The sequence below is a fragment of the Aulonocara stuartgranti genome (assembly GCF_965226115.1).
Source record: "Aulonocara stuartgranti genome assembly, chromosome: 2".
Classification (NCBI taxonomy): domain Eukaryota; kingdom Metazoa; phylum Chordata; class Actinopteri; order Cichliformes; family Cichlidae; genus Aulonocara; species Aulonocara stuartgranti.
This window is the reverse complement of record NC_138940.1, coordinates 16273867-16345955: the sequence shown is the minus strand read 5'-3', so window position 1 is coordinate 16345955 and position 72089 is coordinate 16273867. Positions and strand designations below refer to the sequence as shown.

The following is a 72089-nucleotide window of genomic DNA, read 5'->3' as shown; positions in this document are numbered from 1 at the left end:
GTCATTCACCCATTCACACACACTGGCGATGGCAAGCTACATTGTAGCCACAGCTGCCCTGGGGCGCACTGACAGAGGCGAGGCTGCCGGACACAGGCGCCACCGGGCCCTCTGACCACCACCAGTAGGCAAACACGGGGTTAGTATCTTGCCCAAGGATATTTGGCATGCAGCCAGGATGCAGCCTGGGATCGAACCACCAACCTTCTGATTAGTGGCTGACCTGCTCTGCCACCTGAGCTACAGCCACCCCGTGCCAGCCATTCTGGCTACCGAGGGAATTTACAGCAGTGATTATTACGGCTGTTTACATTCCCCCACAAGCCGACACTGACCGAGCACTCAGGGAACTGTACAGCGCGATCAGCAGCGAGGAAACCGCACACCCAGAGGCAGCGTTTATCACAGCCGGAGACTTTAATAAGGGAAACCTGAAGAAAGTCTCACCCAAACTCCACCAACACATCCATTTTAACACTCGTGGAGATCGGCTACTCGACCACTGCTACACCTCTTTCCGGGATGCGTACAAAGCCCTCCCCCGCGCCCCATTCGGCCAATCAGATCACCGCTCCATCCTGCTCCTGCCCGCCTACAGGCAGAAGCTGAAACAGGAAGCTCCAACCCGGAGGGCGGTGCACTGTTGGACGGACCAATCGGAGTCTGCGCTGCGGGACTGTTTTGATCACGCGGACTGGGAAATGTTTCACGTGGCTGCTAGGGACATTGATGAATACACAGACTCAGTCTGCGGATTTATCAGGAAATGCGTGGAAGATGTCGTCCCATCCAGAACAGTTAAATCCTTCCCAAATCAAAAACCCTGGATTAACGGAGATGTTCACGCGGCACTGGCGGCATGGAGCACCGCCTTTGCCTCCGCGAACACATTGGACTACAAACACACACATTACCAACTCCGGAAGACTATCAAAGCAGCCAAACGTGAGTACAGGGACAGGGTGGAGCAACAGTTTGACAACCCTCGGAGTATGTGGCAGGGACTAAACACGATCACAGACTTTAGAGGGAAAACCAGCACACCGCAGACCACGGCCTCTCTGTGTGAGGATCTAAACGTATTCTACGCTAGATTCGACACAGCGAACACCATGAGACCGGACAGTGTGCGCACCGCAGATGACGTCAGTGCGCACACTGTGTCTGAGGAGGATGTGCGGAGGTGCTTCAGGAAGGTGAACGCACGCAAAGCTACTGGTCCGGACGGGATTCCCGGCCGCGTCCTCAAGTCATGCGCGGCTCAGCTGGCTGGAGTGTTCACACACACACATCTTCAACCTTTCCCTCTCTCTGTCTGTAGTCCCAGCCTGCTTCAAAATGGCCACCATCGTCCCTGTACCCAAATCCTCCACCATCTCCTCATTGAACGACTGGCGACCTGTAGCCCTGACCCCCATCGTAAGCAAATGCTTCGAGAAGCTGGTCAGGGACTTCATCTGCTCTGCACTACCCGACTCACTGGACCCTCTACAGTTCGCATACCGCCACAACAGGTCCACTGATGATGCCATAGCCCTGACACTACACACTGCCCTGTCACACCTGGAGAAGAGAGACACGTATGTGAGAATGCTGTTTGTAGATTACAGCTCAGCATTCAATACCATCGTTCCCTCGAAGCTGGACAGGAAACTGCAGGATCTAGGACTGAGCAGCTCCCTCTGCAGCTGGATCCTTAGCTTCCTGTCTGACAGACGCTAAGTGGTCAGACTGGGCAGCATCACCTCATCCCCCGTCACACTGAACACTGGTGCTCCACAGGGGTGTGTACTGAGCCCTCTCCTGTACTCACTCTACACCTACGACTGCACGGCCACTAACAACTCCAACATCATTGTGAAGTTTGCGGACGACACTACAGTGGTGGGTCTTATCACCAACGGTGATGAGACGGCTTACAGGGAGGAGGTCAGCGCCCTGACCCACTGGTGTCAAGACAACCATCTCACCCTCAACGTCGCAAAGACAAAGGAGTTGATAGTGGACTTCCGGAGGTGCAGAGAAGTACACACCCCCATCACCATCAACGGCGCTGCTGTGGAGAGAGTGAGCAGCTTCCGGTTCCTTGGTGTACATCTGGCTGAGGATCTTACGTGGTCAGTACACACAAACAAAACAGTGAAGAAGGCGCAGCAGCGCCTCTTCTTTCTCAGGAGACTGAAAAGATTCGGCATGAGCCCCCGCATCCTTAGGACCTTCTATCACCGTGCCATTGAGAGCATCCTCACTGGATGCATCACCACCTGGTATGGCAACAGCACCGCCTACAACTGCAAAGCTCTCCAGCGAGTAGTGCGGTGCTCTGAACGGATAATTGGAGGTGAGCTTCCCTCCCTCCAAGACATCTACAGGAAGCGGTGCCTGAGGAAAGCGGGGAGGATCATCAAGGACTCCAGTCACCCCAGCCATAAACTGTTCAGACTACTTCCATCAGGAAGGAGGTTCTGCAGCATCCGGTCCCGTACCAGCAGACTGAGAGACAGCTTTTTCCATCAGGCCATCAGACTGCTGAACACTTCATAGACACCTCAGCTTCACTACTAGAACTTTAACATTATGCACTCCATACTGTACAGTAACGCCACTGTTTTGCACGTCTCACTCTGTATATTTTATTTATATATTTTATTTATTGTTTACTCTATTTAATTTGTAAAATATGTGTACACACACACACACACACGTAGAAAAATATTTAGTATACACATCCAGAAATGCATATACTATTATATATTGTACATATATTTATTAGTTTCAGATGTAGCCATTCTTGTATTTTGCTTGTTTACATTATTGTATTTTGCACAACTCTGTTGCTTGTGAAGCTCGCACACAAGAATTTATGTGACAATAAAAGTGATTTGATTTGATTTGATATTTGTTACATTATTTGCTCATTACTTTGTAAAAAGACTTGAAACTGTCTCACAATCACCATTTAAGAACATAAACCTGAGGATACAGTCGCCCTTGTCAAAGAGGACACACACCATCTTTGTTTTAATTTTTAACCTATGAGCATAAAGCAAAAGTGAAAGCGGTCGTCACGATGATTCTACTGTAGAAAGTAGAAACAGAGGCTGAAGCCTGACTGCTCAGCTCTGCCTCCGTTACCTGCTGAAGCTCAGGCTCTGGTGTCTGGGCCGGGGTCTGCATACACCCACCTTCAGTCTGGGTTCTTGGCTAGCTTAACATTAGCATGCTGTCTGTGAACATGCAGCGTTAGCTCAAAAATGCAGAAGTTTCTTTCCTGTATGCTGTTAGCACTTCACCATGATGCTCTTGTTCTTTTGTGCAAAATAAAAGTAATGACATTCACGCCCACTTTGCGTGGCCATTGGGAGTTTTTTACCAATACCTGCTTCAGTTCACTGAATGTCATTGGTCTGTCGCCATGTCCCTGCGATTCACTTCCTGTGTGTGGAAGCAGCTTTAGATGAATGGAGATGAGAGCAGCGAAAGTTCACACAGATCTTTAGTATTGAAGTTTCAAAGTGTTCGCAGCATCAAAACCAGAAAAACCTCTGTGATGTTCTGGGAGCACATCTTACTGTTTCATAAATGTCCTTGGAGATGAGTTCCCACTTGGAGCAGCACTAAGAGTCCTTTTCAGAAACTGTGTAGTGAAATTATAGTTGACGTAAGCTATCACAGTAGTAGGCAGAAGCTTCCAGCTTTCAGTAGGGATAACCTCTCTAACTCTGCTTTGTGTTGTGTAGAAGAAAGAAACGAGCACGAGCTCGGTGGAAGCAGAGCACTTCCATTGTGGCTGCTGTCAGTGTCTGCTTACAACAAATTCGCACAGATTTTCAGGAAAATTAAAGTTTAGATCAAAGAGAGCATAAACACATTAAAATGATCAAATGCAGCAGTCGAGACCAAGGCCACATTTCCCACTACAAATTCACATCTGCACTGCAGCCTAGGTTACACACATTCATGCTCACTTTTATTTAATTTGTAAAATATGTGTATACACACACACACACACACACGTAGAAAAACATTTAGTATACACATCCAGAAAAATTTTTTTTTTTGCATATACTATTATATATTGTACATATATTTATTAGTTTCAGATGTAGCCATTCGTATATTTTGCCTGTTTATATTATTGTATTTTGCACAACTCTGTTGCTTGTGAAGCTCGCACACAAGAATTTCACTCGCATGTGCTGTACCAATGTACCTGCACATGTGATGTGACAATAAAAGTGATTTGATTTGATTTGATTTACATAAGCCAACAGTACTTAATATTTTTCTATATTGTGGTAATTTATCACCATCTGCTTTAGAACCAAAAGCAGCTAACAGCCTAAATTGACAGCAGAAGTACAGCAACAAGAAAAATGCAAGCTGTGCTGTCCTCACCCTGAGTTTTCACCAGGGAGCTAACGATGCTCCAATAACCAGATTTATTTTCCTTTTTTTTTTGCTGGTTTATCAAAAAGCTTCAATATGATCAACCTATCTCTGATAATTGGCTATATACCGCAGGCCTTCAAGCTGGCACCAGTTAAACCGTTACTTAAAAAGCCATCTCTAGACCCAGTGGTCTTAGCTAATTATAGGCCAATCTCTAACCTTCCTTTCATGTAAAAAATATTTTTGAATAGTAGTTGTCAAACAACTAACAGATCATCTGCAGAGGAATGGCTTATTTGAAGAGTTTCAGTCAGGTTTCAGAGCTCAGCACAGCACAGAAACAGCTTTAGTGAAGGTTACAAATGATCTTCTTATTGCCTCTGACAGTGGACTCATCTCTGTGCTTGTCCTGCTAGACCTCAGTGCAGCATTCGATACTGTCGACCATAATATTCTATTAGCGTGATTAGAGCATGCTGTAGGTATTACAGGCACTGCAGCTTTATACTAAATTCCGATCAAACTGAGGTTATTGTACTCAGCCCAGGAAACCTTAGAAATATGGTATCTAACTAGATTCTTACATTGGCTTCCAGTACTGTGAGGAACCTTGGAGTCATTTTTGACCAGGATATGTCCTTCAACGCACATATTTAACAAATATGTAGGACTGCGTTCTTTCATTGGTGCAATATCTCAAAAAATTCAGCATCAGAGTTACGCTGAAAAACTAGTTAATGCATTTATTACTTCTAGGCTGGACTACTGTAATTCATTATTATCAGTATGTCCTAAAAACTCCCTGAAAAGACTTCAGTTAATCCAAAAGATCTAAAAGATTAGGCTTCAAACTTCCCTTTTTGATAAAGCATATAGTTAGGGCTGGATCAGGTGACCCTGAATCCTCCCTGCTGCAATAGGTGTAGGCTGCTGGGGAATTCCCATGATTCATTCAGTGTTTCTCCTTCAGTCACCTTTCTCACTCATTATTTATTTATTCTTACATAAGTATACCTCTCTGCACTTAAACCTTAGTTATTATTAATCTCTGGCACAGCGTGTCTTTGTCCTTCCCACTGTCACCAAAGCCTGATTGTTGGAATTTTAACCTGTGTTCCTCTCTGTTATTGTATAGTCGTTACCTTTACAATATAACGTGTGTGTGACTGTTATTGTGATTTGGGGCTATATAAATAAAATTGAATTGAACTGTGTGCTAGGCTTTACCAGAGATAGATTAACAGCATTATCTGACCAATAATTTGGCTGCATTGATCCGCATTGAGCACAAACAGAAGAAGAGCTCTGAGCTTCAGCTTTGATCGGATGTTTCTGATTAGCAGATATCTGAGTCTGTGAATGCAGACACTCTTGTCCAAATATGGTCCCTTCTGGCTCCCAAACTGAGCTAAGATAAAATGTTACATCCATCTGTCGTATACAGTTTATGTTCCAGCTATACATAATGTGGTGTAGCAGCATGCCACGACTTTCTGGATAATGAGATGTTGCTGAAATGGGCAGCCTCAGAGGAAGATGGAAATGGATGGAGTGTAAATGTTGTTCTGTAGATTCCATTAGCATCTATATTTGCATTAAGGCTGACCCACTAAAACACACAGGCTACGTTTGAATGCATTAGGAAACCTCCGTAACTAAAAGCATTTTCTCCTGGAAATGAAAGCGAGGACTCGCTAAAGAACAGAGAGGAGACGATTTCTTTGTGTTGCTGCAACATGGGGGCTGAACCTTTCTGGGGAGTCTTTCTCATTAAACAGTCATTTGTGTGTAATGTTTGTGAGCAGACCAAGGTCAGAGATGATAGAGTACACCTCAGAGGGAGCCAGGCACTGACAGAGGATGGAAGGAACCGAGGATAAAAGGCACTTACTTTCCAAACTGACCATATATTTTACCTTTTTCATAAGAGCATGGTGAGGTTGGACTTGGCAGTGATTTAACAAGCTAACGCAGCGACCACAGGCAAGCTGGCCCACAGGCCCAGCTCGTGTTATTCAGCTGACTTGTGGTCAGAGCCTCTGCTGCTGGACCCAGAGCCTCATTCACAGTCAGCTGATAAAGCGGCGTTGTGTAGCTTGGAGGGACCTTCATGTGTCCATGTGTTGCTGTCATCTGCTTAGCACCAGAGAGTGTCCCCTCCGGCCCAATGGAGGCCGCTTCAGCGGCTGCAGTCATGGCTCATTAATCCTGCGTGGATTAGACACTTCTTGGCTTCCTGTTAATTGCTCAGAGATCATCTTCACTCACGATGACTCAGCATAAGAAGTGACCACTTTATGTTTGTTCATGAAGAGAGCAGAGAGCCAGAGTGTCATGGTCCGGGTGAGTGCTGGGTTTTCCTGCGTGTCAGTAAATCCATCACTGGGCAGAGTCACCACACCCCTCGTTTGTGGCACCTGTGTGTAATTTGCTGGGAGGCTCTTAAGACCAGCGTTCTCAAACATTCCTTGCCAGAACGTCAGCTAACACACGTTAGTGAGCGTCATCGCTCGGTAAATCCCTGTTTGCTGTTTTGTCACGCCAACCCTGCCTACTTGCCTCTGCAGCGTCACAGTGGATTGGATCTTGCTGTCAATAACCACTCTACTTCCCATCGCTGGTCTGTTTTCTATTCTCGGCATTATTCACCTGCCTGCCTCCCTGCCCAACACCTCACAGTGAGTGTACACGAACTGGTTTAGCCTCACTTGGACCTTTAATCCTCTCCAAGCCTCGCCTTCAACCCAGACAAGTAAGACTATGTATTTTGTTGCCACCATTTCTTTGACTGCTGCGTGGGGCTCGTATTGACTCTACACATCTTTCATTACAATAATTCAGAGAGAGAAACCCTGTGACCCTGTACCTTGTGTGCCTGCTCCGGAAAATACCAAATAACGCACCCAGCCAGATAAAGAGACTATTTCCTTTGGACTTTGCTGCTGCACATGCAGTGTGACCCTTGTTTACTTGTGGAGATAGGCCTAGCCAAGTCTTGTTTACTTTCACAGCATCCCTAGTCACAGTTTTGTCTACTAGCTCTTGCCAATCACAGTGTTTGTAGCTACAGATTCTTAGTACAGTAATCTGAAACTTCACGTTAGTAGGTAACTAATATTCAGAGGTCTGTTTTCCCTCTCGCCCTTAGTTCATGTATAGCATTTTTGTTTCATTTACCTCTTTCATGGTGTGCCATTTTTGAGTGCTAAATTGTTTGTTTGCACTACACCTCCGAGCCTCCGTGTGGTGTCTGCATTTGAGTCCACTTATCTGTGTCTTGCCGCCCGGTCGTGACAGTACGTTCCGGCCATCGACATGGATTCAGCAGACCCCCCTCGGATCGCTATCGCCAAGCAAGGAGCCATTTTAGGAGCCCATGAGCAATCCTTACAGGCGCAATGGCCCAGGTTCAATCACTCACTGATCAACAGACTAGGTTACAGGCGACTATTCTGTTTCTCAGGTCTGGACTGGTGATGCACAGTGACGGCTTGAACCCTGCTCAAGTTTTTATACCAAATGTAAACTGGAAGATAACCGTCATTTTGAACTGGATTTTACAGCTTTGAGTGTTAGAGTTAAAGCACATCATTGCATAGCAGTGCTGTGGCTCAAAGAAAAGGTCAGTTTTTCAGTAATAATTTTCACCCTGCTCCTTTTTTTTCCCCCCTCATTCTGCTATTGTGTGGAAAAATCATTTATGCTTTCTGAAGGAAACCAGTATGTGCTGAAATTCTGTTCCTCTGTTAAAAAGCACTCTGCTCAGGCTTTTCCCTTCTTACTTGTACAGGTAAATGTTCCTCCTCGCAGTGCTTTTCAAAGGTTTGCCCTCGCTGTGCATTTTTTCCCTGAATGACCTACAGATGGTGCTCAGGTGGTCAGAGGGCATCGCTGTCACAGAGTCAGTTGATTTTAAAGACTGTTGAAGCTGCTGCTGTGGCACTTTTGCTGTTTGTGTTCACACTCGTGCTAAGCGTCAGTTGTCTTTGTTTCTTCATGACTGTTAGGCTCTGTCCTCCTAAAAATCACATTCCTACTGGATGAATAAAAACTTTGGACCTGTGACTGCAGTAGTTTGGACAGCTCAGTCAGGCTAGTAGGGTGAAGTGTTTTATATGACACAAACTGGCTGCATCGATCGGTTAGTGAGACATTCAGGATGTGTTGATCTGATGCTATAACCAGCCAGTTCACTGTGACTCATGTTTGTCAGAGTTTCTAAAAGTCACTGTTGTGTGCAGCTCTGTGACTGACGGTGTTTCTTATTCTGTCTGTTGTCACAGGAATTGTGCTGATGCCACCAAACCCACCCATCTGCTGCTGTGCCAGACAGACAGTCTGTCTGTTTGTTCTATAAAGGATTTAGCTGGGAACATTACTTATGACACAAAAACATCTTTTAAACACTTTTGCGAAGCTTTATACTAATCACAGATTAATCCCTTCAACCACCTGATAGTAACCCATCGTTATATCTACATCCATTCGTAATACATTCCAGCGAAACTGGTTTTATTGAGGGTAGACACTCAGCAAATAATACTAAATATAATAGATACTGCTCTAACAAATTAGAAAGCACAGTTATCTCCTTAGATTCAGAGAAAGCATTTGACTGGGCAAAGATTTCCAGGTTTTTATTAGCAGTTCTACATAAATTTGGATTTGGTTCATTCTTCATAGACTGGATTAAACACTGTACAGCTCTCCAAATGTTTGTGTTAGGACAAATGATCTTACTTCACAGAGCTTCAGCCTACAAAGGGGCACCGAACGGCACCACTCCTCCACTACAGTCAGGTAACATTAAATATCCAGGTATAAATTGTTCAGCCAAGTTCTCAGACCTGGTATGGTTGAATCCTTTTTAAAAAGGGTAGAGGATGATCTTACACCAGTGGTCCCCAACCTTTTTTGCACCACGGACCAGTTTAATGTCAGACAATTTTTAACGGACTGGCCTTTAAAGTGTTGCAGATAATTACAACAAAATAAAATGATAAAACCCAAAAATGTGGTATTTTTAAAATATAATAATAAATGCGAATTCACTGTGTAATTGTGTAACTTTATTAGCCGTGTCCTCCTGAAATGCGGCAACAACATTGAGAGTAACATCCCCCTCTCCGCCCTTTAATGCTTTCTTTCAAAATAAGACGCACAACTACAACAAAGGAAAAGACCCAGGGAAACCAAGTCCACGATAAAAAAAAAACAACAAAAACCTAAATTTCACACCTGAATAGAATAGCCTTTATTGTCATTGTACAGAGTACAACGAAATTGGAGTGCCACTCCCTTGGTGCAAGTTTCAATAATAAATATAAATGTAAAATATAAAAAGTACAAAAAAACAATCGTAAGTACTCAAACAATAGTATGTACAATATATACAGGATAGCAGCATAATATAATGACAGTGACAGTATGGAATAGGTTCAATTGTTTTTGTGCTTATTTACTACGGTGATAGCTCTGGGAAAGAAGCTATCCCTGAATCTGTTTGTCCTGGTTTTATGTGACCTGTACCGTCGGCCTGACGGTAATAGTTCAAACAGTTGGTTGCTGGGGTGAGAGTAGTCCTTGATGATATTGCCAGCTCTGCTGAGGTACCGAGAGTTTGCAGTGACCTCCAGGCTGGGCAGAGAGCAGCCAGTGATCTTCTGGGCTGTGTTGATGACCCTCTGCAGTACTTTCCTGTCCGCAGCTGAGCACCCTGCATACCATGTTGTTATGCCGTACGTTAGGATGCTCTCTATGGTGGCTCTGTAAAATGTCACCAGCAGCCTCTCCTCCAGGTTGTACCTCCTGAGCACTCTCAGAAAGTGGAGACACTGCTGGGCCTTTTTAACCACCGCCGTAGTATTTGCAGTCCAGGAGAGGTCATCAGAGATCTGCACGCCCAGAAACCTCATGGAGTGTACCCTCTCCACACAGTTCCCGTGAATGTAAAGTGGGGCCGGGTCTGCTCTGCCCTTCCTGAAGTCCAAGATAAGTTCTTTAGTTTTCGTGGTGTTCAGTTGGAGGTTAACTGAACACCAGTCAGTCTGTTGACCTCATCTCTGTAGTCCGACTCATCCCCCCTTGAGATGAGTCCAACCACTGTGGTGTCATCCGTGAACTTTATGATGGTGTTTGAGAGATGGGTAGGGGAGCAGTCGGATGTGTAGAGCGTAAACAGGAGGGGACTCAAAACACATCCTTGTGGAGACCCGGTGCTGAGTGTGATGGTGCTGGACCGGTGGGGGCCGAGTCTGACAGACTGTGGTCTATTTGTCAGGAAGTCCTTGATCCAGAGGCAGATGGGGTGGAGAGTCCCAGGTGAGACAGTTTCTGGACCAGGATCTCCTGGATGATATGATTGAATGCTGAGCTGAAGTCCAGAAAGAGCATTCTCACATAGCTTCCTCGGTGCTCCAGGTGACTCAGCGCAGTGTGGAGCGCTATGGTGATAGTGTCCTCGGTGGAACGATTTGTCCTGTAGGCAAATTGGTGGGGGTCCAGAGTGGGAGGCAGACCGGCCCTGATGTGCTGACAGACCAGTCTCTCAAAGCACTTCATCACTACAGGCGTAAGTGCAACAGGCCTGTAGTCATTTGGGCTGGCCACAGCTGTCTTCTTGGGGATGATGGTGGAGGTTTTGAGGCAGGGCGGGACGGTGTTTGATGACAAGGAAAGGTTGAAGATTTTAGTGAAGACTCCGGTCAGTTCGTCAGCACATGCTCTGAGAACCTTTCCATGTATTCCATCAGGATCTGCCGCCTTCCTGGGATTCACTGACCTTAGAACACACCTCACTTGATGCTCCCTGAGTGTTAGTGTGCCAGTGCTGGGGGCGGGTGGAAGTGGTGTGGCAGCTGGGGGCCTAGTCGTCTCAAAGCGGGCGAAGAAACGGTTTAGATCCTCAGCCAGCGAGGCATCAGTCCTAGATGTTGCCTGCATTGCTTCTGTAGTTGGTAATGTGATTGATCCTCTGCCACATTTTTCTGGGGTCGTTGTCAGCAAAGTGATCTTCAATCCTCCTCCTATAGGCAGCCTTAGCTTTCCTGATGCCTCTACTCAGGTTTACCCTGGCCGCCCTATACGCAGCCCTGTCCCCTGACTTGAAGGCAGTGTTGCGGCTTTTTAGGAGGGATTGCACTTCGCTATTCATCCAGGGTTTTTGATTTGGAAACACCCTGACCCTTTTGTTGATGGTGACATTGTCAACACAGTTCCTGATGTACGAGAGTACAGTGTCCGTGTACTCCTGGAGGTTGTGGCTGGAGAATAAATCCCATACAGTTGTTGAGAAGCAGTCCTGCAGTTGAGAAAGGGCTCCTTCAGGCCAGGTTTTTATTGTCTTTGTCTGGGGCTTTGTTTTTCTCAGCAGGGGGGTGTAGGTGGGGGTGAGGGACATGCAGAGGTGGTCAGATCCAGCCAGGTGGGGGAGGGGTGTCGCTCTGAAAGCATGCCTGATGTTTGAATAGACATGGTCCAAAGTGTGTTCTTCTCTCGTAGCAAAGTCCACAAACTGGACAAATTTAGGAAGCACAGTCTTTAGGCACGCTTTGTTAAAGTCGCCGGCGACAATAAAAACCCCATCAGGGTGGGCAAGCTGTTGTTTGTTTATGGTGTTGAGCAAGAGGCTGAGAGCCGTGCTAATGTTAGCATCCGGCGGTATATAGACGGCTATCACAATAACTACTGTAAACTCCCTCGGGATGTAAAAAGGTCTGCACGAGACTACCAGAACCTCCAAATCAGGAGAACAGTGTGTGTGAATGATCCTGCTGTTACAACACCACTTGTTATGCACATAAACACATAGCCCCCCTCCTCTGCTTTTACCTGAGTTGCTGTTTCTGTCATGCCAGTGTAGCGTGCGGCCTGCTAACTCGACTGCAGCGTCGGGAATCAGCGGGTGAAGCCACGTCTCCGTAATAAGAATAATGCTGCAGTTACGTGCAAAGCTTGTGTTGGCTATCTGTAGCTCCAATTCGTCTTGTTTGTGGGTGATGGCTCTGGCGTTCGATAGGAAAAGGCTCGGAAGTGCTGGCCGGTGTGGATGTTTGCGTAGCCTAGCCTGTAGCCTCAACTCTCGCGGCCCAGTACTCACGGCCTGGCATGGGGGTTGGGGACCGCAGTCTTATATGATAGAGAACTTTACCTATATATCACTCATGGGAAGAGTTATCACCATTAAAAGGATGACTTCCAAAAATAAACTATTCACTGATAAACCCTCTCTAATTGGTTTAGATCACTAGACTCCAACATTTCAAAATTTCTACCAGGGGTCTGCAACCCTAGGCACGCATGCCACAGTTGGCACGCGAAGGGTTAACTGATGGCACGACCATAGCTGGACTTGCCATCGGGCATACTGGGCATTTACTCGGTGGCCCAGTGACTCTTTTTTTTTTTTTTTTTTTTCTTATTTTTAACAGTATAACCAATGAAAGGTGGTGGATTGGCCAGATGCTGGTCGGTGTGTAAAAATAACTCAGTTGTTTGGTGGTGGCTATGGCGGTGCTGCCTCAGATTCAGTAAAATTAGCAAGTGGTGGAGGCCAGCAGGTGGATAAGAGAAAGGGGAGGCCGGAGCAGAGCCCCGAGGCAGCCGCCGGTCTGAGTGTCAGGTGAACTGAACTTCAGGTAAGAAGTTGTGACCTGCAGTCTATCTGGGTCAGATATAAACCAAGTTTAGGTGGAGTTTATTTTCGTTGTGCTGACTTTTTACAGTCAGTTACAATAACTCGTACTGCGTGCTAGCTAGCATGACAGAGTTTCTATACAGCTGGGTGGGTGCTTTGATGTTACTGATGTTGAACTTTAATTCATAAGGCTAGTTAGTAGAGTTGCCAACCGTCCCGTAAAAAGACGGAATCGTCCCGTATTCAGAGAAAATATTACGCGTTTCGTATTGAGGTGAAAAGGGACAGTTTGTCCCGTACTTCAGCTAGAATGGAAAAAGACACAAAGCTGGAGTTATTCTGTCGCTACGCTGCACAGCTGCCTCTTCTTCTCTCATTCTCTCCCCCTCCCTCTCCGGTTTCTTCTTCAATCATGAAACTGATCAATGATCAGTTGATCAGCTTTTCTCTCTTGTTTGTTTATCACCCACTTTGCGCCAGAAAGAGGAAACCAGCCGATGTTGCGCTAAACAACAGCAGCACATTTAAACTTGATCAGCTGTTGTTAGAATTTATTTAATATTACTTTCTACTATCAGCTGATGTTTGCTGGAGCCACAGCTGTAAAAGCTGCTGGTCATGATAGCGGTTTGTATATCTGGTGAGAGGGAAACATGAAGATGAAACCAGGAGCTGTCCTTACTGAATCATCAGAGCTGAACAGGTGATGGAGAAACAAGTTTACCTTTTAGGTGACATGAATGAGTTGAAGGGAAGTTATGAACTGTTTCTGAGAGACAAATAAAACCAGGATCCTTTTTTACGTAGCTGACAGCTGGTAACTGTGCAGGGGCCGGTCTAGCAAAGATTTGCCAGGGGGCCAGGTAGGGCATTAACAGGGAAAGGGGGGCACAAAGAAATACTTTCTTATTCTCAATTAAAAAGATCTTTCTTTTATTAAATAATTATCTGAATCTTACAACCAAAGTTTTTTTATGTAACGTAAAATGTATAGAAATCATACATATAACATCGAAGCACTGTGCGTGTTCATGGAGCTTGCATTTTCACCTGCTGGACATCACTACCTGACAAGTTTAACTGTCTCCAGAACATTGCAGAGGCCTTGTTGACAGTATTTGGCTCTACATATCTGTGTGAGCAGATTTTCTCTCACATGAGTGTCCTCAGGCAGCCGTCTGAATGCTGGACACCCGGAGAGCTGTGTCTCTGAGTGGGAGACCAGAGATCAGAGTGTATTAACAAACATACCATATTGGCCCAGTTTATTTTTCTTATCATTGTTGTGAGGACACCATGAATAGCATTTGCATTTTCTGTTGTACAGTCCATTTGCTGTTATGGAGTTCTTGTTATGGATAAAAAGTGTCTTTTTTTTTTTTTTTTTCAAAATGGCTGATAACTATTCACTGATAGCTGCCAACATCTGCGAACAAATATAATTCTGTAAAGTGGTTCTATATAGTGTGTAACCGTTAATATAGAGCGTTATTAAATTTATTGCTAATGCAATCATATGGCACACTGATTTCTGAGGAAATTTTAAATGGCACTCCTCATTAGAAAGGTTACCGACCCCTGGTCTAAACTCTACAAAAACCAAAACACAATGGTGATCTACAACTGCCAAATGTTTATCACTGCTTCTTATCCAATACATTACTATATGTTTCAAAATGGATTAAACCAAGCTTATTAGACAGCCTGTGGTTAGACCTAGAACAAGCATTCTATGGAAAAGTAAAAATCTCTAATCTGCCTTTCATCAGCTCCACTATAACTGCTTTAAAAGTCTTAGCATAAAAACCTCTGACAGCCTGGTGGGAATTTAAAAAATAAAAAAAATAAAAAATCTTCACTTATCGCATGTAAGCTAACACCCATTTGGAAGACTCCAGATATTTATCAGAAAAAAAAATCTAGAACATGTTATAAAAGATGGAAAGTTTATTTCATTTGAAGAACTTGTATGAAAATATCAGCAACTGAAATCCATCATACAGGAAAAAATCAATTTCAGTTAACAGAATCTAGAAACTTACATTTTGTTAGAGCAATATCAAATTTAAATATAGTTGCATCCATTCAAACTAACAGGGGGATTTGATCACATTAACATGTCCATTTGTTGTCATATACACTAAGCCTTTTTATACCTAATATAACTTATTCTTATTTTTTCTGGCTGCTTCACACATGAGAAAAAAATGTTTTTCCATGCATAAACTTTCCATTTCATAAAAATACAGCAACACTTGTGTCGTTGCCTCTCGTACATAGTATTTACATGTTTTCAATTCTAAAAAAGTAAAAAGAATTTGCTGTTGTCATGTGAGGATACTGAAAGGTTTGAGTTTCCACAGGTGAAGCATGGAAAAGCTGGAAAAGTCAAGTAAGTTGTGGTTTCCTGGAAACAGACAAATCTGTCAGCTGACAAAAGAATTAAATGAGAGGAAGACAGTAAGTGTCGCTAATGCGTGAATGTGGTAATAAAACAATCTGACAGCAAACATAAAACGCCTGCTTGCTTCCTCATCAAACCTCAGTGAAATATAGCAGCGCTGGGATCTGCCCCATCCTTGTCTGAGCTCACAAACAAACTCATGCAGCAAACAGCAGCACATCCATACAGATTGCTCTGCTGGCCAAAGGTCTCTGTTTACTATTCATAAATAACATACATTTACTAGATATGTGTGAATATGATCCTCTCCTTGAATCGCTACCTTATCGTGGTGGAGGGGTTTGTGTGTCACAGGGATCCCAGGGGCTATGTTGTCTGGGGGCTTTTGCCCCCTGGTAGGGTCTCCCATGGCAAATTGGCCCTGGGTGAGGGACCAGACAAAGAGCGATTCATAAGACCCTTATGAAAAGGACACCGAGGGAACAGTTTACCCTGCCCGGGATAGGGTTACCGGGGCCCCGCCCTGGAGCCAGGCCCGGGGAGGGTGCCCGAGGGCGAGCGTCTGGTGGCCGGGCCTTAGTCCATGGGGCCCGGCCGGGCACAGCCCGAAGAGGAGACATGGGCCCATCCTCCCGCAGGCCCACCACCCGCAGGAGGCGCCATAGGGGTCGGGTGCATTGTGTGCTGGGTGGCGGCCAGGAGCGGAGGCCCTGGCGGACTGACCCCCGGCTGCCAAGACTGGCAATAGGGACATGGAATGTCACCTCTCTGGTGGGGAAGGAGCCTGAGTTAGTGCGTGAGGTTGAGAGGTACCGGCTAGATATAGTCGGGCTCACCTCTACACATGGCTTGGGCTCTGGAACCAGTCTCCTGGAGAGGGGCTGGACTCTGTCTCAGTCTGGAGTTGCCCCTGGTGAGAGGCGGCGGGCTGGGGTGGGTATCCTAATAGCCCCTGGTGTTGATGAGGTCTGCCCCTAGTTCCTGAAGGCTCTGGACGTTGTAGGGCTGTCCTGGTTGACACGCCTCTGCAATGTTGCGTGGAGATCAGGGGCAGTACCTGTGGACTGGCAGACCGGGGTGGTGGTCCCCATCTTTAAGAAGGGGGACCGGAGGGTGTGTTCCAACTACAGGGGGATCACACTCCTCAGCCTCCCTGGGAAAGTCTATGCCAGGGTGCTGGAAAGGAGAGTTCGTCCGTTAGTCGAACCTCTGATACAGGAGGAACAATGCGGTTTTCGTCCTGGTCGCGGAACACTGGACCAGCTCTTTATCCTCTCCAGGATACTTGAGGGTGCATGGGAGTTTGCCCAACCAGTCTACATGTGTTTTGTGGACTTGGAGAAGGCATTCGACCGTGTCCCTCGGGGTGTCCTGTGGGAGGTGTTGTGGGAATATGGGGTGTCTGGCCCATTGCTACGGGCCATTCGATCCCTATACAACCGTTGCAAGAGCTTGGTTCGCATTGCCGGCAATAAGTCGGACTCGTTCCCGGTGGGTGATGGGCTCCGCCAGGGCTGCCCTTTGTCTCCGGTTCTGTTCATAATTTTTATGGACAGGATTTCTAGGCGCAGCCAAGTGGCAGAGGGCTTTCGCTTTGGTGGCCTCAGAATCTCATCTCTGATTTTTGCAGATGATGTGGTTCTGTTGGCTTCATCGGGTGAGGGCCTCCAGCTCGCACTGGAATGGTTCGCAGCCAAGTGTGAAGCAGCGGGAATGAGGATCAGCACCTCCAAATCTGAGGCCATGGTTCTCAGCCGGAAAAGGGTGGAGTGCCCACTCCGGGTCGGGGATGAGTTCCTGCCCCAAGTGGAGGAGTTCAAGTATCTCGGGGTCTTGTTCGCAAGTGATGGGAGAAGGGAGCCGGAGATCGACAGATGGATTGGGGCTGCAGTAATGCGGACGCTGCACCGGTCCGTCGTGGTGAAGAGGGAGCTGAGTGTAAAAGCGAAGCTCTCAATTTACCGGTCGATCTACGTCCCTACCCTCACCTATGGCCACGAGCTGTGGGTAGTGACCGAAAGAACGAGATCGCGGATACAAGCGGCAGAAATGAGCTTCCTCCGAAGGGTGGCTGGCCTCTCCCTTAGAGATAGGGTGGGAAGTTCGGCCATCCGGGAGGGGCTCAGAGTAGAGCAGCTGCTGCTCCACATCGAAAGGAGCCAGCTGAGGTGGTTCAGGCATCTGACAAGGATGCCCCCTGGGCGCCTCCTGGGTGAGGTGTTCCAGGCATGTCCCACCGGGAGGAGGCCCCGGGGCAGACCCAGGACACGCTGGAGAGATTACATCTCTCGGCTGGCCTGGGAACGCCTTGGTATTCCCCCGGATGAAGCTGGAGGAGGTGGCTGGGGAGAGGGAGGTCTGGGCCTCTTTGCTTAGGCTGCTGCCCCCGCGACCCGGCCCCGGACAAAGCGGATGAAGATGGATGGATGGATGGATGGATGGTGTGAATATGATACTAGAAAATATGGAAGTCTGGAATGTTTAACTGCAGAGCTCAAGGAGGATAGAGGTCACTCTCTTCCAGCTCTTCTTCAGCACTCCTGGAAATCCCACCTGTAAATGTGAAATAAATGAAGGTCTTCACCATTTAAAATAAATCATAATTCGCTTCCTGTTAATTTCCCAGGGTTCCTGTTTGTTTGTGCTCTCACTATGCAAACTGACTTTTGGTTCTTCCACAAAATGAAACTCTGGTTTGAGTGTTTGGACCCAGAGGAGCAGATCAGTAGTTAGACCGAGGTTTTAAAATCAGATTTTGATGTTTCATGGACAAAGTTAGAGAAGCTTTGATGGTGAGAGCAGTTTGGAAACCTGGGCTTAAGTTTGGATCACATTAAAATCATATTAAAGTCCATCATTTGGAGCCAGAAACACTCATGAGTTTTCAGTGGAGTAAATTTGTTTATAGACCTGATTAGGAAAGTTGGTTTGGAAATACATGATCATAATAAGAATCAGAAGACTGAACGTGAAAAAGAAATTTCCTGCTCCATCATCAGCGCAGGTTCACCCCACACTGAGTGAGTGTGGGGTGAACCGTGAGAAGCAGCAAGCCGTCAAAGTGATTTCAACCATCGTCACCCCTGCAGGAAGCTGCTCCGACTCCTTAAATGAGACCTGTTTCCTGCTCTCAGCAGTAATAAAGTTAAAGGAAACGAATATACATACCGAAAATAATAAAAACTAGACTAGAAAAATCTCACTAACTGAAATGACTTTGTGAACTTGGAAATTTAAACTAAACTAAAACTTTAGAGGAAATATCTTTGGTCTCAGTATCTGTTAGTTTGGTCAGATGTCTGATGATACACGCTGCCACTGTGCCGCTCTCAACTCGAGCTCAAACTCTGCAGTTCTTTCATTTAGGTCGTTTTTAACCTTTCTGCCAAATTACAGCAGGAAGGATTTTAATGGATGTCCTGGGGCATCCAAAGGTCAAAGGTTCAGATAAAGTCAAAGACAAAGTCTGCAGGACATGAGAGCTGGTGGTAAAGGAGTGGAACATGCTATTCTTTAAACATTCTTTAAACATTTTTCATATTCAGCACATCATTGTGAGGTTTCCTGGTGAAGACTGCCCTTTGGTGGCCAAATGAGGTCATTGCTGCTCTTGGTGCTCACCTACATCTTTATAAAGCACGATGCTTTAGGAAGTGACCGACTGTGAACAACCTTCTTTATTAAAAACTGAGACACACGATAGAATCACACTGGGTTTAGCATTTCACTTTAACATGGATGCTGAAATCCTTCCAGAAACGTATATCCATGATCTCCTCCACGCATGTGTAACAAGGCCGACCTGTCACTGGACTCTGGGACAGGTGGATACTCATCATCACTTTTTGGTTTCCATGTTCTGGGTCAGTGGCTTTTGTGTTTTTTACATGTTTTAATGCTTTGTTCTATTTAATCTCAACAAGCTCCTAAAAACAGTCAGTGATCATTGTCAGCCTCTCTCGGGTTTTATAACCGCTGATCACTTTAAAGCTCAGTTTTTAAAACCTTACGATGTAATTACAGCCCAGCCCATGCAGCAGTATATTAATAACTAACCTGGTATTGTGGATGGACTATCTCAGTTGTTCTCCCGACTGAAGTTCGGTAAGTTTACAGTTTCCTGCCATGCAATTGCCTGAACCTACGGGAGCCCTCATGTTAACTTTTATTGAGTTGAAAAAAGTTAGCATTCATAGTCCAGCTTCACTGTTTATATTATGCTAACATACTTGTGTCGCTAGCACGTAGCACATCATTAAATGCCAGCTAGCCCAACTTCAGTAACCCTCCAAACGTCACTGCTGTTTAGTTTTCTGTCTTCATTTATGTTGGAAGTGATAGCAGAGCTGTACATCATAATTTGTTTCAGAATTCCCTCAGTCAGAACATGGTATATTATATTGAGATGGAAACTAGCGAGCTAACTTCCTGCTAACTTCTAACTCTGTTAAATTTCATAAATGCGGTTTTCATGGATGCCAGGATATTAAACTTAATTGTTACACCTGGTAGAGCAGCAACGCTGATCATTTTATTACAGATGAAAGGATTCCGACAGTTTTTTAACTCTCAGTGATGCCGCAGTAATCGTGTGACTTGGGGACCTGCAGCGGAGTTTGGGCCCAGGCACGGCTAATGACGTCAGACTTAAAGACCGGATAGCGCCCAAAAATGAAGCCAAAATGTCTCTATCGCCCCCTGGTGTCGGGCTGCAGTATAGGTCATAAACACCGCCTCTGACGTGTTAGTGGATGGGGGGGTAGAAATGACTGAAAGATTAATTGGCTCTGTTTTGAGTTTTGTTCAAAACAGAATGACTTCATATAGGGAAAAAATATATATCACATGTGCAGGACACCTTAAAATAGTTTTTTTTTTTTTTTTAATTAAGCAGCAAGGCAGAACAAGGTCAGGGCTGTATCAAGACACGAGGACTAAACCCCAATTCAACCAGACCCAGAACTGATCCAGAATTAAGGACTACAACAGTTCAAAATCAGGACTACTTGGGATTTAACCAAGACAGAACCAGAATCAGAACTAGATGATAGTAGCACTAAAAATCATCATAGACCTGCACTACACTTGTTTAATTCTACCAAAGTACACTATTTAGATTGAGAAAAGTTTATATAATTATTTAGCCTTGTTGTGCAAACAAGCCTGCAAAACTTAATAAACATAGAATTTGAAAAATAACAAACCTAAAAAGAAACACTAGGTACGAGATACATGAGTACCTATGATACGGTGATACTTTTGGTAAACAACCATTTGACTAACATGTGTGTCTCACCTGCTCTTGTTCCATCTCTGTTCTGTCCTCATTCTGCATCTCCCTCTCTGTTCCCCTCTTCCTCTCTCTCTCTCTCTTTGTGCTGACAATCATCAAATATACAGATATTTACAAACTCTTCAGATAAAAACAGAAACACTTTTTTAATTGTAACATCAAATCAAACTAAATGTTTATTTTTTTTAGATTGATAAATATAAAAAACATATTTGTTAACTTTAAGAGTAAAGAGAGAAACTATCTGTATTTCTTAATTTAGTTAGCACAATTGAGCAGCAGCATCAATAACAGCCTGGTAGCACACCCGGACAGTGTCTTTATTGCGGCTGGGGATTTTAACCACGCGGACCTGAAATCTGTACTTCACAATTTCCACCGTAATGTGAAGTGTGCTACCAGAGGAGATAGAACTTTGGACCAGGTGTACACCAACATGGCGAATGCGTACAGAGCCCAGGCTTATCCCCACCTGGGTCTGTCAGACCATCTCTCCCTTCTGCTACACCCAATATACACACAAAAGATCAAGAGCACTGGGATTACAACCAAAACCGTGAGAACATGGCCGCAGGATGCTATTCCGATGCTTCAGGACTGTTTCCACTGCACAGACTGGGAGGTATTCAAGGTGCAGGACACTGACAATCGTGTCGCATTGGACAGTTACACCTCCACTGTCTTGGACTACATCTGTTTCTGTGTGGACAATGTAACAACTTGGAAACGATTCCGTGTGTTCCCTAATAATCCACCCTGGATGACACACGGAGTTCAACAACTTATTCGAACAAGGAACAACGCTTTCAAATCCGGGGACCAGGAGGCATACAGTGCTGCCAGGGCCAACCTGAGAAGAGGCATCAAGACTGCCAAGCAGCAGCACAGGAGGCGTATCGAGGCCAGGTTTGAGAACAACACAAACCCAAGGCAGGTCTGGGAGGGCATCAGGGCTATCATGGACTACAAAAGAAGAACACCATCACCCTCAGCCGACAGTTCTACTCTGGCTGAGGATCTAAATCTCTTTTATGCCCGTTTTGATAGGGAGAACACCGACCCTGTCCTGTCCCCTCTCCCCTCAACCGATCCTGCTCCAGTCCTGAGCACTCATGAGCTGAGGCGTGTGTTCCGGAGCATTAACACCAGGAAGGCGGCCGGGCCAGATGGAGTGCTGGGCCGGGTGCTAAAAGACTGTGCTGCGGACCTGGTGGACGTCTTCACCTCTATATATAACACCTCGTTGTCCTGTTCACTGGTACCATCCTGTTTCAAAGCAGCAACCATCGTTCCCATCCCAAAACAGTCAAATGTCACATGTCTGAACGATTTCAGACCTGTGGCACTCACCCCCATTCCCGCCAAATGCCTGGAGAGACTGGTCATTAAACACATCAGAGCTGCTTTTCCACCATCCCTGGACTCGCACCAGTTTGCATACAGGGAGAACCGGTCAACCGAGGATGCGATCGCCACAGTGCTGCACACATTACTGAAGCACTTGGAACACAGGAACACCTATGTACGGCTCCTCTTTGTAGACTACAGCTCGGCTTTTAATACCATCCGGCCATACAAACTCCGTCCCAAACTCCACCAACTGGGACTTAACTCCTCTCTGTGCAACTGGATTGTGGACTTCCTCACTAACCGTAGACAGAGTGTCAGAGTGGGTAAGAACACCTCCTCCACCCTTGTGGTCAACACCGGTGCCCCTCAGGGGTGTGTTCTGAGCCCTCTGCTATACACTCTCTTCACCCATGACTGTATTTCCTCCTGCGCGTCCAATCTCATTGTTAAGTTTGCAGATGACACTACAGTGCTCGGACTTATATCCAACAATGATGAGACAAACTATAGGACAGAGGTGCAACAACTAGAGTCATGGTGCCACGACAATAACTTGGTCTTAAACACCAAAAAGACCAAGGAGATCATTGTAGATTTCCGGAAGAGGGGTCATAACAACCATGTGCCTCTCTTCATTGGCAGTGAGGCGGTGGAGAGGGTGAGCAGTTTTAAATTCTTGGGGGTAACTGTGACCGAGGACCTGTCCTGGGGCAACCATATCACCTCAGTTGCACGGAAGGCCCAACAGCGCCTCTACTACCTGAGGAGACTGTGGAGCGCACACATTCCCAGATCTCTGATGTTGAACTTCTACAACTGTGCCATCAGCAGCGTTCTGACGTATGGATTTCTAGTGTGGTTCCCCAGCTGCACCAAGGCCGATCAGCAAGCACTCCAGCGGGTGGTGAAAGAAGCTGGCAGAATTATTGGAACAAGTCTGCCAGAGATCAGTAATATCTTCCCCACTCGCTGTCTGAGGAGGGTGCACAGTATCCTGCGGGACCAACATCACCCTGCGCGCCACCTTTTCCATCTGCTGCCCTCAGGGAGAAGGTACAGGTCTATACAGGCCAGAACATCCAGACTGGCCAACAGCCTGTATCCACAGGCTGTGAGGCTCCTGAACTCTCTGCCCCCCTCTCACGGACAATAACCATATCCAACTTCTTAATAGCAATGAACTGGTCTGCATTGGTGCATCATATCTTTATTCTCTTCCCCCTCCTCTTTCTTAAATAGATAACTATCATATCTGATATCATATCTCACAGTACAATAATATTGAATGGGTGCATTGTTGTATTTTGTCATGTTTCTCAGGTCTTTGTCTGAATTTCTACGAACATTATTGCTAAGGATTGTCTTATTGCATTGGAGTCACACTGGGTTAAGGGGTATTTATTATTTTCTTCTTTTTTTTGGGTTGTATGGAAGCCCCAAACGCAATTTCATTGTTCTTGACAATGACAATAAATAAAAAATACTACTACTAATTGTAAATGGCACCAAATTGTATTCAAAATTGAGCCACACTTATGGAGCTCCACAGTTCTTTTCCAGGTGTTTTGGTTGACATCGCTTGATGTTCCCATGTCAAAGAAACAGGCTCTGTGTTTTGCCTTATATGCATCCACAGGTGTGCCACCAATTTACTCAAGGTTCAAGGTTCTTTATTTGTCACATGCATAGTTATACAAGTATAACACACAGTGAAATGTAGCCTGACACGCTCCTTGACATGCATGCATGCATGTATGCATGCACTGGGTGAATGTGCAGTAGTAGCAGCAAGCAGGTGAATTCTGTACATTAATATGAATAGACATTTGACTAATTTACAGGATAGACAATATAAACATATTTAAAATTAAAGGAATTTGAAATGTACATTGTGCCTTGGTTTAGAGTGTCTGGAAGAGAGTCCTGTCTCAGTCAATTATAGATGATGTGAGAGGGCGGGTGTGTGTGTTTAGGGCACGGATGGCTTGGGGATAGAAGCTCCTCTTGAGTCTCTCTGTCCTTGCCCGGAAGATGCGGAACCTTCTACCAGATTGCAGAAGTTGGAACAGTTTGTTGCCAGGATGGGACGGGTCCTTCAGTATCTGCGCTGCTCTAGTCCGGCATCTCCTGGTGTAGGTGTCCTGAAGCGGGGGGAGAGCAATCCTGCAGCAGCGTTCTGCTGTACGGATCACTCTCTGGAGAGCTTTTTGGTCCTTCACACAGCTGTTCCCGAACCACGATGTCATGTTCTGTGTGAGGATGCTCTCCACAGCGCCTGTATAGAAAATCCTGAGGATCTTTGGAGAGACCCTGAACTTCCTCAGTTGTCGTAGGTGATACAGGCGCTGCCTAGCCTTTTTGGTCTGGACCTGAATGTGGGCAGCCCATGTCAGGTCTGAGGAGATGTGGACACCAAGATACTTGAAGGACTGCACCCTCTCCACTGGAGCTCCATTGATGATAATGGGCTTGTAGTCTCTGTGCTGACCCCTTCTGAAGTCCACCACCAGCTCCTTGGTCTTGCTGACGTTCAGCTGGAGGTGGTTGTCCTGGCACTACGATGCCAGATTCTTCACTTCATCCATGTAGGCCGCCTCATCGTTGTTGGAGATGGCACCCAACACCACTGTGTCGTCAGCAAACTTCACAATGGTGTTGGAGCCATGGGTGGCCACACAGTCTGAAGTGTAGAGGGAGTAGAGCAGTGGCGAGAGGACACATCCCTGAGGTGCTCCTGTGTTGATGGTGATGCTGTTGGAGAAGCACCTGCCCACCCTCAGCACCTGAGTTCTGCCAGTGAGGAAGTCCAACACCCATGCACACAGACGGCTGTTAAGTCCCAGATCTCTGAGCTTTGTGAACAGTCTGCAGGGCACTATTGTGTTAAACGCTGAACTGTAATCAACAAACAGCATTCGCACATAGTTACCCTGTTTCTTGTCCACGTGGCTGAGAGTGGTGTGTAGGACGTGGGCGATGGCATCCTCTGTGGATCTGTTGGATCTGTAGGCGAACTGCAGCGGATCTGTGGTGTCTGGGATGGAGGAGGAGATGATGTTCTTCAGCAGCCTCTCAAACACCTTCATTACTACCGAGGTCAGTGCAACTGGCCGGTAATCGTTCAGGGATGAGGGTTTGCTGTTCTTGGGCACAGGGATGATGGTGGATCTTTTGAAGCATGTGGGGACCACAGACTTCGCCAGGGACTCGTTGAAGATGTAAGTGAACACACCTGCTAGCTGGTCAGCACAGCAGCGCAGCAGACGGCCGGTGATGCCGTCTGGCCCCGCCGCTTTCCTTGTGTTCACTCTCCTCAGTGCCGCTCGGACGTCATGCTCCGCGATGCTGGTCACCGGTCTCTCGCTGATGACGTCACTGTCCTCGGTAGTCAGGCGGTAGATAGCATTAGCCGCCTAGCTAACCTCGAAACGGGCGTAGAACCGATTCAGCTCGTTGGTGAATGCAGAGTCGGCGTTGATCGGCGCAGTGTCCCTGGCTTTGTAGTCCGTAATGGTGCGTAGTCCGTGCCACATACTCCGTGTGTCGCCCTGGTTGAAGCGGGACTCTACACGTTCCCAGTACCGGCGTTTGGCATCTCTCACCGCGCGCCGCACGCCGTATGAGGCCGCTTTGTAGGCGCTCATATCGCCAGTGGCGAGACCCGCGTTGTAGGAGGCGGTCCTGGCGTTTACTGCAGTGCGGATCGATCTGTCCATCCATGGTTTCTCACATGGACTCTACTAACCTATCAGAAGCTTCTTCAGCTCAGAATGGAATCGTCTGGAGTTTCTTATTAATTAACAATAAACTTAGTGTATATGTACTCCTACATTTAATGAAAGTGATAAAAATAGATAGCTCTGTCTCTCTTTATTCTGACATTTAACTAATTCAAAATATATTTCAATATTTATCTAAAACAAAAGTTTACTCTAAATAGATGTTGTACAGTAAAAATGTTTTATGTTTTCTCCCTAAAGTGTATGTAAATATCTGGTTACAAATGTGAATATCCTGCTGTGTACTCAAATCCCTCTTGTTTTGCATAGAAATATACTGAACAACATACAAAGCATAATATATAAAATAACATTTACCTGAGTTTTTTCTTTGAAAGAACCCTCTAATGTCCATTCTTATATTTCAGTACATAACTGAAACCGATTTAGTCGGGGAGGGTAAGAACTGAAAATATAAAATAAACACACCTAAGCTAAGATTCTCTAAAAAAAATAGCATTTGTTCGGCTTTTCATTTCGCCATTTGTTGATTCACTTGAACAGCAAGTAACGTAATATTGGTCAAGTGATCAGTTTGATATCAATCTTTCGTGATGCACCGTCATATTTACATTATTTGTACAGTAGGAATGATTTGCTTTGGTACCTGGTCAAACTTAAGCTCTCCTTAGTATGGCTGGCTCCGTTTCTCCAACAGCGCACTCACAGGCAGCAGCTGCCCCGCCCTCTCGCTCAGTTCCTTAGTGCCTGAGCTCGGATCATACCAATATCAGGGGGGATTCACGCACAGTCGTAAATTCCCACAGTGTGCACTATGTGCTTCGAATATTGTGTGTACTTTTTGTTTTATACAGTTGTCAGCCAGGCATCTAACTATGAAAAAATTACACTCCAAAATACCCCGGGCTTCTGACAAAACAACCCGGGCTTAAGCCCAGTAAGCCACCCCCACGCTCCGCCCCTGTATGTTCACAAAGTTACATGTGCAGTTACTGCACTGCAGTACTCCGTACAGCTTACATCCTTTAAGATTTGAGAGATAAACTTTATATTTTACAGTTTGTGATGTTTGTGATTACAGGAGCTGCGCTCAGATTCAAATCTCAGCACCATCCAGTGACAGCACACAGATCATCCAACATGTTCATCCAACATACATCTTTTGGGGTGGGCTCTGAATATTTCCTGAGGGAGCTGGTGGTGAAGATAATGAGTCCTCCATGATCCTTGGGATGAGCGTCAGTCTTCCTGATGTTTCTGAAATGATGCTTCTCTCAGAACATCTGGCACAGGACAGCTGTGATGAAAGAAAGGGAGGAAGATTCTCCAAACCTCAGGACCCAGGAAACCCAGCTTGGTCCTGATGGTCTCCCTCACTAGCCCCCCACCCCCACCCCGGCACCAGTGTCCGGCAGCCTCGCCTCTGTCAGTGCAGTCACCCTGTACACAGGGCCGGCCCGTGGCATAGGCCGTATAGGCAAATGCTAAGGGCGCCGTCCATCAGGGGGCGCCACGCCAGTGCCACAAATGTTGAAAAAAAAAAAAAAAAAAAGTTGGTACTATTATTTCTAAATACAAAAAATAATCCCACGTTAATTAAAATGCAAAGTAAAGCTTATTTAATAGAAATATTATTTGTTACAACATTACGCCCCCCTCCCCCTCCCCGCATGGTGCGCCCCCTCCCTTCCCGTATCATGGTTCCTTTTGGACGTCACCACATCAAAAAATCAACACAAGATGTCAAAACGGCCAAAACTGTCAGGTGCCCAGGGAAGAGAAAAGAGAAAAGAAGAGGAGGAGAAACGAGAAAAAGACAGAGGTAGGTAACGTTAGCCTACATGAAATTATTTGTCTGAATGTGATAGTAACCTAAATTTTTAGCATTAAGCTAATGTTACATGATTCGCTAATTGCTAATCAATAAATAGCTAGTTAACTGTTTTAACGTCAGTTAATATTGTGGGGGGGGGCTAAATTGTTATGGAAAATAATAATGTAACGTTAGGTAATTACAGTACTCCCACCTTTCCCACCATTCCTCATTTGTATTCATCTTTTAAGCAGGTGTTTTTTGTTTACATTGTTAGCTAACGTTTACCCTGCAGGTAATAGTCACTTTTCCACCCCTGTATATATTATAGTTGTAAGCCTAGTTGTTAAAGTGCACATCATTAATGTTAATTAAGCAATATCACATGAGAGGGAATGCTGTTTTTTAATATGAGCACTGCTGTGATTCGGTCAAAGATAATCATAACATAACATTCTCATATGATATTATACTGTTACTTTGCATTCTGCTATTCAGCATTTCACTGTAATGATGACAATTCAATTCAATTTTATTTATATAGCGCCAAATCACAACAAAAGTCGCCTCAAGGCGCTTCATAAGGCACTACAGCTCACAATAAATTGAATCTAATCTAATTTGCATATCAGTTAACATCATACATATATCTCTTTGGTTTTTCATTTATGTTATATCATTTCATTTTATTCCTGGAATCATATGCTTTTATTATTAGACTTTAATACTCAGTGGTGTCACATACTCCTCTCTTCAGATGCACTGTTGAAGTTTCTAAATCCCACCCCTGGGCCATCTACCACATCTACCGCTGCTGCCTCCACTTCAGCAGCACAACCCACCAGTGATGCAGCATCAGCAGCACAACCCAGCCATGATGCAGCAGCATCAAGCGGTCTTCCTGTTGCCTCCACCTCAGCAGCACAACCCACCAGTTTTGCAGCAGCATAAAGCGGTGTTCCTGTTGCCTTATTTATATTGTATTTTTAATTTATTTTATCCAACTTGTTGACACGTTTTATTGTGTTTATGTATGTAAAATTTATTGTATTTCATATATTCATTTTTTTTTTTTTGTATTCATTTATTTATTCATATATTTTTTTTATCTTGTTAATTATTCTGATTGTGAATTTGCTTTCTTTAATTAAAAAAAAAAAGGTCAAAGACAAAGCTATTCGGTTTCTTGTGAGTACATACACTACACTGCCGATTTAGGGGGGCGCCACCTAAAATCTTGCCTAGGGCGCCAGATTGGTTAGGGCCGGGCCTGCCTGTACACCTCTGACTTCTGCTACAACTCTGAATTATGCCATATTCAGAAGTTTGCAGATGACACGGCCATCATGGGGTGTATCTGGGATGATCAGGAAGAGGAGTACAGAAGTCTGGTGAGGAACTTTGTCGCATGGAGTCACACAAACCACCTTCAACTCAACACCTCAAAGACAAAGGAACTGGTTGTGGACTTCGGGAGGTCCAGAGAAGGTCCACTGCCGGTTCAGATAGAGGGGGAGGAGGTGGAGGTGGTCAACAAGTACAAGTACCTCGGGCTGTGGGTGGACAATAAACTGGACTGGTCATGCAACACAGAGCACCTGTATAAAAAAAGCCCAAAGCCGACTGTACTTCCTCAGGAGGCTGAGGTCTTTTAACATCTGCAGGAAGCTCCTGAGGATGTTTTACCAGTCGGTGGTTGCTGGAGTACTTTTCTATGCTGTGGTGTGCTGGGGGAGCAGCGCTGCAAAGAAGGACTCATCCAGGCTGTAGAAACTGATCAGGAAGGCTAGCTCTGTGGTCGGCATGAAGCTGGACACTCTGGTGACAGTGGCAGAGAAAAGGACACTAAAAAAACTGCTGGACATTATGAACAATGCTGGGCATCCTCTGCACATGGCCATTAACAACCAGAAGAGTCTGTTCAGTGACAGGTTGCTTCTCCCCAAGACAAGAACCAACAGACTTAAAAACTCCTTTGTCCCACACGCCATCAGACTGTTTAACTCCTCTCTGGAGGGGAAACAGGAGGACAAAGGAGGGGGGAACAACTAAGCTGTAGTGCCTCTTCACTTCACTGTGCAATACCTTTGTGCAATACTTTTGTTAATAGTCAATGGTGCAATAGACCTCAATACTTGAAATGTGCAATTCACTTGTATTTTTATTTTTATTCCTATTTATTCTATTCATCCCCTTCGTATAGTGTGTGTGTGTGTGTGTGTGTGTGTGTGTGTGTGTGTGTGTGTGTATAAAATATTCTGTAACTCTGTAACTTCTGTCGGTGCTGTGCTTTTTGGAAACCGAATTTCCCAGAGGAACCCACCCGAGGGATTAATAAAGTCTTATCTTATCTTAAGTTTCAACTTACAAGTATGAATTTTGACCCCATTTTTCTTCCTTTCAGCTGATTGTGATTGACATGACATTGACCAAAGTGATCTATCCAATCAGAGAACAGATGGTTTTGGCTGTCGAAGGGGCGCTTTTTTGAACTGCAGGTCCTTGAAGGATAAATGCCCTTTCACGTCTCTTCTCGCCACACCATGAAGGAAAACATCTGGGTGTCCAAGTAAACTTTTTCTCACAGGTTGACGTGCTTACACAGGGACCTCCAGAGCGTTTTCAAGGGAGGTCGACCTCGGAGGAAAAGCATGTGGAAATGACACACTCTTCTCTAATCGGGAGAGTTACAAAGCTTTCCTTGTTATGAATGAGCGATACGTTTTTATTAAACATTTGAACATAATACAACACAAACTCTCGTAGAGGACATAAAGTCAGAGAGATACGTTTTGAAACGACAAGGATCAGGTGCATCTAGTACACCTAGACCACAAAAAACAATATACGAGCAGAGCTCAACAGCTAGCGCAACAAATTCAGGATCCTTCACTCTTAGTTAGCGGTGAGCACAGATCATGCCGCGTCCGATGCTTAGTAGTATGACTCATAGCAGTGGTCCTGGGTGAACTGTGATTTTGTGTTATAGTAATACTAAAGTAATAATGGTATTTCTGAACACTGGTATACTACAACTGTATCCTTTCAACAGCTACCAAAAGTTAAAGGACCTAGCTTATATAAAGATCCTCCAGCTTCAAACTGTATTACCCTTCAAGGACCTGGAACTCAGTAAAGCATCCCTTCGACAGCCAAACCCATCTGTTCTCTGATTGGATAGTTCAGTTTGTGTCAGTTTGACATGACGTTGACCAATCAGCTGAAAGGAAGAAAAATAGGGTCAAAATTCGTACTTGTAAGTTGAAACTTGAGTGCAGAGTTTCACATGTATCTTTTTGCTATGTGCACACACAAATATTTTTTACACACACACAAATTTGTATGTGTAAACCAAATACAAATTTGTGTGTGTAAAACACATACAAATCCTGATTTACAAGTAAAAAATATTTATGACCACAATTTGAGCCCATAGGTGTGTTTGCGGTCACGTCCAGTGGGTGTGTGGGCGGGAGGGTCACACAGATACTTCACTTCAAGTCTCTACCAGCCAGACTCCAGCTCCAAAAGCGCAACACGGCAGCTCCCACAAGAGGGGTATTTTGGCTTCATTTTTGTGCAATGGGAGGAAGTGCTGTGGCATCGTCCATCTTTTCTACAATTATTGTTCAGTACCATGAAACTCCCCACAGACCAAACGAGTCTCTCTTTACTTTCCCTCCACTTTAAAACTGCTTTTTATACTGCAGGTCTTCTGTTTTCTCATCTGGACTCATCAAGTGCATTAACTTTGGTTTAATGAAGGAAATCGTCACACAGAAAACCACTGTTACAGAATAAGAGCTGGCTATGTAAATGCAGTAATGAAGAAAAACAAGAGAGGAATCAGACAGGATTTTATTTTCCAGTAAAACACAGCTTCATTCTGATACCAGGATACACAATAAACTTAAATAAGCTGATTGGAATAAATGGGAGCTTACGTCATGTTTTTCTGTTTAACATTTAGATACAGAAGCGAGGACTTTGTTCTCTAAAAGCACCGCGTGTGTGTTTAGCTGCTCGGGCAAGCATTCAGGGAGAACGACATGAAACTCTCGCGTCACCGAGCATATTCACCTCCATCAACAGCTGTGTGATCAACTTTTACAACTCTGCAGCAAAACTAATCCATAATTCTTTTTGATTTTCTCTGTAAAAACAGCTATAAAATATATACCACTACTGCTTTAAATTAGCAAGGACAGAGGCTGGAAACGCCACGTCCTGTCACATACACCCAGTATAAAAACAACTCTACAAAGATTTTCTCAGTTTAAAATCTTCCATCACTGCATATCAGCACGCTCCATTTCAGCAACACTTTTGCATTGAGAACAAACTTCTGTTCTTACCCTGATCAGCTAGTTAAAAGGTTCAAGCATTAAAACTTAACGTTGGTGCTGTGAACATACATTAAACAAAGCAGGGTTGAAAGGTCAAGAGCAAAAAAACTTTTCTGGTCTCAGCTGAGATAAGCCGCTCAATTATCTGATTATCATGATTAAACCCTTTGAGATGGAAGCAGGATGGAGAGTTTGGATATTTAAGTTAATAAAACAGCTTTGAAAAGCGCAAAGAGTAAAACTGCTGCCAGGATTGTGCTGCTTTACAGTAAAACTCATGTACAAAATTTTAGTGCATAAGCTTTAGGCACATACTCAGAAACACGTATACATAAAAAATTTTCTCATAATAAAAAACTGTAGAATACATCTGCTTAAGAACTAACTTCAGCCTTTCTAATAATTAAGTGCTCTATGAATAATAAAGCTACCAAGTTTATTGAGGCAGGTTTCATTAAAGCTACAGAAAGTACATCAAAACCCCTCTCTGCTGTGTGTGTGTGTGTGTGTGTGTGTTGTCGCCTCCTTTTTGGTTGCAATAGTATCCTCCTCGTTCCAGCGTGTCCAGCACGGAGGTCTTACACTGAGCCAACTCCACCGCCATCTCCAGCTCTCCGTAATCCTTGTGGACCCCCTTTAGAGCATTCACTCCGGCAGTGTCAAGGAACAAGATGGCGCTGCAGTCGATCACTACTCTGCGTAAGTAACGGGAGGCTATGTTCATCGTGTGTGTGTGTGTGTGTGTGTGTGTGTGTGGGGGGGGGGGTCAGGTTAACTAAGGCACAACCCATGATCTCTGACCCCCACGAATCAACATCACAGCAACCTCGAAATCTCACACTGCACTTTTGTTTTTCTTCAACTCGAACTTTGCCTAATTCATTACCCGATTCACAGAAAGAAGGCACAGGCCAAGGTCATGTGACTGCAGCTAACAGTTAAACAGGAAGAGTCTCTCATCCTCACCGGAGGAATATTCGTCTGTCAGAGGATCTGGAAGCACATGCATACACCTGTGATCAGTGCTAACAGACAAATGCTTCCTCGGGTCATTGCACGTACATTCATGTTCAGGCACAGGATGGCTGCTTCTTATTAAGCACATATGAAGAATCTATGTTTTTATCCAGCAGGGTTCTGATCTAAAAATCTAAAGCATTTAGATACCTCCAATGTCTCTCCTCAGAGCAGCAGAGCTGCTGCTTTTTTCTACATGTGTTTCAAACTTCCTGCCCTGAGGCGTCAGTCATGATTGGACTGATGGACCCAAACACGAAACAGCAGACGATTACGATTGTATTTGATTGTGGCAAAAAATCCAGTTTATACCTTATAAAAAAAACCAACAAAAAAAAATACTAAATCATTTACACCTGTTTTAAATCCTAACCCCAGTCGTCATCCTGAACATGTGCACGTGCATCGTTCCAACTCAGTATCTAAAAATTAAGTCAGAATACGGCTCTGGTTTCTATAAACAACACTAGGGCATGACCAGTGTCATACTGTACAGTACTTGTACACAGAGTGCAGTACTTGTACTCTGCAGTATAAAACACATATCACATTGTGCTGTACACACTGTGCAGTACTGTGCATTATGAAACACATATTTCACACTGTACAGTACTTGTACTGTGCAGTTGGGAACACTTCCAACTGCACAGTTGAATTGAATTGAACTTCACACTGTGCAGTACTTGTACACACTGTGCAGTACTGTGCATTATGAAACACATATTTCCCACGTGCAGTATAAAACACATATTTTACACTGTGCAGCACTTGTACTATGCAGATGTAAACTTGCTGAGTCTGCCTTAGACACAGACTCAAGCTGTCAGGTAGGGTCTGGGTATTCTTTCCTCGTGGGTGGCTGGTTCTTCTTATACAGTCCACAGGTGAGTTATCGGTACATGGACGTTCACACTGTGGTGATTGATCACCTGTCTGGATGCAGAAACCTGAGATGAAGGTAGGACTTCAGAAAACTGTTACAAAGGCACATCTGTGCAGCCACACGCTGCAGACATGTAAACATAGACGTGTTGTCTCTTTAGGACTTATAGTCTCCGTTAGGAGTGCTGCGGCTTTCGACGTGGCGGACGGCGTCTTCGATAGTGAAGAAGATCGTGCGGTTCTCTCCTGCGTCGCCTCCTTTTTGGTTGCAGTAGTATCCTCCTCGTTCCAACGTGTCCAGCACAGAGGTCTTACACTGAGCCAACTCCACCGCCACCCCCAGCTCTCCGTAATCCTTGCGGACCTCCTTTAGAGCATTCACTCCGGCAGTGTCCAGGAACAAGACGGCGCTGCAGTCGATCACTATCCTGCGTAAGTAACGGGAGGCTGTGTCCATCATCAGGGTGACGGCTGCAGGAGCTTCGGCCTCTTTCTCGTCCGTTTTGCTAGTTGGGACTCCGGCAGCCTCTTCCTGCAGTTTGCTGTTCTGGAACTTGACACGGCGGCTCTTCTCCTTCACAGGGTCAAGTCCTACACACCTGTACAGAGACTTTTTAAACAGGCTCTGGTTGGCATAGTAGATTGGCGCTTCGTATCTAAAGATGGCCACGTCGGGGTGCGTTTGGAGGCCTTTGTAAGACGCCAGATCTTCGTAATGCTCCCTGGTCATAGCCCGGCCGAGCTTCAGGACCTGGACCCGCTGAGTTCGGCCCAGGACACAGAAAGCCGACACCAAAACCCCCACAAGAAGCCCCATCTCCGTGTTGACCAGCGCTGAGGTTGCCATGGTGATCAGCCAGATGAAGGCGTCGATGCGGTTGGCATGCCACATGCAGGGAATATCGGTGAATTTTCGAAGAGCACCGCGGAGGTTCACCACGATGATGGCAGCAAGAACACACCTGAGCAGAAACAGGAGAGGAGAGAGGTGAGGATCACCGCAGCCTATCAGAAGCTTACACACAGCTGTGGCCTCTACCTGCATCAACGTCCTCAGCATGGAAGAGCTGAAGGAGTGATGGGGTAAAGACGGCACAAGCCATAAAAGCTGCTCCGATTAAAACTTAAGATCGAGACTCGAACGACCTCATCAGGAGGTCAGTCTGCAAGAAGACTAGTTAGCAATCATTTAGAGGTTAGACTGACGTCCTGCTTTTCTTACTTCTGGAGGGAATAGAAGAGCGGCGCGATCACCAGAAGAACCAGCAGCAGGAGGAGAGCACTGATCAGCCCTGACAGCTGCGTCTGGCACCCGGTCGACTCCTTGACGAGGGTTTTGGTCAGTGCGGCGCTGGTGGTGAAGCAGTGGAAGAACGATGGCAGGATATTGCAGAACCCGATGGCATACATCTCCTGGTTGGCATCCACCGTGTAGCCGTGCTTCTTGGCGAACATCTCCGACAGTGAGATGGTGATGGCGAATCCCACGATGGCGATGGAGAAGGCGTCGACGGCCACGTTGGGGATCAGAGACCACATGGGCATTTGAGGAGGGAGGAAGCCTGTGGGGATGGCCCCAGCCACACCTGACCCATATTCGGTGTTGAAATGGCCAAAGTGAGATGCGAGGGTGGCAATTATCACCACAAAGAGCTCGAATGGGATCGGAGCCTAGAGAAGGACAGGTGAGGGCGAGGACAGAGTAAACCACACAGGTAGAAACAGGGTGCTTTTTGTTTTCATAGAATGAATATTTGTATAATAAGGAAAATTATACAAATAATAATAAATAAATAATAAATTTACAAAGGGAAATGTGTTCGGTAAGGAAACAAACCAACAGTTGAGTTTATTTCACAAAATGACCAGGTGAGCCACCAACAGCATCCTTAGGGCCGACGGTGCCAAAAGGAGGTTTAATTTTAGTTTTACTGGAGTGTTATATCGCCACACTTTTACCTTTAGCTTGGACTTGAAGCGGTCATTGAGCTCCTTCGTAGGTATGAGTACTGCCAAACACACCAGACTGGTGATGAGGTCACACACATTGGTGTTCCCGAGGTTGCTCAGCAGGCCGTACCATGTCTTAAACAGAGTGAACCAGCCCTGAGGACGGGGGATCTTCAGGCCCAGCAGGTACTTGATCTGAGACGTCAGGATGGTCAAGGAGGCTCCTGTAGCAAACCCGCTGAGGAGGGAGTCCGACAGGTAGACAGACACAAAGCCCACCTGCAGAAGGCCCATTAGCACCTGAAAGAGATGAGCAGAAGTAAGGTAGTGTCGTTCTATGCTCAGTCATTAAAGCCCACATGTGCCCCTGCACACTTACCTGGTAAATCCCAGCAGTAAAGGTAACTGTGGCCCCCACGGCAATCGCGTAGCAGCTCCGGTCACATCCCACCACACCACTGTCATTTCCAGCCAACGGGACACTGCTGTCATTCCCACTCAGGCTGCTCTCCGGGAGGTATCCCGCCAGGGCCAACTCCCTGTCCACCACCTGGCCAATGAGCAGACAGAGCACTCCAAAAATCCCCACCGAGATGTGCCTGGAAGTGCCCAGGAGGGCGTAGATGATGGAAGCGAAGAAAGATGTGTACAGGCCGTATATGGGATCCTGGTTGGCCAATAAGGAGTAGGCTATGGACTGGGGAACCAATAGGATTCCAACAATCACTCCTGACATAACATCCCCCAGGATCCAGTCCCTGAGCTTGTAGCGCGGCAGCCACTGGAGAACCGGGAAGAAGCTGAGGATTCTGGATTTGGCCTTCTCTGGCGTGCAGGAGCAGTGCTTCCTGAGCCGCTGAGACAAAACCGTTCTCCAGGTTCTTCCCGTTTCCTTCTCAATTCTTTCCAGGATAAGAGGCCGGTGCTGGTCCTCCTCACCACCATCTTCTACTGCCGTACAGCTGTCCTCCCCGTGAAGCATGGCTGAGCCTTTATCTGTGTTCAGGTTGAGAAAAAAGCCATTATTCTTCTCAGCTTCACCTCAAACCACTGACTGTAACAGCCCCCCGAAGTGGTCAGGGAATTTGATGGACTTGTTAAAAAGCCACAGGAGCTGTGAGCCACTGACGTTAGCTAAACGCTGGACTGCACTTTCCTGGAATACCAGTTGGTGAAACCAGCATCAAGGATTTTAAAGATGCATTCTGTGTAAAGAGAGCATGCAACTAGCACCGCCTGCCAGTTATAGGTAAACATTTTCTGATTTATTGAAACCTTGGGCTAATCTAGGACAGTTTGGCGAATGAGCTACCAAAAGAAAGCGTCAGGGATGAGACGTGCAGTCATTACTGAGACAGGAAGGACTGCTTCACCGGTCCAGCCCACCGTGTAAGCACACTTCAACATCCCTGAGATACGACCGGTACCTTTACCTGAGAGTATGTCTTATTCTAATAATGTGTGTGTGCTGAATGTGGTCACAGTTCAAGCTGTGAGGTCAGAGGTTACTGAGATCAGCTCAGTGTGTGTGCGTTTATGACTTTCTGCTGATTTCCTGCCTCTGATGTTGCATCACAGCACAGATAAAACACTTCTGCATTTTCAGTCCTTGTGAGTCGCAGCCCTTCTTCAAACTGAACACCACGCCCCAATACATCTGCCTCTGGTCAACGTTCAACAGCTCCAAGTAAAAGCTGCAGAGTTTAGGGTCACCACCCAAACGCCACCCGAACCCAGAAGCAAGGCAAGGCAAGGCAAGTTTATTTGTATAGCACAATTCAACAACAATGTGATTCAAAGTGCTTTACAGAGACATTAGAAACAAAAACAAATAAAAAGCATGATTTAAAATTGATTAAAACAAGCAAACAAACAAACTAATTAACAAACAAAACAGTATATAAAATCAAAACAGATAAAATCAGAACAATAGATAAAATCAGTAGTTAAATGTAAGTTTTGAAATTTAAGCTTAAAAGTGTGGATTTGGTGCTTTATTCAAATGCAGCTGAGAATAGGTGAGTCTTCAACCTGGATTTAAATAAACTGAGTGTTTCAGCTGATCTGAGGCTTTCTGGGAGTTTGTTCCAGATATAAGGAGCATAAAAGCTGAATGCAGCTTCTCCGTGTCTGGTTCTGACTCTGGGAACTGATAAAAGACCAGATCCAGATGACCTGAGGGATCTGGAAGGTTCATACTGGGTCAGGAGGTCACTGATGTATTTTGGTCCTAAGCCATTCAGAGCTTTATAGACCAGCATCAGAACTTTAAAGTCTATCATCTGACGGACAGGCAGCCAGTGTAAAGACCTCAGAGCTGGACTGATGTGGTCCACTTTTTTGGTCTTAGTGAGGACTCGAGCAGCAGAGTTCTGAATGAGCTGTAGTTGTCTGACTGATTTTTTAGGTAGACCTGTAAAGATGCTGTTATAGTAGTCAAGCCTACTAAAGATGAATGCATGGACTAGTTTTTCCAGGTCCTGTTGAGACATCAGATCTTTTATCCTTGAAATATTCTTGAGGTGATAGTAAGCTGACTTTGTTATTGTCTTAATGTGTTTTTCTAAGTTTAGGTCTGCATCCATCACTACACCCAAATTTCTGGCCTGGTTTGTGGTTTTTAGGTGTATAGATTGAAGTTCTCTGGTGACCTGTAATCATTTTTCTTTGGCGCCAAAGACTATTACCTCAGTTTTGTTTTTGTTTGGCTGGAGAAAATTGTGGCACAGCCAGTAATTAATTTCCTCAATGCATTTACCAAGAGCCTGGTCTCCTGGTGACATTGTGATATATATTTGTGTGTCATCTGCATAGCTGTGGTAGTTTATTTTGTTGTTCTTTATAATCTGTGCCAGTGGGAGCATGTAAATGTTAAACAGAAAGGGTCCCAAGATGGAACCTTGGGGAACTCCACATGTCATACTTGTCTGCTCAGATGTGAAGTTACCTATTGATACAAAGTATTTCCTGTTTTCTAAGTATGTTTTGAACCAGTTTAGTACAGTTCCTGAAAGACCTGCCCAGTTCTCCAGTCGTTTGAGTAATATGTTGTGGTCAACTGTATCAAATGCTGCACTGAGATCCAGTAAAACTAAGACTGACATTTTTCCACTGTCTGTATTCAGACATATGTCATTGAACACTTTGGTCAGAGCGGTTTCAGTGCTGTGGTTCTGTCTAAAACCTGACTGGAAGGCATCATAGCAGTTATTCTGTGTTAACCCTTGTGTGGTGTTCGTATTTTTGTTACTCAGCCAGTGTTCATGGGTCTGGTGGACCCGCTAGAGTTTTGGCTTTCCAAATTAACACTATCAAACAATTTTATGTTAAATTACTCAACAGATGTTTACTTCATCCCAATTACAAGACATATGAACAGCAAACATGGTTAATTTTTTCCCTTTACCTTTGTTAGATCACATTTATGAATTAATGTGCTTCTCGTTTTTCTTTTATATAAAATGTTATAAATAAATCAGTTATAATCAAGTGGAGTGAGTGGAAAGACACAACACATTTACACGTGAAAAAATAATTAATTGTTTAATTTTTCTTTTGAAAAAAACTGAACACGGGTCTCACAGACCCGAACACCATACAAGGGTTAAGAAGTAATTGAGCTGTTGAGAAACTGCTTTTTCAATGATCTTACTTAAGAGTGGGAAATTTGAGATGGGCCTGTAGTTGTTCATTTGTGTCTTGTCAAGATTGTCCTTTTTCAGTATAGGTTTTATTACAGCAGTTTTTAGTGGTTCTGGAAACATGCCTGATATTAAAGAAAAGTTGACGATCTGTAACAGGTCTGACTCCAAAGTCTTTGAGACCTTTTTGAAAAAACTTGTTGGCAGGACATATAAACAGCAGGAGGAGGAGTTCAGTTGACCTAAGATGTCCTCCAGGTCTTTGCTGTTAATAGGGTGAAACTGTTTCATGGTGTTTAAACAGTTTTTCGGTGGGCACAGTACATATTCTGGATCTGCTGTTGATGTACCAATTGCTTGTCTAATTTTTTGGATTTTTTCTGTGAAGAATTTGGCAAAGTCATTGCAGGCCATGGTCGAATGAAGTTCAGCTGCAACTGACACAGGAGGGTTTGTTAGCCTGTCAACTGTAGAAAATAAGACCCGAGCATTATGGCTGTTTTTAGTGATGATATCAGAGAAGTAGGACCTCCTTGCACTCCTGAGTTGTAAATTATAATTGTGAAGTTTCTCTTTATAGATGTCATAATGAACCTGGAGGTTTTGTTTTTCTCCATCTGCGCTCAGCTTTCCTACACTCTCTTTTTTCATTTTTCACTAGTGTGGAGTTTCTCCATGGAGACTTTTTCCTTCCAGAGATAACCTTCACCTTAATGGGAGCAATAGTGTCCATTACATTTAACATTTTAGCATTGAAGCTATTGACGAGCTCATTGACTGACCCTCTGGACAGGTCAGGTGTTAATGGGAAGACCTGGTTAAAAATTGCACTACTGTGTTCAGTTATACACCGTTTTGTGATCACTGCTGTTGATATATTTATGTGGGCTGAGATTTTACTTTCAAAGAAAACACAGTAATGATCAGACAGGCCCACATCAGACACAGTAACCTCTGAAATGCTCAGGCCCTTGGAGATCAGTAGGTCAAGAGTGTGTCCTCTATTATGTGTGGCCTCTGTTACATGCTGAGTCAGCCCAAAGTTGCCCAGAGTGTTACTCAGGTCTTTAGTCCCTTTGTCCTGAGGGTTGTCCACATGGATGTTAAAATCCCCAACAATAATTACACAGTCAAAATCAACACAGATCACAGACAGCAGTTCACTGAGGTCATTAAAAAAGTCTGTGCAGTATTTGGGAGGCCTGTAAACATTAAGAAACACAACTTTGGATGGGGCCTTCAGCTGTAAAGCCACATATTCAAAAGACTGAAAACTTCCAGGAGATAGCTGCTTACATTGAAATGATTCATTAAATAAGACAGCAACCCCTCCTCCTCTCCTGCTCACCCTGGCCTCACTGATAAAACTGTAGTTAGGAGGGGTTGTCTCGATGAGAACAGCTCCACTGTTACTTTGGTCCAACCAAGTTTCAGTTAAAAACATAAAATCAAGGCTGTGCTCAGTGATTAAATCATTAATTAAAAATGTTTTCCCAGCTAAAGATCTAACGTTTAATAAAGCCAACTTAAGTGTTTTAGAGGTATTACTTGTCCCCTTGTGTTTGGGAGTAGTCTGTGGCACACAAGGTATGTTTACTATATTTAAAGATCTTTTAGAGTGCAGCTCTCTGTGTTTTGACCAGGCCACATGTCTCCTGTCACCTAAAAGTACAGAAATTTTAAAACCTTCTAGTAAACAGGGTCCCAGCTTCTCCTGGGAAAAGTCACCACTGCCATAATCCTCACAGCCCGGACCCTCCACACATCACACATCAGACTGTGGAGACAGGGCATGAAGGTGGTAAGGAGGAACTAAGGGGGGCGAGGCTGGGCAATGTGACTTCGATTGCTCTGTTGAGGGTGGGGCTCGATGGCGAACCTTTGGCCGCTCTGGTGGGGGGTTTATGGGGGACAAAAAGGGATTGGGCCGGGGGGTAGATCTGAGCCCAGCATTGACCCGCTCCATCATCTCCTCAGTGAATTTTATGTGTGGGGAGGAGGGAGAAAGGGAGGGGGAGGAGGGTGATGGGGGTGATGGTCTGTCAGGGGTTTGGGGGACTGGGGAAGATCGTGGTCCCTGGTCCTGGTCCTGGTCGTTGGTGTTGTTGAGAGAGTTGGAGGCAAATAGGGACCCCTCTTCTTCCCTCAGATGTCTCTCCTTTCTGAGGCTCTTCCCGGGTGGGGGCAAATGGAGCTCCTCCTCAAGGTTTCTGCTGGGCTTTGTCTGTTCTTGGAGTACTGTTTGTTCCTCTTTATGAGATAACTCCTCGTTTATCTCAGCCTTGGCACCAAGCACAGATGGATGACGTATGGAATAAAACAAGGTGGAGGTGAACAGTTTCACCCCTGACTTGTTAAAATTAAATCCATTTGCTTTAACCCTTTAGAGCCGGTCGGAGCGGGCACGCTCTGTTTTGCATAACTATTTTTAAATCCCGGTAGCTCTGCAACCACGTAAGCTAGCGCAATAATTTTTTTTGCATATGAAACCGGAGGAGTTGTACTTACATCTTATGCCATCAGCTTGTCCTCGGTCACAGTTTCCTTCCACATAAAGCTTTGCAAAAACTGCATAAAAAGCGCTTACAGCAACAAAAACATAATATTCCAGAAACAGGCTTTGCCGATCCGATCAGCTGTTCATAACACTTCCTACGTTGGAATAGACGTCAGCACGAACTTTTGCATGTCCGCCATTACCTGCCCGAAACCGGAAGTGATGTCATTTTCGCAGAAATGTAGTTTTTTTTTACCATCAGGGCGTCAGGGCCTATACTGGATTTTTTAAAAGTTATCTTTGACTTCATGACTTTCTGTGTCGTTTCTGGGATGCTTAGGACTCATATTGCACTGCTGGAAATAGTTTATTTTGATGCATATGCTGCTTTTTTGCAAATTTGCAGTATAATATTTATTTTCATTTTTCCTGCAGTGTATAAAAATTGGTGTATTTCAAAAATAAAACTATGAAGACACTCAAAATAAATTTCCTGTGGTAGGAAACTATTTTGTGCAACTTTTTTGTATTTACAGTTTTGAGGGATAAGCCTCTTAAATTTCTCTAACTAGAAATATATGTTAAAAAAACAAAAACGATTTTAAATTTTTTTGTAGTTTATTGCACTTTTTTGCAATTTATGTGATTACTATGCACTTAATGAATACATATTACTAAAATCTGGGCTATAATTGTTGTATTGATGTATAGCAACTTGAAATGCTCCCAAAAATGGCTCCACAGCATGTAAAAATATAATATAAGCTCTGGCGGACTTGGTTCTATGGTAGGTCTTAAAGGGTTAAACAGATGCCTGCATTCCCAAAAAATATTAAAGTTGTTGATAAAATGCACTGAGTGGTCAGCACATGCTGATATAAGCCATTTATTCAGTGTAAACAACCTGCTGAATCTCTCGTCTCCTCCTCTGACGGGCGGTACAGGTCCACTGATGAATACAGCTGCATTCAGAGAGTTTACAGTATTTAGTAATCTAGTAAAGTCCCGTTTCAGAACCTCCGACTGTTGTTTGGACACATCATTTGACCCTGTATGCAGAACAATGTTTGTCACAGTTGGATATTCATCTGCAATTTGAAGAATTCTCTCCTTCAGGCTGTTGACCATTCCTCCTGCATGTTACAGACACTGCTGCTCTAAATTTTGCGTTATCTCTCATTTATTTTTATAATCATTATCTCCCTTTTACTTGTAATCATTATCTCTCTTTTATTTCTCACCGTTAGCTCTTTTTTATCATTATTTTTTTAGTCGTTATCTGTCTTTTATTTTGAATTGTTATCTCTCCATTTCATTTTTTTAGTCGTTATCTCTCTTTTTTTAAGTCGTTATCTCCCTTTTATTTTTAATGGTTAACTATCTTTTTTTATCGTTATCTGTCTCTTATTTTTAATGTTATCGGTATCTTGTGACATTATTGAACCACGATGATTAACCATCGCCCTCTGACTGGTGATGATGGAGGTAACTTACTCCGCTTCCCACCACACACATGCTCACTCTCGCTCTCACACACACACATTCGTGTTTTCGTATCTTTGCGGGGACATCTAGTTGACATAATGCTTTCCCCAGCCGCTTACTCTAACCCTGAGTCTGAACCTAACTATAACCGTAACAACAACTGTAGCAATGACACTAAAACCACATGTTGAGTGTCAAAAATACCTTCAAACTCGTGAGGACGGACACTTTGTCCCCAGGATGTTGGTCCCCACAAAGATTTGTAAACGTAGTACACTCCTCCTCACACTCTCTCTCACTCACTCACACAAAACACCAACATCATCATGATGAAGGCCTTTTGAGCACCTCCACCCTCCGTGAGCAGCAGCGGAATCTGACGGTGTGATGTGCTAAACGGGTTACAGGTGGTGCACGCTGCCGGTGTGCACGCGCAGGCACGTAGGGTCCCGGTGTTCCCTGCGCTGACTGATCCAGGTGCGCGCGTGCCTCTGCCTCACCTGGACAGCCGGTGTGAGAGCGTGGCACGAGCGGACTACTGCGGTGACGTCACGAAGTACGGCGGCGCGCTGTGTTGTGTGATGAGCAGAACGTTACTGAGCGTCACGGTGAAACGAGGACGCCGTTTTCAAAGGCTTGTCACTTCCCGTGGGGGCTCAGGGGAGCCGGTGTGAACACCGGCGTGAATGGCTCCTTTGTAAACAGTGTAAACGTGGACAGGAACAAACCTGAGCGCGAGCTGCCGCACGCACGCGAACCCGCAGCACACCGGGAGCAAGGCGGCGTTCACTCGCGCGGGGACTCACCTGAGCTGGATCCCGGTGCCGGTACCGAGTCCATATGAGCCGTCCCTGCCGCTCACCGTCCGCTCCAATCCCGCAGCGGATCTGTTTTCCGCCCCGCCGCAACTCCGTGCGTGATGGCGTGGAACGGAGCGTGTTACGTCACACGAGCTGCGTACATGCGCAAAGTTACTGATGAGCCTGACTGTCCCGAGACCCGATCAGGAGGGGGCAGCAGATCTAATAGCTTCACCTTTTCTTAAAGAAAAGGTCAAAACTCACACCTGTGTTTGCCAGGATACTGGCGAAGCACGGCCAGGTGAACTCTCAGCGACCAAAGGCTGAGATGGAGCTCCAGCAGGACAATGAACCCTGGAAACACTTGTGTGTGGACGTTCTTCACTCCCTCAGAAACATGTAGAAATGATGTTTGTGCCTCTTCACCTGCACTCATCTACAGGTTCCTACTGTTCTGACCATTGACTGTTCTGACACATCACTAGACTCCGCCCCTTTTCCCTGTTTTCTAGTGGAAGTTTGTTTTAGTTTTTGTTTTTTTGTTACCTAATAATGACAAATGAATTTCCTTTGATATTAAAGTATTCTGATCCACCTCGTTTGTCTCGTTGGTCTGTGAACTGAAGCTCCTAAAAATTTGTTCCTCTTTCTTACAGTCGTGTCCTCCTGGATTCAAACACGGCAGAATCTCAGGTTCAACCCACTAGAAGTGGGGATGGGCAGTACAGCTCCTGTTACAGGTTCTTACAGCTATTTGATCTGGCATGAGTTCAAGAAGTTTGCATTGTTATTTACAGTCTGTGGGTGTGAGGCATGCGCTAATCGCCTGGAGTCCAAGGATAAGTGAAAAATATCACCCTACAGTCGTCAGGCCAGAAGAGCTGGATGCTTTTATTACAAACACACGGATATCTGTCAGTCATCATGACTGTACTCACAGCAAACCTGGTTCAGCTCTTTCTTTTCATTTTGTCCTCAGTTGTGTAAGGCTGACGGGGGTTGTGTCGTGACCACACTGGGTGGGCATCGCAAAGTTAAAGCAGACTCAGAGTTCAAACTCGCTGTCTGTGAAAGCTGCAGAATTTGGGGAGACAAATGATGTCCCCCAAAATTCTCACCCCAGAGTCAGAGGTCGGAGAGGAAACATGATACCCAACACAAAGCATTCAGAGAGCTCACACGTCCGCCGTCAGCTCGCTGACGTGTTCTCAGACAGAACGAGTGGCACACGTGCATACACGCCCTGCAGTACACGCAGGTGATTCAGGGACCTGTTTCTCCTTTCCAGCACACCGCGTGTGAATTTGAACATTTGATAAGAAATCAGAGAAATGGAAAGATAGACACGTCCCTGACTGTCCAGCTTTTCCACTCACTGCATGTCACACGGGTCATGTGATCTGTGTATCTGAGCACGCTCAGACTTACTCACATAGTTTGTGTCCGGCCTGTCTTCGTTGGTCTCGCGTCCCCATTAACCTTAAACTGTCCTGCAGCACACCGAGGACTCCGTGTGCCGGCACAGCACGTGTGCTGCTGGTGTGTCAGGTCATACGTACACTGCTTCTTTATGCTGAGACACACTGACGTCTGAGTGCGTTTCAGAGGAATGTGGTTACACTGAAAGAGACGATTGAGAGTTTTTTTTCCACTAAAATACTTGAGAACATTCAGTCCTTCAAGGCTCAAACTGAAAACTGAACCTCGCAAAGTTATTCTGAAATGATGTGCGTTGGTCAGTCGATGCTGAGTGGTAGTTTAAATGTGCGTGTGGCTGACTCATGAAGTGTGTTATGAGGCCTTTGGTTGGATGCATGAACCAAAAACCGTCCAGTAAACGGAAAACTGGAGAAATATTAATTTTCTTGGTCCTGAAGAAGATCAGCGAGTGTTAGCAGAGTTTTGTTGAGACACAGAAAGAAGTTGAACACTGGAAGGCATATAATCCCCAAGATGTAATTGGACACAGGCTTATGTCCACACATGACCATTTAAAACCATCCCTGTAATCCTTTCTCTCCTCTCAGACATCTGCAGCACAGACGGATTAGCCGGAGACAGCAGGAGGACTTTCACAGGTACAGCCGCCTTATTCTTGCTAACTGTTTTTACATTGTTATGTTATTTTATGGTTTGATTGATAAAAGTATGTGCAGAGCAAGGATGGTGATGCCAGCTTTTCACACCACATTCTGTATTCTTGTCATATCTGAGAGTAAAATGCTGAGAAAAGCCAAAGGCCCTTCAGCATCTTTTAGCTCATTGTTTTGGCTTCAGCCCAGAAACAAATCCAGTTTCTCTTCTTCTTCTGTTGCACGAAATTATATTTCTCTCAGTATTAAACTCATCTGCTACTTGTTGTCTTTCGTAGAAGCACTCCTCCAATCAGCTTTGCCCCCTGTCAGCAGTAATCATGGTGGATGCAGCAGCAGCAGAGCAGTTCCTCGATGCCAACCCGCAGTTTGCCAAGCAGTACTTTGACATGAACTTCCGGCCTAAGATCATCTCGGACTTGCTGGATCCCAACCGCAAGACGGCAGTAAACATTAGCACGTTTCATGAGCTGACGATGGTGGATGAGAGCGAGATCCTCATCGATCTGGTGCGTGACATCCAGGATAACCTGAACATGGAGAAGTCCGTTTTCAGGCTGATGAAGCACCTCAGCTTCATGCTGCGGGTGGATCGCATGAGTCTCTTTATGTACCGGCAGAGGAACGGCGTCGCTGAGCTCGCCACCAGGTGATTGCAGACCCACTTCAGTGTCTGAAAGCAGTGCAGGTAGCAGCGATGCTGATAGCTTTATTTGTCCCCCTGGGGCAATTGAAAGATTTTAAATGTAAGCATGAAGCTTGGACATGTTTATTATCTCGGAGGTCAAGCTTCCTCCTCAGGAACCAGTGACGGAGCACACTGGGATTTCCTTCTTTCCAGCACTTAGTGAGGTCAGAGAGGGCCTGGTCACCCTGGGTCACGTTTCTGTCTCCATATTTACCTTCAGGTTGTTCAACGTTCATAAAGACGCCATTTTTGACGAGTGCCTCGTGCAACCCGACAGTGAAATCGTGTACCCGCTGGATATGGGCATCGTGGGCCACGTGGCCACCAGCAAGAAGATGGTCAACATTTCTGATGTGTCACAGGTAATAACCCCCCCCCCCCCCCCAAAGTACTCTTTATGGGGGATTGATTGGTCGATTGGAAACCTTCATCTTTGTGCCATCACATATGAAGTAAAGTCCCCAAAAACATCTAGAGCCTAAAAGCAGCATGTGGCTGTTTAGCTAAGAGGAAATCCTCTCAGATACACGTTCACTTTATGAAAGCATGTAAAAGAACTCACGACTGGTTTAAACAGAGGGAATTAATGCAGTTATGACTCCAGTTATTTGTAGTAATAGCAGTTAATTTAGCAGCAAACTACAGCGTGGACAGTCAGTAGCACAGACAGTAGTGATGCGATTTCCGGCTCTTTTTAGAGTACCGGCTCTTTCGGTTCGGCTCACTAAAAAGAGCCGGCTCTTTCAGCTCCGAACCGGCTCTTCAGGTTGTTTTGTTGCTGTAATTAATTTATTATTAACAATAATATAAAATTATGCACAAAAGGAATTACTAATGTAAAAAAAAGTGGTTTTATTTATATATATATATATTTTTTAAGTGTGCTTTATAAATAAAGTTTATTATATGTTTATATATAAATATTTACGGTGGCCCCTAGAGACAAAACACGTACAAACTCCAAAACACATTTCTAGCATGAACTGAACTTCCAAAACAGAGCTACCTAGATCACTTAAATTACATAATTGAAAGCATATGTGTATTGTTTGTGTATTTATACACAAGCACTCATATATATTCAAATAATTTAAAAAAATGTTCATTTGCCTGTTACTACCACACACCAAATCCGGTTGTTGGTACTTGCTGGCTTGTGTAGCCACTAGGTAACAAAAGCTCAACACTGCGCCTAACATCCTGGAACACTTCTGTTGTGTTTTGTACGTGTTTTGAGGTTTTACGTGCTTCTGAGTTTTTACATGTTTTGGAGTTTTTGTCTTTTGTCTGTAGGGGCCACCATAAATATACTTTTATTTTTTCACTCCATATAAAATGTAATAAATAAATCATATAATACAAAAACCAACTATTCACATTTCAATTTTTAAATATTTAAATTTTCAGCTTTTTCCTTTAACAAATTTAAAGTGAAACAACACAAAACACTGCAAACCACAACACAATTAAATATAAATTAAAATATGAAAACAAAAAGAAGATGCATATTCTCTGTCATATGGACCTGCATGAATAAACTTTCTGAATCCTTTATCATCCGCAAATAGTTGTGGCTGATTACTATCCGGTTGTTCAGTGATGACGCGACGAATCCTACTTCCGGGTCTAAAGTAGTCTGCGTTTAATATGGCTTTTGTGTTAACATGTTTAATGTTTTGTATTTTCTTATATTTGATCTCAAAAAGCTCCTAAAACAGTCAGCGATCACTGTTGACCTCCCTCGGCTTTTATTACCGCTAATCATTTATTTAAGCTCAGTTTTTAAAACCTTAGGGTGTAACTACAGCCCAGCCCATGCAGCAGTATATGAATGACTAACCTCGTATTGTGGATGGATTATCTCAGTTGTTCTCCTGGCTGAAGTTTTGTCCTTTTACAGCATCCTGCCATGCGATTACATTTGTTCCTGACCACCGAGAACACTCACGTTAACTTTTATCGAGTGGAAAAAAAGTTAGCTTGTTCATATTATGCTAACATAGCTGTGTCGCTAGCGGTAACGTAGGACATCATTATATACTAGCTAGCCCAACTTCAGTAACCCTACAAACGTCACTGCTGTTTAGTTTTCTGTCTTCATTTATGCTGGAAGTGATAACAGAGCTGTATGTTTGAATTTGTTTCCAAAATCCCGCAGTCAGGACATGCTATATTGTATTTAGATAGAAGCTAGCGAGCTAACTTCCTGCTAACTTCTAACTCCGTTAAATGTCATAAATTCCGTTTTCATGGATGCCTGGATGCTAAACTCAATTGTTACACCTGGTAGAGCAGAACGCTGATCATTTTATTAAAGATGAAAGACTTTAGACAGTTTTTCAACTCTCAGTAATGCCATAGTGATCGTTTGATATATGGACCTGCAGCGGAGTTTAGACCCAGACACGGCTACTGATGTCAGACTGAACAACCGGATACCTTTCTAATGTGACATTAGAAAGGTCTCTTTCTCTCTCCCCCCCCCCCCCCCCCCCCCGCTCCTGTGCTACTGAGAGTGTAACTTCCGCCCCTCCCCCCTCATCCGCATGTGAGCCTTGTGCGGAAAAAAGTGTGAGAGAGAGGGTGAGAGAAAGAAAAAAAAACCCACAGCTCGCAATAAGGAGCCGGCTCCCGTCATTCACGTCAAAGATCCGGCTCTAAGAGCCATTTTGTTCGCGACCGACACATCACTAACAGACAGGAGCCTCGAGGTTCCCTGAATGTTTGCAATCATCTGTGTTTCTGATGCTTTTATGACCTGTTTCATTTTCTATCAGAGCCGTTCGGCTTCGGTGTGTCCACCAGAGGGTGACATGACTCCATGCGGTTTATGCTGCTAATTCCTCTCAATCTCATTACAGCCAATACCTCTGACATTTAAAAATAGCTGGCCAGCATTTTCTCGTGTCTGCATCATGCTCCTGCAGGTCCACCTGCAGGAGCCGCCTCTGGCAGCTCTTTTTGAGACATTCACGCCACGTAGGGCAGCGGCCCACATTACACAGGCGCTCCTCTGTATCACTTCCACCGCATCCTTTCACTGACCTCAGAAGGCCGTGCTGCTGACGGAGGAACAAAGTGGGCTCAAGCTCATTGTGCCCGGTTTATTTGCAGCAGTTGTGCTCCCAGCAGCCTGTTGGCTCTTCATTGTGAAACGGTGTTCAGCTTCACACAAACACGTGACAGTTTGACAGGAACAATCAGAGCCTCAGTTTCTCCCCCCAGCCAACGACCGACGAGTGTTTCCAGATAACAGGTTGGCTTTGTGATGTTAATGCGCACGGGGTGGCTCTGTATGAAATGCAGGGACTGGCATTGCTGCCTTTGTGCTCACTGGTTCCATCCTGACCCAGTTAACTGCAGATCAGCCAATCAGGCAAGACTCTCGATTCATCTTCTTCTTCCTTCAAAGTGAGACCGAGAATAATGCAATTATATTCAGAGTGGTACCCTGTTATTTATCAGTGTGTGTGAGGGAGGTGGACAGGCTCCACATAAACAGGTTAATCTGTCCTGAATAATAGCAATCCCAGATTAGTCGCAGAGGTCACACAGGCCGCTGCTTCCACAGACTCAGCACTATTGCACACCTTTTATCACACCTGCAGAGCTGTACTTACAGGTGTGTGTGCTCTGGGATGAAGAGCCAAACTGGAAGAGCAACCGCGTAAGAGCTGCATAAACAATACTGTGTCTCCATCTAAAAATGGGTAAATGATCCATGTGCAGGGTGATGAGCTCTGCGAGCTTAAGAGGGTCAAAGGTCACCTAATAACAAGCTGGCAAAGTGCCCTATCTGTGCAGTGGGTTTGTTTGTCAGGCAGCAGATGAAGCAGCTGATCCAGGATCAGCCACAGCAGGGTTTCTGTGCCCTTCTTTTAGAATCTAAACAGCGAATGCACCTGAAGACGTTTCAGTTTGCGGTGGAAGTGTTTGGATAAGAAAACTCCACGCTGTGTTTTTAGGGGAGAAGAAGGGTTTCACATGGTTTTCAGCTTCAGCATCTATTCAGTTTTAACTGTCACACCTGATTTTATATCCTACTGCACTTGGTTGGTCGAGAGCAGGGGTGGGCAACTCCAGGCCTCTAGGGTCCTGCAGATTTTAGACATGTCAGCTGATTTAAATGGCTAAATGACCTCCTCAGCATGTCTTGAAGTTCTCCAGATGAACTAATTGTTTGATTCAGGTGTGCTGACCCAGGGTGAGATCTAAAACCTGCAGGACACCGGCCCTCGAGGACGGGAGTTGACCACCCCTGTTCTAGAAGATAGATGGGTGGATTTCAAGTGTATTTTCAGCAGAAAGCAGACAAGTATCAAACTTTCTCTATATTTCCTCTTAAACAATTGCATGCGCTCTGATCCCTTTCCTGCCTCACTCAGGTAACATCCAGAAAAAGACAGAGACCTCGTCATAGCCAAATGGGTCCCTGTGCAGGTCTTTGTTCCTTCTTCAATTCAATTCAATTCAATTCAAGTTTATTTATATAGCGCCAAATCACAACAAAAGTCACCTCAAGGCGCTTCATAGATACAGAGAAAAACCCAACAATCATATGATTAGCTTGGCAGCTAATGAGCTGCTTTTCCTGTGTTACACCCCCAGAGGAACAATTGATGACCCCTGCTGCTCAGGAGGAAGCATAGATGAAGCATAGATGGAGCGCAGCTGAGAGCGCGTGGCATCTGAGGATAACGGAGAGGCTTCACTTACAGCATTTATGGATATCATCAGAGCGTTCATCAAAGCAGCTCTGGGAGTTTTGAAAAGTGCAGCGAGAAAGCAATGATAATTAGATACAGTGAAATATCCACTCTGCCTCTTCTCTCTCCTCCTAGAGCACACACTTCAGCAGCTTTGTGGATGAGCTGACCGAGTACGTGACGAAGAATGTCCTCGCCGTCCCGATCATGAACGGTAAAGACATGGTGGCTGTCATGATGGCTGTTAACAAGCTGGATGGCCCGTGCTTCACTGCCAAGGATGAAGAGGTAACCTGTAACAGCGCCTGTCCCTCAGCAGACTTTCTTCTTCCGCTTTGTCTCATTCTGTCAGTGATATTTAGGTAGCTGCATCCCCTTTTGTCTTAACAAGTAACATGTAGGGTCAGTTTCTCAGACCTGGAGCCAGATAGACCCGGACTAAAAGAAAACCTGGCAGCAGGACTAGACTGAGTGTTAATGTGGAGGAAACCAGACAGAACTGATAAAGAACACTATCGAGCGTACCTCCAGAATAATCCCCAATAAAATGATCTTCATTTAAGACCAATCACAAACACAAGGAGTCGAAGTTACAGATGTTACAGATGTGACCAGAAAAACATGAAACTTTGACTCACATGAACTCCAGAGGTCCTGACTCCATCAGGTATGGTTATTGTTGGATGGACATACTCCACCTGCTTTTGATGATGTGTCCTCCTCACTGTCCATTGGCTCAATCAGAGAAGCATGGTCAGCTGCAGCATTCGAGACCAAACTTATTATAGTTCACTAAAACTAAAAAGAATGAAAATAAGCATATAGAGTTAATATGCTCAGTTTTGGTACGAGACAGAGAGTTGCTGTTTTCAAAAAGTGTTTTTATTGTAACAGCAGCACTGATTTTCATAAACCCTGCCTCTGACAGATAAAGACTAAACTGACACAAGAACATTGACTCTTGACTCTAAACTGAAGTAAAACAGTTTAGAGTCAAGAGTCAAAATGAAATAAAAATAAAAACTAATTAGAAAATTCAAAACTCTGGATCACACAGACATTCAAACACACCAGGAACAATTCACGGTGGCTGTTGAGCCAGCTGCGTCCCCCTAACCCCAAACCACGCTCCACTCGGATCTAATCGCGTTCTTGTGGTGCCACCGATGTGAACAATACGTCATGTAGTTTAACTGTGACACAGGAGATTTATCAGAAAACCATCAACAGACTGAAAAACTGTGTGTAACTGAATAATAAAGTGACAGAAAGCTCATGAGGTGGCTGTTTTTGTGGTGGTGTATGACTAAGTAAGAAGCAGCAGTGTGTAAAGTGCAAAACAAGCCAGTTTATATACAACTGCAACAATGTATGAAATGATCACATTGACCACTAAATATGAAGCAGTAAAATATATCAAATTCATTACAACATTTAAAACAGTTCCAAATTCAAGCCATTTAAATTTTACAGGTACAGTTGGTGACTAGGACCTCTGTCAGTTTTTTGTTTAAAACTAGATAAAGGGACAAGAAATTCCAACCTCATCCTGAGCTGCAGATAATTCCAAGACCACATGCCGAAATAAGACAGACTTGACATTCCTGGCTCTGTGCTCACAAGTTCTACTTTAAACCGCAGCCAGCTCCTGGCTCTGAGATTGTAGGTGTTCTGGAGGGCAATGAACTTGGTGTAGATATATGATGGCAATTTTCTTAGAATGACTGTGTATATAAAAATATACCAATGCTTCATTATTCAACTATTGAGTGAAGTAAATCCAGCAAGGCTATACAAAGTGCAGTGATGAGTCATGAAGTGTGAGCCTGTTCTATATCTTAGGGCAGCACGGTAATGGGGTCTAATTGAGCTAAGGTAATGGGACAGGCAAATCGATAGACAGCATCGCTTAATCCAACAGCGATAAAAACAAGCTTAACGAAAGTTGCAATAGAGAAACACGATTTTAATCTATAAAAAAACTGTAAAGTAAATTTGAGGTTTTTTATCAAGTATGTAATTTGAGATCCTTATCAAATACAAAGACATTTGTTTGAGTCAACAAGCTCTATGGTATCACTTTCCTGAGTTGATGTTCGGAGCTTCACTTATGGGAAAACAACATTACTTTGGTTTTGTTAGCATTCAGGACTAATTTTGCATCATGAAGAGCTGTAAGATCTGTAAGGTGACCAAGTTGGACCGAAGGTTTGCATGCACTTCATTAAGATAAAAAGTCAAAGAAGTAGAAATTAGAAACAGAAACAACAACAAGTAAAAATGTTTTTTGAATTTTGCAGCTAGTGTGTATGAGGCTAAGCATCAGGCTTTCAAATTAATTAAAAGTCTGTCTGGGTCTTTGGTTGATTGATAAGCTGGAGTGAAAGATTGCTGCCACTCCTCCTCCTCGACCTTCGAGGATTCTGATAGTTACTATTACTCAGGGGTGTTGATTCATTTAAACTAACAATCATCCTGCTGTAACCAGGTTTCTGTAAGGCACAGTAAATCCGTTTGTTGATCAATTACAAAACCATTTACTAACAGAGAGACTTAATAATGCACATTTCACTGTTTTACTCTTTGGTGCAGTCTTTGTGATTTTTTTTATTCTTGAGTCGATTTTTGCTTAATTTTGGGGGTTTTTTGCTGCTCCAAACATGATGAATGTCAGGAGAGACATAATGAGGCATCTTTTTGTCATAACTAACAGGGACCGTTTAAACATTGCATTTGAAGATAAAAATGAGGCGTTTCTGCAAGTTTCTTGACAGCAACTCATCAGAACTGTGTGTTCTGGGTTAGGATTATTATAGCTCTTCATTAAAACATGGACACAAGCTCCAAGTCTGCAAATTAATTCCTTGAGATGATCAGCTGGAGGAGAGGGTTTTTTTTAGGATTGCTGGTGTAATAAGAAATGTAAGAGCGTGCAGTTCAAAATCCTCACCACTCATGTTCTACTCTCTCCCAGACCCTGAACAAATATCTGAACTTTGCTAACCTGGCACTGAGAGTTTTCCACCTGAGCTACCTACACAACTGTGAGACCAGGAGAGGACAGGTAAGGATAGATCTATGCAAAGCCACTTTCTTTAGTGGTGATGAACAAAAAAAAGCACCAGACATTAGAAGGAAGAGAAGCAGCAGAGATGAGTGCGTGGTTGTCCTTGGTTCAGGTTTCTGTTTGATTTTGCTGTCCAGGTGTTGCTGTGGTCAGCCAGCAAGGTGTTTGAGGAGATGACAGACATCGAGAGGCAGTTCCACAAAGCCTTGTACACAGTCCGAGCTTTCCTCAACTGTGACCGCTACTCTGTGGGTTTGCTGGACATGACCAAGACCAAGGTAGGCAACAACACACTCACAGCCAGAGTCACAGAGGAGCCAGAAATCTTTAGCAAGCTGTCCAGCATCCTGCTATTTGTAATGTGAATGGTCTGGGTTCAGGACCAGGACCTGCTGAACCAACATGTTTAAGAGTATCATCCCTGTTTCTATGCTGCGTCCATCCAGTCTTTGTTTTTATGGAATCCATTGTGTTTTTTATCTTCATCTTTTGGGAATGCATATTTTCAGACTCCTTGGGCTTTCTTTATCTGATCTGCTTGATTTTTTTCTTCTGCTGACAAAAGTATATTTAAAGTATCTTCTTAGCTTCTCCATGTATTTGTAATAACTAACATGGTGCCATAAATACTGGCTGTGGCTGTCACCTAATTACAAGCAGCTGCCAGTTGATTCCCAGCACCTGCTCTCAGAGAACAAACACATGTTGTGTGTCTGTACAGATGGCCGTCTGCTTACAATACTGGATTTCATGAATAACACACTTAATAACAAACAGCAGTAGAAGCTGCGCTGTGATCTGTGAAATTGGGCATGTTCTGAAGACTGAACAAAAGCACCACATCTTCCCAGAATAACATTAAATAACGTTAATGTTTCTCTCCTCTAAATATGCCTTTTTCTCTCTGTGTCTCTGTTATGTGTGCAGGAGTTCTTTGACTTGTGGCCTGTTTTGATGGGAGAGGTTCCTCCTTATGATGGACCCAAAACTCCTGATGGCAGGGTGAGGAGGTCCTGACCAAACTCTGAGATCCAAGTCCATGTGGCATTCATCTGTTACTCAGTGCTTCCAATCACAGTGACTGTAGCACCTCCAGCAGGTTAAAACGTGCCAGCTTCTTGTATCTCCATCAGCAGGCCAATCAGAAGCTCATTTCTGTGACACACGCTGAGTGAAATAATGCTTCCAGCCCTATCAAAGTCTTTCTCCTCTAATCTTTTTCCCCTATCTGTCTCTAGTTTATCAGAATTCACACACAGTGGGCTTTAAAGTGTTGTTGGTTTTTTTCTATCTGTGTGTGGAGTTTACACCTGATTTCACACCTGAGTCTGTGCAGAGAGTTTCAGCAAACTAACTGTGATCTTATTTGACCTCTCAAGGAAATCATCTTCTACAAAGTGATTGACTACATCCTCCATGGCAAAGAGGACATCAAAGTCATACCGTAAGTCTCAGCAGATGTGACATTAGCAGATATTAGTGCCGCTGCAGAGATTTGACCACTAGCATTACGTCGGGTCACACTTATGTGTCTGCAAGGAAGGAAATCTGAGCACGGATGCAGCGATCTCTTAACATAGATGATATGGTTGTGTATGAGAGCAGTGCAGGGGTCACGTGATTGTGACCCTTGCACTGCTCTCATGGAAGGAAGGAAGGAAGAGTGGCTTAATTCAAACGTGAATACTTGGAGTCCTAAAAAACACATCCACAGGAATCACAATCTGAACACAACACGTGGAAGAGTGACGACAGTATAATGATAAACATGAACAGCCTGGCGAGTCTGTCCTTACTAGCATGAGCAGCAGTCCTCTGAGAGAGCACAGGTGACTCAATACAAGTAAGTTAATATATAAAACAAGTGAAGTTAAACGCACTAAATTAAATGAAGCAAGAATACATTTGAGAAGGCTGATTTTAATAGTAATAACATTCTATGTGGGAGAAAAATAAAGATTTTACCTGAGGGTAAAAAACGGATTCGGGAGCTCTGCGAAGCCTCACAGCCAAGCCTCACAGCGCCACTGATATATTTTCCCTTCAGCCATATAAGGCTGTGATTTCCGTGATCCCACCCTGCTCTGTAAACATTAATAACCGCTGTGCAAACAATGCAGCTCACAGTAACTTCACCACAGTGCAAACCGAAGGCTGAACAGACGTTATTTGACCTGAGCTCGTTTTACATGACATTTGCTTAACAATGATACAGTAAACTGAGTATTACCACTGAAATGTACACTTTGTTCGCTTTTATTAAAGGTGATTGTGGCATTTTAACCTTCTGTGTGGCATGTCTTCATTTCCAGGGGTCCTCCAGCAGATCACTGGGCCCTGGTCAGCGGTTTACCCACCTATGTAGCAGAAACTGGGCTGGTCAGTATCTGTTGTTCCTACGAGCTCACATTAACTGTCACAAGATAATCAATTTCCAACGTTTCTGCTGTTCTTACCCCACGAGAACTCATTCAGAAGCTCCAAGTTAGCATTTTAATACTTTTAAAACCAGAAGTGATGATCTGACCGAGAAACTGAGGTTGCTGTCATCTCAACCCTAAAGCTTTTCTACTTTACGTCTATTTTACTCCCGTTTACAAAGTAAGCATCAGATCTTCTTAACTAAGACACGAATGGAGCCCATACACTGATCAGCAAAGCTGTAAATCAAGTGTGCAGCAAGTTTAGCTTCTCATAGACTGTTTTTTACAGCCTGAATTGCTGCCCCCTGCTGGTCATTAGAAAAAACGCAGGTTAATGATCTGGAGCCTGAAGTGAACCATCTAAATATTTTTGGCAATACTTGTGTTTAAAGTTTGTGTCATATTACTGCATAAAATATTCCTGATCAGCTTTTCTGTCTAAAGAAACAAACATGCCCTTCTTCCTTTGTCTCTTGTGAGAAATGTCAGCTCCCAGAGGGCCTCGAGGGGACCATGTATAGGCAAGGACTGTACTGAGATTTAAATTTGAGGCTTTTGCATTTGTGCCTCACGATGAGTTGGGACAGTTTGTCAGGTCATGTGGACACGTGATGACGGCTGGAGCTTGGACACCCTGGAGGTCACAAATGTGAGAATGAATGAGTGTTTAGAGAGCCGGATGAGTACAAACGGTGCCAGCTCGGTTCATTAAAGGTTTAATTAAAGGCAGTAAAAACTTGTTTGAGCTGAAGAAAAGATTCAGTGTTTGAAAAGTTGCACTTCCCCACAAACTCAGACTGTCTTTAGCCATTCCTGAGTGAGGACATTTATTTGTTATTTATTAGTTATTATTCCTGTCCCCCTCGGAGCCTGGTTCTGCCAGAGGTTTCCTCCTTTTAAAGGGGAGTTTTTCCTTCCCACTGTCGCCAAATGCTTATACAGAGTCATGATGGGTTATTGGGTTTTCTCTGTATTATTGTAGGTTCTTTATCATATAAAGCACCCCAAGGGGACTGAATGGAACTGAATAAATTTTTTTTTAAAGTCTCTAATGTTGGTCGTTAACATTACGTCCATCTTGTAATTTTACTGTACTTTGTGTTCTTTGTCAGAACCACGTTAATAACTCCTTAAACAATAAAGTCTTAAATCATTGCCACTGATGTGGAGACAGTGAAAACTTTAGATCATTGTCCTTTAAAAATCTGATTTCCACTCATGTTCGCTGCAGTGTGCGGGTGGGTCGATGAGCAGAGTGCCTTCAGAGTTATTACACAGTTGTCAGCGTGCATGCCGCTGTGGAAATGAAAAGTGCTCAGCCACACACTGCGGTGATGTATAATTATAATTTCTGCAACCGTTGTAATTAATCACGGCAAGTGTTTCCCAAACCGCCGAGCCCGCTGCCGCCGCTCGTCTGTCTAATCCTCCTCCTCGTCTGTCCTCCTCCTGTCCCGTCCTCCCGTCGTCTTTGCTCCTCATCATCTGTCACGCCTACATCATCTCTCCCGCTTCATATTTCCCCTTCTGCTTTATGTACAAGGTGAAAACTTTATTCCTATGCAGAGTTACGTTTCCATGATTGAGAGAAAAAGCTGAGAGCTTGACGGTGATGATTTTGAACATGTGGTTCTTTCTTCCACAGAGCTAGAGCACGTTCATCCCACCTTCTGCTCATTTCTCCTCATTCTCATCGATATTTCTGCTTCTGAAGCTTCCAGATGATTCAGAAGTCTTTTGCTAACATGTGAAGCTTCTTCCCCTCACGTGCTCATCTTTTTACTTCCTTTTCCCACAGATTTGTAACATAATGAACGCAGCTGAGGACGAGTTTTTCAGCTTTCAGGTAAGCTGTACGCCATCTTTCATTCCAAGGATGCTTCATAAAACACAAAGATGTTACTGAACGACTTCAGGACTGACCTGCTGTCAGTTATCACAGACTCCAGACTAAAGTGATCATCCTCAGTATTATCTTAGATTACAACATGACCATAATGATGTTTGAAGTCTTTCAGTAAGGACAAAGTAGTTTTAGCTTCCTGTTTGAGGGCTCAGTGAGACCGCTTTGGCTTGTCATCTGTAATCAGATGTTCAGTAGAAGAAGATGCTGGAATTTGATTGCACTGTGCGAGCCAGCTCGAAGGACGTGTAGGTATAAAGTATGCAAAAAAATTGCCTTGGCACTACAGTGGTCTGTCCTGTACTATAACAGTACACCAGAGACTAATCATGAACATATAAATCGGTGACATTTCCAACATTCTCTGCTCTCCTTACTTTAAATGATGTTCCTGGGGGCTGTTAAGCTCCGAGTGCATTTATTCTAATCGTTCTACTGCGGTGGGTACTGTTGTCCGAGCTCACACACGGATCGTGCTTCAGGTCTGCTGACAGTGTGGGGCCTGTTACACTGGCTTAAAGCTGCAGTCAGTCATTTGAACATCTCAGATGTCTGCTGACTGATGGAGGCAGACCGCCTGACTCTGAGACGGTCTGTAGGACAAAAAGATTATTACAGAAAATAAATAACTCTTTCCTTTATAAGACCAGCTCAGAGTGGGCACGCAGGCCGTCCTGTCATCGCTAATTAAACTCAGGGTGTTTTCATGTTCAGACGGAGCCGCTGGATGACTCTGGTTGGACCATTAAGAACGTTCTGTCCATGCCCATCGTCAACAAGAAGGAAGAGATTGTGGGTGTGGCCACGTTCTATAACAGGAAGGATGGGAAACCTTTTGATGAGATGGATGAAACCCTGATGGAGGTACACTGTGTGTGTGTGTGTGTGTGTGTGTGTGTGTGTGTGTGTGTGTGTGTGTGTGTGTGTGTCACTGGTTTACTATAAATACACTGCAGGCCATTCAGAGCGTCTGCATTATTTATAATCAGGCCTGGAGGCTTTTACTGATGTCTCTGTGGCCACCTCACTGCAACACAAAACACCCTCAGCTCATCAACAAACCTCTGCTCTTAATATTGTTGCCCTGATTTTATCACTAAATGAACTGTACCCTACAGTAGGGAGCGCCCTGTGGTGCCGGCTGCTGTACATTTAAAGCTGACTGAGGCTGCAGATATATACAGGACTACACACGACACACAACAAACCTTTACCCACTAGACTATATCGCAATAACACATACTGTTTAATTGTACGCGGATTGTGAGGTGAATGAAGCTCCAGTGTTTTCTCTCCCAGTCTCTGACTCAGTTCCTGGGCTGGTCGGTGCTCAACACCGACACCTACGATAAGATGAACAAACTGGAGAACAGGAAGGACATCTACCAGGACATGGTGCTCTACCACGTCAAGTGTCGCAAAGATGAAATCCAAAACGTCCTGGTGAGTGAGTCTGTGTCTCCCCACTCAAGTTTTGTTCCTCCTGTTTCAGGCAGGAGCACCTCAGAGATGAGGATGGCCTCTAAAACTAATCTCTTTGGCTCTGATTAATGAAACTTTCAGTAAGTGAACATCTTTAGTGGAAGACTTGAAGAGTCGTTGAATTACAGCATTGTTTTGGATAAATGTGATTCTAATCAGATGGAGATGAAGCGCTCTCTTTTATGTCTGTCTTTTATTGTTTGAGTATTCGTGCTAAAAGCTGTCTCTCTGAAGCTTTGTTGGTGGATGTGGATGACAGGAGCAGGAGCTGAGCATCATCTGTAAGCTGGAATAAGCTGTCAGGTTTTCTATGAGGTGATTTGTCAGAGAGACAACTTGCTCTGACCTCAGATCAGGTGTCAGTTGATGGATGCCAAACCATTTTATCCAAGGTGACTGTTGACGATGTGTGTTTGTCCGCAGAACACCAGAGAGAGGTGGGGGAAGGAACCAGACGAGTGCGAGGAGGAGGAGCTTCAGGAGATCCTGGTAAAAATGCCAAACGCTCCCATCAGCACACAAAAAGAAAAACAGGGCAGGATGAGAAGGGAGCTGTTTGTTCTGATGATTTTTATTATTCCTAATCCACGCGGAGCTCCGGGTCATGACCAAATAAAATATTCCCACATTGATCTGATGCATTGTTCTTGTTTTCCTCGACAGTCCGAGGTGCTGCCGAACTCCAAGAAAGCCGAGATCTTCGAGTTTCACTTCTGTGACTTTGAACACAGCGAACTGGACCTGGTGAAGTGTGGCGTCAAGATGTACTACGAACTCAAAGTGGTGGACAAGTTTCACATTCCCAGAGAGGTCCGTGTGCCCCCATCCATGGCTTTAAGTGCGATGCACACGGGAGCAGCAGCAGCTATGATGGTTTCAATGTTACTTGTAACACAATAATCATGTTAGTGGTTACATATAACTAAGAATACGGTAAAGTGTCATTTAGGGAAGAGAAAAGTTTGCAGCTGACCTCCATCAATCGGTGGAGGGGTCTACGTACACCTGCACAAAGGAAACAGAGCGCTGGTTGTGATGAAACAGCAGTCACCTGCTCTCAACACAGTGCAGTTACAGCTGTTAGCTCTGAGGTCATGCTGGCAAGCCCCATCCTGGTCTGCAGGCTTCTATACCGTCTGCCAGAGGGCAGCAGGTCAAAAAGTCTGTGTCCAGGGTGTGAGGGGTCTGTGATGATTTTCCCTGCCCGTTTCCTGGTTCTTGAGAGGTGCAGGTCCTGGATGGAGGGGGGCGCCAGTGATCTTTTCTACTGCCCGTACAGTCCGCTGCAGTCTGCTCCTGTCCTGTTTAGTGGCTGCACAATACCAGACTGTGATGGAGGAGCACAGGACAGACTTAGTGACTGCAGTGTAGAACTAGATCAGCAGCTCCTGTGGAAGACTGTACTTCCCCAGTTGTGTCAACAAGTACATCCTCTGCTGGGTCTTTTTGAGGATGGAGGAGATGTTGGTCTCCCACTTCAAGTCCTGGGAGGTGGTGGTACCCAGGAACTTGAAGATCTTCACAGTCAACACCGGGCTGTCTGACATGGTGAGGGGGAGCAGTGTTGAGGGATGTCTCCTGAAGTCCACTGTCATCTCTACAGTCTTAAGCTTGTTCAGCTCCAGATTGTGCTGACTGCACCAGAGTACCAGCTGCTAACTTCCTGCCGGTATGCAGACTCATCACCATCCTGAATGAGGCCAATGATGGTGGTGTCATCTGCAAACTTTAGGAGTTTACCGGCCGAGTTCTTGGAGGTGCAGTCATTAGTATAGAGAGAGAACAATAGTGGTGAGAGGACAGATCTTTGAGGGGCACCAATACTGAGGGACCGGGTTTCAGAGGTGATCTCCCCCAACCTCACTTGTTGCTTCCTGTCTGTCAGGAAGCTGGTGATCCACTGACAGGTAGCTGGTTACACGCTGAGCTGGGAAAGTTTGGAGGAGAGAAGTTCAGGCACAATGGTATTAAAAGCTGAACTAAAGTCCACAAACAGGACCCTGGCATAAGTTCCCGGGCGGTCGAGATGTTGCAGGATGTAATAAAGTCCCATGTTCACTGCATCATCCACCGACCTGTTAGGCAAACTGCAGGGGATCCAACTGGTGGTCTGTAATGTCCTTCAAAGGATTTCATGACCACAGACGTGATGTGAACTCTGTCTCAGCAACAGCTGGACGTGCACATGGTTTAAAGTCATCACCACAATACTCGCCACAGGAGCGTTTTGGGATATCAAATTATAAGAGATGACGAAAAATTGGATGGCTAATGTTCACACAGCACGTCAATTCAGGGGCTTTAAGTTTAGCATGATCTGTTTAAGAACAGACATTTCCATGCACACACTTACACTTTTTATTGGTTAAAAGTGACTGACTACTAGATAAACTAGCATCATTTCAAATGTAAGGATTGTTATTAATACCTCTGGACCTCATGCTGTGCTTCCTCTGCAGGTCCTGGTGAGATTCATGTACTCCCTGAGTAAAGGCTACAGGAAGATCACCTACCACAACTGGAGGCACGGATTCAACGTTGGACAGACAATGTTCACCCTGCTGATGGTCTCTCACACACACACACACACACACACACACACACACACACACACGCTCAGTATCCCTCAGCCCCACCCCTCTGCTCACCCTGTTCTTCTTCTTCTTCATTCTCTCAGTCAAGGTTGTGTGTTTGTAGCAGATATAATGGAGTGTGCCTGAAGGGGTCGTTATTAAGAAAACCACTCAGAGTCATAGTTTATATTCATATAGCGCAGACACATGCAATGATTCTGGGTGTGGATCGGTGTTAATCCCTGTGTGTACATATCTGTGTGTGTGTGTCTGTGTGCAAGTGCACACCTGCACGCCGACTCCATGAATAAACATCTGCTTTGTGTGGCTGACACTCTCAGACAGGTGATCTGAAGCGTTACTACACAGACCTGGAGTGCATGGCCATGGTAACCGCCGGCTTCTGTCACGATATCGACCACAGAGGAACCAACAACCTCTACCAGATGAAGTAAGAAGGCAGGGGTGGGGGTGTTTGGCATGCTGCATATATGAGATGGGTGTAGTCACCAGTGGAGCATTTAGCTTGTTTTCCGTCATTTGCAGAAAAAAATCACGTTATATTAAAGAAGACTTAAAAACATCTGAGACTGTTTCCTGAGCTCAGAGAGCAGCCAATCAGGAGCCTTATTTTCTCACAGAGGAGTCTCCCTCTGCTGGTCATTACAAAGAAACAATGTTTTGGGCTTAAAATTACATCCATATTTTCTGTACAGTCTGTTGGCTCGATTTGATCAAATCAAACACTGATTTCTACTCGAGGCCCTGCACGAAGGCAGCTTTTACTGTTTGGTTTAAGAAGCAGATCTCCTGACAGGAGCATGTGCAGAAAATATGGCATTTATTAACAAATCTTAATGAAACATAAGCCACTAAAAGAAAACTACAACCACAATTACAAAAAGTCAGGATGCTGTGACGTAGAAAACAATCAAATGTTCAAATCAAACACTATAAGAAAAACATGACGACATCATTATGAATTTGATTCAGTTCAGTTTTATTTATACAGCGCCAGATCAAGGCGCTTTATATTGTAAGGTAGACCCTACAATAATACATACAGAGAAAAACCCAACAATCATGTGACCTCCAATGAGCAAGCACTTTGGCGACAGTGGGAAGGAAAAACTCCCTTTTAACAGAAAGATTTGGAGGTAGTGACGTGTCTGTAAAAGTTGGACAGTTCATGAGTCTGTGATGGTCTGCGAGCCTGAAAACTGCAGATAACGAGCCGGAAGCTCCCGTTCCTCTTCATGCGGATCCGTGTTTGGGTCTGACCTGAGATCAGTTTTAAAGGAGCACATTTCTCCATCGTAGTCACACGTGCCGTCTTCCCTCCATGACTGAGCTGTAGCCAAGCCACTCATAGATGCTGGAAGTGTTCCTGATCTATCCTTATCAGCCTGCGCACAGAGATTCCTCCAGCTGTTGAGTATGTGGATGGTATGATGTTCTGTAGATGATTCACAGTGAGGAACATTCTTCTGAAGCTGCTCCACAGGTTTTTGAAGGCTGGTGTCACACGCAGACCCTAACATTGAAAAACACTGCACATATAAACTTACAGCTAAATCAAAGTTTGCCTGTTTAAGAACAAACACTACGCTGATACATGTGGCTACAACTTATCTGTGTCTTGGTGAGCAGGTGAGACTGCTGCGACCCTCTGTACTTGCACATTGCTCATGTAAGGATGCCAAAGTGCAGGGGCAGCAGTGGGAACCCTGAATAGTGAGCAGGTGTCACCTTTGTGAGCGGCATGTCCTGATTTGCTGAAGAGCATCAGTCACGTTCTTTGAAACTTTCTGGAAATCAGACCTTTGTTTACTCTGAGGAGCGTTTATCGACTCCGAGCGACAGTCGCTTGTCCCGTGAGCTGCCGAGCTGACCTCAGCTCTTTAAGTGAAGTCAACGTCACACACAGAGAATATCAATGAGTCGATATTGACGAGCTACGCCTCCAGCTGCTCTGCTCCTCCCGCTGATGGATGAGCTAATGAAAGCCACCATTAGCAGTGGACACAGGCAGCCAGGCCCACCCTGGGCTCAACATGCATGATTTATCACAGTCTAGCCTCCCATTGTGCGTGTGTGTGTGTTTTTGTGTGCAGGTCTGGTAATCCTCTGGCGAAGCTTCACGGCTCCTCCATCTTGGAAAGACACCATCTGGAGTTTGGGAAGACTTTGCTGAGAGATGAGGTATATACACACACGTTAAATATGAAGATGTGAAGCTTTGTTTGTGTGCAGTGATGATTTGATTGCCATCACATCTTCAGCAGTGGGGCTGAGATGTTTGAGCGTTACCTCTGCTTCATCAGAGGAGGCGTCTTTGAGCTCTTTGAGTCTCAGGTGCAGGAACCTCAACCTTTGGATCCTTTCTTGTTGTTTGAAGTGTCTTTTTTTTTTCTTCTGCTTCAGGCGCTGAACATTTATCAGAATCTGAACCGCCGTCAGCACGACCTCGTCATCCACCTTATGGACATCGCCATCATCGCCACTGATCTGGCTCTGTACTTCAAGTCAGTACGCTAGCAGCATCATTCCACAACGTTACCTTTGGAATGTGAAGGCTTCAGTAACCTGACCTACAGCAGGGGGATAGTTACCTGATCCCTGCTGAATTCAAACAGTCTCTAATGTTTATGAAGTCTCTTCCTCCAACCACAGTGGGTTGAGTTGATGCCAAGGAGCTAAATTTTGGCTTCATCTGATCAGCACCAAGCCTTCTATGATGTTCCCTGCAGATCTCAGACATACCTGTGGAACCGCCTGCCTTCAGATCATTAACTAGCTCCACCCACCTCCTTTCTCATGATCCTCACCCCATGAAGCGAGATCCTGCATGGAGCTTGGCTTCAGCTTTCAGCTGTGCTTTGTTCACACAATGAGCTGAGATCAGGAGTACTCAACTGATTGATTATAATCATGTAGTGCATGTGACACGGGTACAGAGCCTGTCTGTGGGAGCCAGAATTGCTTGGACCAAATTCTTATGAAAATCAGTTTATATAATGACTTTTCTGGGTTTTTGGTTGATGCCCTGTCGCTCTCATTTAAAATGAAACTACCATAAAAATTAGAGACTGATTATTTCTTTGTTAGTGAGCAAACTTCCACATTCAGCAGGGGACCACAGAATGACTTAATTCACTTTCTCCAGGCTTTGGAATAACTACAGTAACAGCGGAATGGTTCCTGTGAGCTGATTGGAATGTCTGTCTCTGTGCAGGAAGAGGACCATGTTCCAGAAGATTGTAGACCAGTCCAAGACCTACGAGAACTGGAATGACTGGACCAAATACATGATGCTGGAGACTACGCGCAAAGAGATCGTCATGTATGCAGAAGCGCACACACACACGCACACACACACACACTCACTCTCAGGCAAGCAAGGAGACCCAGACGCGCAGCTCTGACCCATCCACGTGCTATGCTTGCAGGGCGATGATGATGACAGCCTGTGACCTGTCCGCCATCGCCAAACCATGGGAGATCCAGAGTAAGGTAGGCCCCCCTAGTGTCTCAGTTCTGGTTGTAAAACGGGCCCTCTGCTGTAACTCGACACACACTCACACACACTCTGCGAGAGGCGAGCCATGATGAAGTAGATGCAGAGAGACGTTTTGTCACCGCTGCCATTTTTCCAGGCAGCGTTCGGCGTCGGTTCCTGACGGCCTCGTGCATCAAAAGCAACCTGCTGCTTCTCGCTCGCTTGGCACGCCTGGCAGGCTCAGCATTTCTGTAAAGTATGTAATATCAGCACGAACTGACAGAAAGCAGGACTAATAATGCATTTAGTTTCTGGGACGGTGGCTCCCAGCCGGGACCCCCCAGGATTCGCCGAACACCTCTGAGGTGGCAGGTGGAGTAGTGTTTACGCTGTCAGGCTCTCCTCCAGGTGATTTACTGCATGGATGAGGTGTATTAATTATTTAGATCAGCTAATCCAAACAAACACACTTTAATTGAAACGTTCCTGCTCAGGTGGACGTGCAGGGGGCGGGGCCAAACTTTCTAAGTACTGCACAGTCTAAAGACTAAACTTGGTTTCTGTGAGCATCAGTGATGGGGTCTGAATGAACTGCAGCAGTTTGATGTCTGTGACTTGGAGGAGCAGTGCATTCTGGGTAAAGGCCCATGTGGCGTCTGCTCAGAACAGGTTCGATTCTTCTGTCACATTCTTAATGCAGCTCGTGTTGCGAAACGTGCTCGTGGGCGGTGTTCATGTTCTGTGCAGCAGACCGAACCGATCGTATCAGAATCAGGGTCCAGATCTCAGAGGTCTCGGGATCAGCAGACACTCTCTGGTGTGTCCCTTTTTACCAAGCGTCTGACCTTTAGAGGGGAACATCCCGCTGATCCTGAGAGCCTTCTGCTATTTAAAAATCCTGTAACGGACACAGTGAGAGCTGGCACTGAGGATGTTCCCAGTGTATTCTGATGCTCCTTCATCACCTGAATCTACCCTCAGAGCTGAGCAGCTGTCATACGGAAACATCCGTGACGATCGTGAGCAGAGGCATGCAGACGCTCGATACCCCGCTGTAATTTAACCCTGGTTACTCTCTTAGCCTGCTTTGTGATTTAAACAGATAATCCGGTGCAGATAGATAGTGATGGACGCCTTCTCGCTCAGATGTTTCACAGACAATAGCTTCTTGATTCTCTGTGAAATTCTGCTGACATTTTTATGGCTGATAATTCCCACGTTTCACTCCGCTCTGCTTCCCACGCACACAGATTGTGTCTACAGGCTTTGCTCGCTTTGCCACAATTGTTCCCCAAAACTGGCTCGATGACTAACTCGCTGCTGAATACAAAATTTCCATATTATTCATCAGCGCTCCTCCATCTCTCTGAGACACAGCCTGACACTGTAGCAGTCTGATTCAGATTTAGCGGCCGATGTGAAACACAAAGGATCATTTCCTGCTCCATCAAATGTTTCCTCCTATCAGCTCCGTGGTAAACTGCAGCAGCTGTCCTTCCTCCAGTCCCAGCATGTGTGTGTGTGTGTGTGTGTGTGTGTGTGTGTGTGTGTGTGTGTGTTCTCCTTCAAAGCAGCAGCTCTGACCCGACCTGTGTGGTTCCTCCTCCAGGTGGCACTGTCTGTCGCTGCAGAGTTCTGGGAGCAGGGAGACTTGGAGAGGACGGTCCTCGAGCAGCAGCCTATCGTAAGAGCTCAGATGTTTGCAGCTTCTGCTGTCCTCACTCTAAACTAACCACAGCCCACAGACATGGACACAGTCACAGACAGAAACAGCTGTTGGGTTTTTGTTGTTCCCTGTCAGAAATGTGAGAAAAAATAATATTTAGAATAAAAGGAAAGAAGGTACGCGGTTCCTCAAATGTACGGCAAACATGGTGCCTGAAGGCTCCAGTGGAGGGATTGGATCTCCTCTCACATCAGGGCATGGGACCACCCCACCTTCACTCGATTCTTCTGGAGTTTAAAATAAGACTCATTTGGAGGAACAGTGAAACGTTCCAAACACATTTCCACTCAGTTATTTCCATGTGTTTATTCTGAAGTTGGAGTTGGGGAGGACTTGGTGGACCGAATCCACGGGGTTTCATTAGTGATGGGGAGCAAATATGAAAGGACAGACTGGCATCCCTGTGGCGCTGCTGAGCAGGCGGTGCTGAGCCATCGTGTGGAGCGCTGATACAGAGAGAGCCGTGACTGTGTCTGACCAAATCCTTTCCGACCTTCCTGTTCTTCCCTGCCTTGCTCTCTCGTGCCCTTCAGACACCTGAAGCACCGCCCTCCACGCTTACCTGGCGGTGCTCTGAGTTAATCTTAAGCAGTGTCAGCTGGGAGAGCTTCCTGTGCCACAGAGGTCATGTGACTCACTGTGGTCTGACAGGACTCTGCAGAGGCTTTTCCAGCAGCCATCGTGACCTTTTCAGGGCTCGCCTCAGCATTTCCCCGAAAGATGACGTTTGAATGTAGCAGCTTCTGTTTTAAAGGTGATGCCTGTTTGAAAGAAGCTTACATCATTTCATGTTTGTATAATTAGCCCTTTATTAACCCTTTACAGCCGATCGGAGCGGGCACGCTCCATTTTGCGTAACTATTTTTAAATCCCGGTAGCTCTGCAACCACGTAAGCTAGCGCAATAATTTTTTTTGCATATGAAACCGGAGGAGTTGTACTTACATCTTATGCCATCAGCTTGTCCTAGGTCACAGTTTCCTTCCACATATAGCTTTGCAAAAACTGTATAAAAATCACTTGCAGCAACAAAAACATGATATTCCAGAAACACGCTTCGCCGATCCGATCAGCTGTTTGTAACACTTCCTACGTCCATCAGCCCGAACTATCACATGACCGCATGACCTGCCCGAAACCGGAAGTGACGTCATTTTGCGGAAATGTAGTTTTTTTACGATCGGGGCCTTATGAGCCTATACTTGTGTTTTAAAAAGTTATGTTTGAGTTTATGACTTTCTGTGTCGTTTCTGGGATGCTTAGGACTCATATTTCACTGCTGGAAATAGTTTATTTTGATGCATATGCTGTTATTTTGCAAATTTGCACTATAATATTTATTTTCGTTTTTCCTGCAGTGTATAAAAATTGGTGTATTTCAAAAATAAAACTATGAAGACACTCAAAATAAATTTCCTGTGGTGGGAAACTAGTTTGTGCAACTTTTTTGTATTTACAGTTTTGAGGGATGAGCCTCTTAAATTTCTCTAACTAGAAATATATGTTAAAAAAACAAAAACGATTTTCAATTTTTTTGTAGTTTATTGCACTTTTTTGCAATTTATGTAATTTATGTAATTACTATGCACCTAATGCAGACATATTATTAAAGTTTGGGCTATAATGGTTGTATTGATGTATAGCAACTTGAAATGCTCCCAAAAATATAATATAAGCTCTGGCGGACTTGGTTCTATGGTAGGTCTTAAAGGGTTAAATGTATTTTTAAATACTAAGCATCCAAGACCTTGGTCTCCATTTCAGCCCACAGTCAGGGCTTTGTACATGGTTTGAGGACTGTGCAGTAACTCGGCAGTCATTAAGGAGGAAAACGTGAGGAGCTGACCGCTGAGAGTTCAGCAGGTGGATAAACGTCATTTGCAGAAGCAGAGCTGGACACTGTAGGAGTCTCACAGGTGTGTGAGGCCACAGTGATGATGAGGCCATCAGCTGTCTCTCTCTCTCTCTCTCTCCTTCAGCCCATGATGGACAGGAACAAAGCGGAGGAACTTCCAAAGCTGCAGTGTGGCTTCATCGACTTTGTCTGCGCCTTTGTGTACAAGGTGAGAGCTCACCCACTCAGACACCCACAGCTGCTGCTTCCACCCAGATAAACATCTGCAAGCGTGGAGCAGCGGCATATGGCCCATGAGCTGCTCTGGCTCTCTGTGTCATTTAAGCAGCGTTAGCGGTTTGGATTGAGCAACGCTGATGTGTCTGATTTGTGTCGTCCCAGGAGTTCAGTCGCTTCCACGTGGAGATCACCCCAATGCTGGACCGGCTGATGAACAACAGGAAGGAGTGGAACGCCCTGAAGGAGGAGCACGATGCCAAGGTCGCTGCCATCGAGGCGGCTAAGAAAGCCAAGGAGGAGGAGGCTGAGAAAGCTGCGGCAGCCAGACAAGGTAGGAGGCGGTCAGGCGTCACAGCTTTCCAAACTCTGACTGAACACTGAACTTCTCTCCTTTCCTTCCTGCTGCAGCGAGTGCGGCCCAGTCTCAGTCAAAGACGTGCATTCTCAGCTAGAGCTGCTCGCGGTACCCTGCCGGGCTGGCTCGACATGCCGCACCTGAGGAACCCACTTCGCTGGGAGGTCGTTTCCTGCTTTGGACACTTGTTTCCTGCAGCTGTCGCTTCATAAATGTCCTTGGTCTGCTGTAAATGTGTCTCATTCGCTCTTCTGTGCTTCCTGTTGCATTCATTTGTTTGTGGGAATCACAGTTTTTTACATTTACCGCCAGTTTAGTGCAGGATCACAGTGCAAGGCCCTTAAGCTGAGCCCAACATCGCAGGATACTCTTGAAGACTGTGACAACAATATTTCCAGCCTGTGAATCAAATGTCAGAAACCATTTCTGTATTATTTTGCTTTGACAATGTGTCCCGGGTCATGTGCACACTGTCAGAGAGTCACAATAAGAACTCTGTGATTCGTTAGAAGGCTGTAAAATAGAAGCTGCTGCCTTTTCTTTGCATCATTTCCTGTAGCTGACCCAGTGATGGGAGCCTTTCAGTCGTCCCTCACTCACCTGTGTCGCATTCATGTTCAGGATGTAACATGCATCACTTCTGTGTCTGCACACTGACTGCTCACACACACACACACACACACACACACAACACACACACACACACACACACACACACACACACACACACACACACACACACACCAACGACGCTCACTTTGTAATGAAGAAAAGAGAAACAGCTTGTTTGCAGACATTAGTAAAGATTTCTGACTATTTCCCTACTGAATGACAGCTGTGTCAGCGTGTGTGTGCATGTGTGTGTGTTTCAGGGTGTGTGTGTAGATGACTTTGTACTAGAAAGTATCTGTCGGATGTCTGCCTGCTCACTAGTTTCTTTCTTGGGCCTCGAGCACACTTTCTTTTCATTTCCAGGAGAATCAGTGGAAATGTTTTACATCGTTTCAAGCTTAAAGGATTGTGATCTAACAAGCATCTGACTAACATACGTCCGCCACAAAATCCAACATCCTGCTGCTTTTATACATCAGTTTGAAGCCAGCCTCAACAACAGAGGAACTGTTCTAGTGGGCTGGAAAGAATTTAGCAAGGAGATTTACAAATGCTTCAAACCCGGTTTATTCTCCACCACAAGAAGTTTTCAGATGTTTGTTGGTGAAATACTCCACTAAATCCCATCTCTTATTGCGTAACGG

At 44.9% G+C, this 72089-nt stretch overlaps 2 protein-coding genes across 2 annotated transcripts; one reads left to right on the top strand and one right to left on the bottom strand.

Moving 5' to 3' along the window:
* Positions 1–33473: 33473 nt before the first annotated feature.
* On the bottom strand, positions 33474–44839 carry slc26a2 (solute carrier family 26 member 2). The gene is made up of 6 exons (XM_082551203.1): positions 44252–44839; positions 36202–36818; positions 35832–36122; positions 35095–35543; positions 33583–34834; positions 33474–33488 (listed from the first exon to the last, which is right to left on the bottom strand). Exons 1-5 carry the CDS (start codon positions 44283–44285, stop codon positions 34030–34032), a joined length of 2196 nt encoding a protein of 731 aa, XP_082407329.1. The 5' UTR covers positions 44286–44839; the 3' UTR covers positions 33474–33488; positions 33583–34029.
* Positions 44840–46272: 1433 nt separating this feature from the next.
* On the top strand, positions 46273–71529 carry pde6a (phosphodiesterase 6A, cGMP-specific, rod, alpha). Its single transcript, XM_082551194.1, has 24 exons — positions 46273–46323; positions 46617–46987; positions 47247–47388; positions 51868–52020; positions 54707–54796; positions 54937–55077; positions 55727–55801; positions 56179–56243; positions 57112–57178; positions 59021–59068; positions 59840–59989; positions 60425–60568; positions 61031–61096; positions 61271–61417; positions 63067–63174; positions 63522–63631; positions 65295–65382; positions 65605–65705; positions 66416–66523; positions 66630–66693; positions 68289–68363; positions 70384–70467; positions 70641–70809; positions 70887–71529. The coding sequence occupies exons 2-24, from the start codon at positions 46659–46661 to the stop codon at positions 70928–70930; spliced, it is 2568 nt and encodes an 855-aa protein (XP_082407320.1). The 5' UTR covers positions 46273–46323; positions 46617–46658; the 3' UTR covers positions 70931–71529.
* The last annotated feature ends 560 nt before the right edge of the window (positions 71530–72089 follow it).

Bases quoted from the DNA above. Each gene is read 5' to 3' on its own strand.
- slc26a2 (XM_082551203.1), bottom strand. From the start codon at position 44,285: ATGGACTCGGTACCGGCACCGGGATCCAGCTCAG. The intron at 36,123-36,201 runs GTAAGTGTGCAG...CATCTCTTTCAG, and splicing joins TTACTGCTGGGATTTACCAG to GTGCTAATGGGCCTTCTGCA. The intron at 35,544-35,831 runs GTAAAAGTGTGG...GTCCTTCTCTAG, and splicing joins GCTTCAAGTCCAAGCTAAAG to GCTCCGATCCCATTCGAGCT.
- pde6a (XM_082551194.1), top strand. From the start codon at position 46,659: ATGGTGGATGCAGCAGCAGCAGAGCAGTTCCTCGATGCCAACCCGCAG. The intron at 55,078-55,726 runs GTAGGCAACAAC...TTATGTGTGCAG, and splicing joins TGGACATGACCAAGACCAAG to GAGTTCTTTGACTTGTGGCC. The intron at 63,175-63,521 runs GTCTCTCACACA...TGACACTCTCAG, and splicing joins CAATGTTCACCCTGCTGATG to ACAGGTGATCTGAAGCGTTA.